This window comes from Melanerpes formicivorus, unplaced genomic scaffold (assembly GCF_026170545.1).
Source record: "Melanerpes formicivorus ecotype bairdi unplaced genomic scaffold, bMelFor1.0.p_v2 SCAF_43, whole genome shotgun sequence".
Lineage (NCBI taxonomy): Eukaryota > Metazoa > Chordata > Aves > Piciformes > Picidae > Melanerpes > Melanerpes formicivorus.
This window is the reverse complement of record NW_027142395.1, coordinates 1,712,721-1,784,809: the sequence shown is the minus strand read 5'-3', so window position 1 is coordinate 1,784,809 and position 72,089 is coordinate 1,712,721. Positions and strand designations below refer to the sequence as shown.

Here is a 72,089-nt window from a genome sequence, read left to right as displayed (position 1 = left end):
GGAATTGAACTCAGAGGCTGCAGTTCAGATCTTCCTCTCTCCATTGCATTCATTCCCCTGCCCCATTCCAGATCATCTACCTAATTTACAGGTACTATCTACAACATACTCCATAAACAACCCTCCTCCCCTTGCTGGCAAATCTTCCATACTGAATTCACAGCATGGAAAGGGAAAGGATAAAGCAGTAGATGCTGCTGATTTGGAGAAGCAGCAGCAAGGGGGGCTTTGCTGGTTTTGTGGGTTTGCCATTTATTTATTTATTTGTTTCTTATTCTACAGTCAAGTAATAAGCTGCCATTTTGAGCATGCTCGTGCTCAGGATGACACCACTGCCCACTCCACCTCCCTTTTTCAGACAGTGCCAGGGCTTCAGACCTATGAGAAGGCCAGAGTTTCAGTCAGGTTAATCTTGCTCATCTATTCATTTCAGAATGACCTGGCTTGTACACCAGCTTTAATTATTCCAAGTAGCCTTTAGCTGAAGCTTTGCCCCCAATGCCAAAGTTTCATTCTATCTCTGTTAATATCTCCTGCAATATATCAGAGGAAGTCAGTAACCTTTGCCCTCCACAGACTTGCTCTGAAGGGTTATGACTACAGCCATGTAAGATACAAACATGATGCAGCATCCATTCCATGAAGAGCTTTCTTCCAGCAAAGGCAGAAGCAGCTCTGTGCTGCAGAAGCAGTATCAAACCTCACAAATCCCAAATACAATGGATGCAAGGAATGTCAGTGTGCTCCAGTATGCATCAGAGTCACTGCCTGCTTTCATTTCCATTAGTGTGTCCCTGAAATAAGGCTACAGGCTTAAAACCTACTGAACCAAACTCTTCCATTGCCTCCATTGCATAGTGCCATATGTCCATGCAGCCAGCAGCATGGTGGCAAGTGAGTCACCCTAATATGCACTTGCAACCATTTCTCCTCAGTTACCCAGGTCACAATAAACAGGATAGGCCACAGTCTTGCCACAGAATGAGTCAGATGTTAGGTTACCAAGGTCACTTGAAATTTTCAGTGACTAATCACAAGCTTTTGTTATCACAGAATTACTATATAAAGCTTCAGCAATGCCCAGCCACTGAAAATATCTCCTGATGCAGGTCTCCACACACACAGAGCTTCCTGCAGCAGCGCATTTCTGTGTGGGTTACTCTGTGCCAAGCATGCTATTACTGATGCATCCTGTTTTTACTGCTTGCAAAGTTACTAGAGCTACTGTATTCCTGCTAGCAGTCTTCCTGACAGAAACCTGTGTGTGCTGAGCATTGTTTTTCTAACTGAAGTAGACCTTTTGCCAAACAGTTAGTCTGCTGTTTTCCCTCCTCTCCATTTGCTGTTGGAGAAATATTTTCCACAGCAAAGCCTTAGCCACTGAGCCCTGCAGGGAAACCCTGATAAAGGCTATTCAGTGAAGCTTTCTGCCTGTAATCAGCACAGAAACATGGAAACCAAAGCCCTTGTGTTTTCTTTTTTCCTTCTCTTTTTTCCTTTCCTTCTCCAAAGGAGTTTAGCCCTGTATTATTTGGGTCTCATTTCAAAAGTCTCTGCACAGAGGGACACATCTGTGCTCTTTTACACAGAAGGTGCAGGAGAACAGAGCAAGACCTCACTTTTTTTTTTTTTTTTGGCATGCTGGCCTGCATCAGGAACAGTGTGGCCAGCAGGAGCAGGGAGGTCATTGTGCCCCTGGACCCAGCACTGGTTAGGCCACACCTTGAGTCCTGTGTCCAGTTCTGGGCCCCTCAGTTTCAGAAGGATGTTGACTTGCTGGAATGAGTCCAGAGAAGGGCAACAAAGCTGGGGAGGGGTTTGGAGCACAGCCCTGTGAGGAGAGGCTGAGGGAGCTGGGGTTGCTTAGCCTGGAGATGAAGAGGCTCAGGGGAGACCCTATTGCTGTCTACAACTCCCTGAAGGGAGGTTGTAGCCAGGTGGGGGTTGATCTCTTCTCCCAGGCAACCAGCACCAGAACAAGAGAACACAGTCTCAAGCTGTGCCAGGGGATGTTAGGAAGACATTCTTCACAGAGAGAGTGATTACCCCCTGGAATGTGCTGCCCAGGGAGGTGGTGGAGTCACCATCACTGGAGGTGTTCAGGAGGAGACTTGATGGGGTGCTTGGTGCCATGGGTTAGTTGTTTAGGTGGGTTGGATTGGTTGATGAGTTGGATGCAATGATCTTGAAGGTCTCTTCCAACCTTGTTGTTTATGTTTATTATTATTATTATTATTATTATTATTATTATTATTATTATTATTATTAATTCTTCACAGAGAGAGTGATTGCCCTCTGGAATGTGCTGCCTGGGGAGGTGGTGGAGTCACCATCATTGGAGGTGTTTAGGAGGAGACTTGATGGGGTGCTTGGTTGCATGGTTTAGTTGATTAGGTGGTGTTGGACGATGGGTTGGATGTGATGATCTGAAGGTCTCTTCCAACCTGGTTTATTCTATTCCATTCTATTCTATTCTATTCCATTCTATTCTATTCTATTCCATTCTATTCTATTCTATTCTATTCTATTCTATTCTATTCATTTTTTTCTTTCAGGATGACCAGTTCCTTTTTCCAGAGGAAAACTTTATACTGCACATCGATTTTCAAATCTGGAGCACACTGTCAAATAACACAGGCAAAGCAAGGGCATTAATAAACACAGTACCAGGAAGTCCACAAAGGTTAAGTGATTTTTTTTCTACAGAGTAATTCATTCTTCCTAATGAGTTTGCTGCACACAATGCTCTCTGCAAGCAGTTATTGTCTATGTTTCTTTAATTTGTGTTCATATAATTCACGGTAGTACAAAATAAATGTCTATGTAGTGTCCTAGTAGATGAAGCGAGGCTATAATAATCTTACAGTATCACTGGCAAGGAGTCCAGGGGGAGAGGAAGCCATTAAACATTAAGCAAAACAATTGCTGTCATCCTCCAGAGGCACTGGCTTTATAAATGCTTCTGTTAGCATGGTACAAAAGAGATGAGTATTTGGGTAAAATTAGAACGATAAAGGGAGGCAAGCACCTCGTCCTCAATTTCATGAGATTTGGTTGGATAACTAAGGATATTTGGATCTGTGTCCTTGAATAAGAGAACTCATCCTCTCCCAGCTGCAGGCTGGGCACCCCTGAGAGCTAATTGTCACCAGAAAATGGAAAAGACAAAACAAAACAAAACAACAACCAAAAAACCACACAAAAACCCCCAAACACCAACCCACATTTCCAGTGTTTTCTATCCTCAAAGCTGAAATACTCCCCTGTGAGTGTCTTCAATTTAACTAAAATAGATCATTGTGTGTAAACAGCTACTCTATCTGCATCATTCATATTTGATGGACTAGTCAGTAAAACAGATACTTTTATCCATCTCCTAAGTGATGGGAAACTAGACACTTCAGTGTCTTGTGCACCTCTCAGTTAACATGAGTGGCAGCAGCTGTTACTCTAGGCTCCTTAACATCTGACATCTGATGTAAAGACAGGAAAATTTGAGACACATTTAGTGGAATTTGGTATAACACAAGTAGCTTCCACAATCAAGCCCTCCCAGAAGAATAGGCAGGACAACTCTTGCCATGTTTGTTAGCAGCCCAGGCATTTGTGTTCCTGGGCTAAGGTGCTGGACGGTAACAATATTCTTATCAGGTTAGAAGCGACTTGCAGAAAAGGTATGGCAACATCTCAAGGGGCCTTCACTCACATCAACAGCAAAGTGGAAATGTAGTCCAGAACACTGTCAACAGAGACCATGAAGTATATGCTAACTAGATGAGCTTGTGTTTCAGCTTAGGTTTGGCACGTGCAACGTCACAGATCTATAAGAAATGCGTAAGGAGACTTTTAAACCTATGAGAAACCTTTAAATCTATTAGAAACCCCTCAGGTTAGGAAAGATGTTGAGTTGCTGGAAGGTGTCCAGAGAAGGGCAACAAAGCTGAGGAGGGGTTTGGAACACAGCCCTCTGAGGAGAGGCTGAGGGAGCTGGGGTTGCTTAGCCTGGAAAAGAGGAGGCTCAGGGGAGACCTTCTTGCTGTCTACAACTCCCTGAAGGGAGGTTGTAGCCAGGTGGGGGTTGGTCTCTTCTCCCAGGCAACCAGCACCAGAACAAGAGGACACAGTCTCAAGCTGTGCCAGGGGAGGTTTAGGCTGGATATTGGGAAGAAGTTCTTCATAGAAAGAGTGATTGGCCATTGGAATGTTCTGCCCAGGGAGGTGGTGGAGTCACCATCACTGGAAGTGTTTAGGAAGAGACTGGATGGGGTGTTTGGTGCCATGGTTGAGTTGATTAGATGGTGTTGGATGATAGGTTGGACTCGATGATCTCTGAGGTCTTTTCCAACCTGGTTAATTCTATTCTATTCTATTCTATTCTATTCTATTCTATTCTATTCTATTCTATTCTATTCTATTCTATTCTATTCTATTCTATTCTATTCTATTCTATTCTATTCTATTCTGTTCTGTTCTGTTATATTCTATTCGATATTGCAACTTCCTTCTGCTTGGAAGAGATGGGAGTAGCCACCTGACAGGGAATCAGATGTAGACTTGATATGGCCCTGGGCAGCCTGATCTAGTTTGAGGTATCTTTGCTCCCTGCAGGGGGGTTGGATTAGATGATCCTTGAGCGTCACTGCCAATCCGAAGCAATCTGTGAATCCCAGAAACAGCCCAGGAAGGAAAGCAATCCTTCCTTCTCTGAGCAGATGCCTGAAGGCAGGGACTCCTGGTCCAGCTCAGAAGAAGGTGTGGTGGTGGTGGTAGCAAAATACCAGAAATTCCATTTAAACATGAAACCAAACTTCTTTTAGTGAGGGTGGTCAAACAGGAATGTGTTCCCTGCAGAGACTGTTGGGCAAACACCCAGTGAAACAGGCAAAATCTCATCAGATCAGCAACCTGCTGTGGTTGACCCTGATGGGAGAATGGGGTTGGACTGGGTGGTTTCCAGAGATGCCTTCAGTCCTCACAGTATGATTCTGTGAAAGGTAAGCTTGCACATCAAGGCCACAGGCAGAAAATTATATTGCTGGTTTGGCTGGCAGACATAGGAGGAACCACGTAGCTAAAGCAAAAGAAAGTATCTTCCTTCTTTCCAGTCCCTCCCAACCCAACACACAGAGTCTATGTCAGCATGTAGGGAAGGAGGAGAGGAGAAGGCAATCCCATGGCCAGAGCATCAGAACTCTTGGATCTGGAAAGAGCTGCTGAGGAAGAAGACCCTTCACCTCCCTTAGGACAAACTGCAGGGAAGCTCACTAGACCTCTTGCCAGCTGGCATTTTAGTGACCTACCCTGCAGACTAAGGGGTTAACATCTGAGCATTTGTGGCCTCACTAGAGAGGGCAGCTGCAGCCTAGCTTTTAAGCCTCTGCTCTGAAGCAAGAGCTGATGGAAAGAAAACGGTAACTTCTGTCTTCTCCTCTGGGAAGAAGCTGGAGAAGCGTTGTGTGAAGGTCATTTTAATATTAAGCCAAAGGTCCAAGAGGCACTAGACAAACAGTTCTGTTTTTCCAAATAAAGAATTAGTAACTGCACGGATAGAAAACTTTCTCCTCTCCTTTTAGCCAGGCTAGTCCTTCCTTATCCCTGAGGGAACACAGTCATTTCTTGGGCATGTTTTCACATGTGTCACTGAGGGCCAGGAACGAGAGGCAGCATGTGCTCACTCACGGGTTCACAGCATGGGGCCTCCACACGAAGCAGAGTCTCAGAGCGCAGGCTGGCCACACCGAGCAGGGATGCTGCCCTTGCAAACCCAGGCTTTGAGGTCTTCTGGAGCTAGTAGTACATCCAGCTTCTAACAGCCTCTTCAGTGGGTGTTGTTACATGTCTACAGCTAAGGTGGGAAGATCACTTCTCTGTTACTAAGAATATAGTCAGGGAAACATTACCCTGTGAATCGCTTTAATATGCATCATGCTGCCACATATACTTTATGACTCTATTTGCAACCTATGTGTCAGCTCATCTCAAGCCCACTGCTCCTGCCAAGTCCCTGCAGTGCTGGCTTTTTCCTCACATGCACCAGGGAAACAGAGAGAGCAGAAGACAAGAAGGTTTTTCATGAGGCCTCTGCTAAGATGCAGGGATGGGGCTCACCTCCTGCCCCCACAGCATTGCTTGGATCCACCAAAGGCAGGCTGTAAAGAAGAGAAAACTGCTCAGGGGCACAAGTGGAAACTAGGTGACTTAAAGCTACAGGACATGTGTAGAGTGCAGAAGAAGTTCTATGCTTGATGAAATCAGTTCAACTCTGTGAGGCAGTCCATGAGACATGAGTAGCAAAAACCTGATGTCAGAGGGTTCCCCTTTGCTTGTGAAGTGACTCACTGCCTGATGGGCACAGGGCAATACAGGCGACAGACCTGCTGCTGAGAGGTCCTCTGGCTATAAGGGCCAAGTTGATGGCACGTGCAGAAGCAGAAAGAGGCATAACAAGTGAAAGGTCTGGCTCCCTCCTCATCACCTCCCTGTGCAAAAGTGTGCCATAAATAAAGGCAGTTTTCCCTTTTCTGTAACTTGCCAGTTCATACCAGGAATACAGCTGGTTACTCATCTGCTGACCTGCTTACTCTGCTGTGTGCTGCAGCTGGCTGCAGAAGGGTTAACATACTGCAAATACTTACAATTTAATAATGTTCCCAGCCTCCAAAGATGAACATTTCTTTGGGGTGCTCTGGACAACAGCAGGATGTTGCTATACCGCTCTCCTGTCGGTGCTTAAACTCCTAAAAATTGAGCATTTGGGGATTTGTATACATTTCTTATCTTGAACTATTGCTTAGCAACAGACTTTAACCAAGGACATGCTTGTGAAACTGCCAGGCATATCTATATCTGCTAAGTGCAAAGCAGTAAACACACCTATCCAAATTATCTCTGCTAGGATCACGTATGTAGCAGATCATCAAGCTGACCAGAAGGTTATCAGCTGTAGAAGCTCTCAGCATTTTTGCCATGTTAATAAAGCAATCAGGAGCTTGACAATCAAAGCCATTTGCAGAAAAAGGTATCTTTGCATACCAAGCAGGTTGCCCAGGGAGGAGCACCCAACAGGATTTGGAGTGATGCAGTTCTGTGGCTGCTCCTCCCACACGGAGAGAAGTGATGTACATGTTTATCTAGCGAGCATTAGGTGTTCCCCTGACACTCTGCTCTGTGTGTGCATACTAATGAAGAGCTCTGTTTTGGAAAAAACTCAGCACACTGGCTTAAACATGACTTCAGATACCATCTTGGTGTCTATCAACCCAGCTAGCTTATCAAGCAGTTAAGAGGGCAAAGCTTAACACCAGTACTGTACCTTGAACTGGATTGCAGCTGACAGTCCAAGGTTATACTTCTCAGTTACATTACTGGTGAAGTTTTTTTTCCTTCCAGTCACCAGGCTGGACTCCACCACAGAGAGGCTGAGGGAGCTGGCGTTGTTTAGCCTAGAGAAGAGGAGGCTCAGGGGAGACCTTATTGCTCTCTACAACTACCTGAAGGGAGGTTGTAGCCCAGAGGGGGTTGGTCTCTTCTCCCAGGCAACCAGCATCAGAATGAGAAGACACAGTCTCAAGCTGTGCCAGAGGAGGTTTAGGCTGGAGGTGAGGAGAAAGTTCTTCACAGAGAGAGGTCTTGGCCATTGGAATGTGCTGCCCAGGGAGGTGGTGGAGTCAGCATCACTGGAGGTGTTTAGGAAGAGACTGGATGGGGTGCTTGGTGCCCTGGTTTAGTAGTCATGAGGTGTTGGGTGATAGGTTGGCCTTGATGATCTCTGAGGTCTTTTCCAACCTTATTGATTCTATGATCTCTATAATAATAGGGCCTGGGAAGGCAAGTGAGTGCACACACCCTTCTCACCTTCTGGTACCCTTGAACCACAGCATCTGGTGACTGTGCTTTGCAAGCAGAGTCCTGTGGAGAGCTTACTGTGACTTTCTGAAGCTAAAGGATCCTTTACTTTATAGTGTTTCTTTTATGATGCAGGGAAATGATCTTCACTTCATCTCAAAGCTCAGGGCAAGGGTGAGATGGATTGAATAAAGTTTTGGTGAGCAGGGAGGCGTGTATGGAAGCTGCAGCCCCTCCTCTCACATACTCTAAGAAAACACGGGTGTACACGTGATACATCACAACACAGCAATGTGAACATTGCTCTGCTTGCCTCCCATGCATCACAGCAGTGTGTGCACCTTGCAGAAGGGGTAGAGTTCGAGAAGCAGAGAGGTAGATTGCTCAGTGTAGGGTTGTCTCCTTGAACTATATAATGTTAAAAGCGCTTACATTGTCGCTGGGAGGACTTGGGGAAGCAGGCGCAACCCTACACGATCCTTAGCTTTGTTAGCACATAGGTTGTGACACCGTCATTGAGGCAAAAGCCAGGCACACTGATGCTGGGTACTTCCAAAGACAGAATGAAACTCTTAATGCCCGTTCAGAGGTCCAGCAGAGGGAAGACCTTCAGTCTGAAGGAAATACGAAGCACTGAACAGCAATGAGCATGCAGCACTTTATGTCAGTACTTGTGGGCAGCTCTATTTAAATGACATCATCCTAGCACTGACTCAAAACTGAGTATACCAGATTTAGAATCATAGAATCAGTAAGGATGGAAAAGACCTCAGAGATCATCAAGTCCAACCTATCACCCAACACCTCATGACTAACTCATGACACCATAGCTTCAAGACTTGCAGCAGCTTTTAAGGTTTTAATCCAGGTTTAAAGCAATTAATGCAATACCCTTCAGAAGCTATCAGCACTTTGAACAGAAGCTACAATGATGTCTGTGTCGTCTTAAGACTTGTTCATATTAATGGCTGTGTTGACAAGAATTAAATTGGTGCTCAGTTCTGGGATGTGTTGGACACCTACATTTCTGAGTCAGAATTCTATACACCCTCCAGCTTTACTCACTTTCTCACCATTTAAAAGGGGGACTAGAGCAACAGAGAAAAGAAAAAGAGGGGAAAGAGCAGGAGCCCCTGTTACATTTCACAGGCTGTATCCTAATGCTCAAAAAAGCAGATTCATATGAGTTTCCAAAAGATGCTTTCCTGTTATACTCTCACACTGGGAAGGCTGAGTACATACCTGCTGGGGGCAGAGGGGAAGAAGGAGAGCCGGTCCTGTGCCAGCAGGATCAAGAAATTTTTGTCAGGGCTTTGTGAGGAGAGGCAGCACAGGGAATTGAAGTCCTTTCTGAAATTCTGATGAGAAGAGGAAACACAGCTCTCCCCTTATTGTCCTGCAGATAAATATTTGAAAGCAACTATAAAGGAAATTCAGCCACGCGTCCCCAGCTACCGAGCAGGCAGCCACATCAGTACAATGGGAGCCACGTTCAGACAAACAGCAACACAAAGAGATTCAATGTACCAAGCTCACTGGTGCTGATCTCTATACATTTCTGCTGGGGCTACAATTTTATACAGATATCTGATTGTTTTAAACCCTCCAGAAGATGCATTTTCACTGCATGGTGGGAACACCAGTATCACAGAGCATGAGGTTTGTTTTCAAAGGGCCATAAGGGCACAGCAGAACCATCTCACCTACTCCAAGGGGAACCCCAGGGTTACACCAGCAGAAACAATTGTTGGCAAACCCTCCGCCAGATCAGGTTGCAAGGTTGAGTTATTCATCAGTCTTTTCCTTCCATTCAGGGAAAGAAAGGACGGTGTAACCGCTTCTCACAAGGACTCATTAAACCCGGCACCACGGATCCCTTCACAGGACAAAGTAACTTGAGAGCCGAGGCGAGTGCTTAACCCAGCACCAGCCGAGAGCTGCCTTTGGTGGACAGACAACAGCCAGGGCTGGCGGTGAGGCACAAGCATGTAAGTGACTGAATTCTCCAGGCTGGGGCAAGTGGGGCAGCAGGAGGGCTTCAGAATTGGGATCTCCCTTACAAAGATTTCTAGAAAACTAAGTGAAGCCCAAGGACACTTAGCACGAAGGACACCAGCTTACTGGGCTGTTGGCTGTCCCACCAAGCAGTAGACAGGGAGTGCATGCTTGAGACTCTTGCAGCTCTGTAGTGATAACACTCTGCTGACCACAGTGAAGCCACACAAAAGTAACACTGCTGCAAGCAGGGAGAAGATCAGGCTGGCTGCAGAGTTCAGACTTAATTTTGTTTCCTGAACCAACATTTCCTAAAGGGCTCCCAGGTCCCTTATATTTCAGAAGAGCAAGAGATCTCCTGAACAGACAGGTCCCTATCAACAGCTCAGTCAGCAGATCTGGCATAGTCCAGTAAGACAAGTGCAGAAATCTTTGTGCTTCCCAACTCTAAGCAGCATAGGGTTCATCTGTGCAGAAGGCCCTGTAGACATGACCAGACTCTTCTACATATAGTTTCTTGCAGTCATTTAGAACAAGCACAAAGCAACCAATTACTTAGAGGAGAATGAATAAAAGAATGGGTTTGTGAAATCTGCATGTTATGAGTACTCACAGTACAGAAGCAGATCACAGAATCGTAGAATCAATAAGGTTGGAAAAGACCTTTGAGATCATCAAGTCCAACCTGTCACCCAACACCTCATGACTACTAAACCATGGCACCAAGTGCCACATCCAATCCCCTCTTCAACACCTCCAGGAAGGTGACTCCACCACCTCCCTGGGCAGCACATTCCAATGGCCAAGAACTCTCCCTGTGAAGAACTTTCTCCTCACCTCCAGCCTAAACCTCCCCCAGCACAGCTTGAGACTGTGTCCTCTTGTTCTGGTGCTGCTTGCCTGGGAGTAGAGACCAACCCCCACCTGTCTACAACCTCCCTTCAGGGAGTTGTAGAGAGCAAGAAGGTCTCCTCTGAGCCTCCTCTTCTCCAGGCTAAACAACCCCAGCTCCCTCAGCCTCTCCTCACAGGGCTGTGCTTGAGGCCTCTCCCCAGCCTCGTTGCCCTTCTCTGGACATGTTCAAGAGTCTCAAAGTCCTTCTTAAACTGAGGGGCCCACAACTGGACACAGAACTCAAGGTGATGACTGCCTAAACTCTCTCCTTCCTTCCCTTACAAGTTTCTCCCAACCTCCTCAGGCTCTGCAACTTTTAGAATTACTCAAATTTCAAGAAAGTCCAAAGTCTGACCCAAGATCAGATTCCCTCTGAGCTGGGCACTGTAAAGCCACAGGGGCCTTTCTCCCAGCGTTTACAGCCTAAGCAGATAATGCCTGGGCTTGCTGACAGAGAATGAGAATGCAATTTGACCAAGGAGAAACACCAGGGCATGGGTTGGGGCTGAAGTTTAAGTTGTGTTTCCTTAATATGGACACAGAACTGAGAGCAAGCCAGGAACCAGGCAGACCCCCTGCCCCTTTAGGAGCACTGCTGCAAAAATGGCGAGTCAGGCACAGGCAGAACTGGTTGATAGGTTCTAGAACACACTGTGGCCAGCATGTAAAATGACTCCTATGTACTACATGCAATAAACCATTCTGGTTTACCTTGCATCCTTATCTAGGTACTGATTACCAGAGCAAATAACATCACTGTAAGCACTTCCCAGGCTGCAAAGACATCATTCATCCCTGTGTCAGGAACGTTTATTAGTGCCACCCGATACTGGGGATAAGTCTGCTCCTGGTTGCCTCAGCTCTTCTGAAGCTTTCCTGTAGCAAGAAATGCCAGATGTTATAGCTTTTGCTTTGATGTGTTTCAATCAGAGATTTATGACATCTGATAAGGGTGACTCTGCCACCCCCAATGTTTCTCTGTTTGCCCTTTCTCTCCTTTGAGGCAGGTACACCCATCTGCTCCACCCTCACTCTGCTGTGTCTTTCCATAATGGAAAGAAATGACACACAGCAACAAAGGTTTTCCCTTAAGTATATCGGGAGGACACACTTCCACTCCTGGCTGCATGGAGAGCACCACACCAGCCAACAGGAACTTCACAGGAAATAGGATTTAGGGAAGGTATGAAAGAGAAGTGAAATGGGAGCAAGGCGTTTCTGTCATGCCACGCTGTGTTCACAGTGCTTTCCTGGGCAGGGTGACAACACAGAGCCACACTCACCTTTCTACTCTCAGTAGCAGCTCACCAGCTACCAAATGATGGCCTGAGGACACAGCACACTATAGAAGGACATTGAGACTCTTGAATGTGTCCAGAGAAGGAAAACGAGGCTGGGGAGAGGCCTCAAGCACAGCCCTGTGAGGAGAGGCTGAGGGAGCTGGGGTTGCTTAGCATGGAGAAGAGGAGGCTCAAGGGAGACCTTCTTGCTGTCTACAACTCCCTGAAGGGAGGTTGTAGCCAGGAGGGGGTTGGTCTCTTCTCCCAGGCAACCAGCACCAGAACAAGAGGACACAGTCTCAAGCTGTGCCAGGGAAGTTTAGGCTGGAGTGAGGAGAAAGATCTTCACAGAGAGAGTTCTTGGCCATTGGAATGGGCTGCCCAGAGAGATGGTGGAGTCACTATCACTGGAAATGTTTAAAAAGAGCATGGATGAGGCACTTAGCACCATGGTTTTGTTGGTAAGATGGTGTTGGATGATAGGCTGGACTTGATGATCTCAAAGGTCTTTTCCAACCTGGTTAATTCTATTCTATTCTATTCTATTCTATTCTATTCTATTCTATTCTATTCTATTCTATTCTATTCTATTCTATTCTATTCTATTCTATTCCCCCTTGTAGTCCTGACACTAGTGTGCAAGTTGCAGAAGGTGCCATGCTTCTGACCCAAGCTGGCATTAGTTCATGGCTGCTTGGGAAACCACCTTGTGGGTGTAAAGCTTCTAGTGGCCCTGGTGTCACCCACACAAATGGAAAACAAGAAATATCAGATAAAGGAGGGGGGAAGAAGCAGTGAACTCCCAGCACTGTTAGAAAAGGTCTTCCTTTTGGAATATTGTGTTGCAGAAGGGTCTGAAAGCTGCAAACAAGAGCCAAGCCTTTTTTGTACCATGTACTGTTCATCAAAAAAGTATGCCTTTGAATAGCTGCTTTCACCCTGTGATCTCCCAAGCAGTCTTCAGAGGGTGAGTGTATCATAATCTCTATAGCTGGGCAGGGAAGTCAAAACACAGAAAGATTAAATGTGTTTCCCAGGGTTGCTACAGCTCTTCACTCCCTGCTTAACGCACCACTGAGCCAGGCTTCCCCTGGCAACAGAGAGCCTTCAAAAAATATCCAGGAGGATCCCGAGATTTTACTGATTTACAAACATATGTGATCCAATTTTCAGTGCACTTAGAGGGAAGTACAGGCACAAGTCTCTGCAGAATGGCTGAGAATGGGACACAGGATGAAAGTGTACTAATTTTAGAAAGCCAGTCCTATCTGTCACCTCTGCTGCAGAGCTCAGACCAGCCCATGCCACGCTGTCTGCTAAGGGTGCACAGCAAGTCACCCCCTGCACATGAGGCATTCACCAGCTTGGGATTCCTGGGCTCTTGGCTGACTCTGGAAGGGCAAACTCTTATTGCAGTCATGTTTTTACATTTATTTTCTATTAGCCATTCCTCACTCCTGGCACTCAGTGGGGACATGATTGCACTCTCTGGCATTGTAAGAATTTCCAAGCCTGACCAAAGGTTTGCCAAGACACCTATTACAGTTCCAGGGCCTCCATGTTAATGAGCCTGTGTAAAGCCCAGGATCAATCAGCAGGCAGCAGCAGTTTAAATTCCCAAAGAAATCTAACTTCTGACAAAGAAACAAACTTTCTCCCCATAGGATCTGCAACCACTTAACCACTGAAGAGCTACGCTGGTGCAGGGGGAGTCTGGAGTGAAATTCAAACTGAAACACTCATAAACCACCTAATTGTTATTGTGCAAGCTGAAAAGCAGTGCAAGGAAGCAAGCACAAATAAATCACACTGGATTTCTTTCTGAACTGTTTGCCTTTAAATGTGCAAAGTCATATACATAGCACTTCCATATCTCTATTGGTATATACTTTTTTTCCATGTTATTTTCAATTTTATAGGATTGGAAAGCAGAATGCAATTGGAATAGGACATTCAAATTTCTGCAGCTTCAGAAATTGAGGGGAAAAAACCCCAGAGCTGTGTACATATTTCCTTCTAAGAGACAGAGAAAAAAATGTAGAGTGATGATTCATGTCTCTGGAGAAAGAATCATTGTGCTGCATTTTGTGGGTTCCTAAATAACATTCTTCAAATGCAGGGCTAATCAGAGGGCAGAAAGTGCTATCTGGCCCCAGGTCTAGCTTGAATATCCAGGCACCTGTGGGTACTCATGTCACAGCCAGCAAGTCTTCTGACCAGGTGGACAAGGCCAATGGCATCCTGGCCTGCATCAGAAACAGTGTGGCCAGCAGGAGCAGGGAAGTCATTCTGCCCTATACTCAGCACTGGTTAGGCCACACCTTAAGTCCTGTGTCTAGTTCTGGCCCCTCAATTTAAGAAGGACATTGAGACTCTTGAACATGTCCAGAGAAGGAAAATGAGGCTGGGGGGAGGCCTTGAGCACAGCCCTGTGAGGAGAGGCTGAGGGAGCTGGGGTTGCTTAGCATGGAGAAGAGGAGGCTCAGGGGAGACCTTATTGCTGTTTACAACTATCTGAAGGGAGGGTGTAGACAGGTGGGGGTTGGTCTCTTCTCCCAGGCAAGCAGCACCAGAACAAGAGGACACAGTCTCAAGCTGTGCCAGGGGAAGTTTAGGCTGGAGGTGAGGAGAAAGTTCTTCACAGAGGGAGTTCTTGGCCATTGGAAGGTGCTGCCCAGGGAAGTGGTGGAGTCACCATCCCTGGAGGTGTTCAAGAGGGGATTGGATGTGGCACTTGGTGCCATGGTTTAGTAGTCATGAGGTCTTGGGTGACAGGTTGGACTTGATGATCTCTGAGGTCTTTTCCAACCTTATTGATTGTATGATTCTATGATTCATTATGCTTATACTTGGGTAAACTAAAAACAGGCCCATCCTTCTTCATGTTTCCTTCTCACAACCTAAGCCCATTGTCACCAAGGTTTATCACCTCTGGATATACATCCCTGTGGTCATCATGTTAATCGTGGTGTTTGCTGTTCAGATAGTTTGTGGAGAAGTTACATAAAACAAGTGAGTAGAAACTAGAGGAAATAAATAGAGATATTTTTCATCCAAATCCAGGCAGATGGGAGTGACAGATTACAGAACTCACAAATGCCAACTGGGTCACATACTGCTCTGCAACTGAAATTTCACCATACAAGTGGGGGCTTCTTCATCCACTACATGCCCTCCTAGCAGATGGAAATTTCAAGGTACCATTCCAAAATGTTGTGGTATTTATAAACCTAAGCCAGTGAGGATCTGCCCACAAGGGGCAAAGGTTGATGCCCTCTTTGCCTTTGCAGCTTATCATAGGTACCATTTGCCATTTTGTCTCATAACAGCATGCCATATGTTTGAATTTTATCACTTCTCCAGCACACTCTTATGTGCTTTTCCCAATTTAGTGACAGACCTAGAAGATGAGCCATTGTTTCTTCCAGTCAATACAGCATCAGTATAAAAACAAACCAGATGCCTTTAAAGATGCCTTTGCTCTCTACAACTACCTGAAGGGAGGTTGTAGCCAGGTGGGGGTTGGTCTCTTCTCCCAGGCAACCTGCACCAGAATGAGAGGACACAGTCTCAGGCTGTGCCAGGGGAGGTTTGGGCTGGAAGTTAGGAGGAAGTTCTACACAGAGAGAGTGATTGTCCATTGGAATGGGCTGCCTGAGGAGGTGGTAGAGTCACCATCACTGGAGGTGTTCAGGAGGAAACTTGATAGGGTGCTTGGTTGCATGGTTTAGTTGATTAGATGGTGTTGGTTGACGGGTTGGACGCGATGATCTTGAAGGTCTCTTCCAACCTGGTCTATTCTATTCTATTCTATTCTATTCTATTCTATTCTATTCTATTCTATTCTATGTTCCAGATCCATTTTTGATAGGTGCAATCCCCCTTTAGGAGGCAACACAAGTGAAGCACAAAGATGTTAAGCCATGTGCTCACCTTTATGCAGTTTGCCAAGAGGAAGAACACAACCCATGACTCAAACTGACGAGTGTGTTTCCTGCCCTCTCTGTTCTGCTGTCAACTGCCCTTCCCAGGGTGGGACAGTGTTTTCTCACACATGATTTTGCTCTTTCTTTTTCTTTTTCTTTGTTTTTTCTTTTTTCTTTTGATTACTACCATTATCATTTAGCTGAAGTGTTTAGTCTTAATTACAGTAAACATTTTTCCATTTCTGTGCAGATGGGAAATGCACTGGAATAGAACTGCGTGGTTTAAGTTCATCATCTGTTCATCTCTTGATAGAGATCAATATAGATTAGAGCTAAGCCTGTTTATCCATACTCATTTTCAAAACCCAAAATGATATGCAACAGATTTATAATTAAGCAGAAGTGATGATGGTTTTGTACAGCTTAGTTAAATGGATTTGCCACCATGCATTAGAGTAGAAGCTATAAAACCAGACCAGATGCTGCATTTCCTCCCTCCCTGTTCTGTGCTGCATTTGCATAAGGGTCCTGCATCTGTAATAAACCTTGAGGTCAAAGGTTTTTGACCTGGCAATCTGATATTAGACTTCTAAAACCTTACTGGCTGCCCAAATAAGGTGGCTTCATTTACAGAGGGCATGAACAACTTCAGCTAGGAGTAAAAGCTGAATTAAATTTACTCAGGGACCTAAGTACCCAAACACAGTGGCAGCTTGGGTCTCCTAAGCCTGCTGAACTCAAAGCTTCTTGTGTAGCTCCTGCCTTATAGCACAGACATTTACATTTCTGCCACAAGTAAAACCAGCTGAGTCACAACACTGTGAAACCTGTCTTACAAGTGAGATGCAGCAGGAGTCCTGCAGTGGATGTTGCTCTGCCAAATCAGTGTAAGCCCCCACCAAGAGCATACACATCCTCACTTACTGTTCAGGGGCAAAGGCAGCTAGGCAAAGCCTGGCAATTCTTCTGCACATCTTAGTGCAGTGGTTGCACGGTTTGCTTCCATAACCCCATCCTGATGGATTTGAAGTAGAGATTGCATCTCCCAGTGACTTTGTGGAAATACTTGGCTGAAAGCAGGATTTAGCCTGAGGTGTAAAAGGGACAGATCGCATAAGCCAATGCAGAGCACCTGAGACTCAAGGAACTCCCTCTGTGCTGGACAGTGGTATCAGTTTGGCTGGTAAGCATTTCACCCTAAGCATATTCACTTAGTGAGGACCTAAGAGGACACTGGCCCTATGATTGTCAACTCTCAGTTGCCAAAGCTGGGCAGAGCAAGACCTTGCAGGTGAGAGCTTGTCCTCACCACACACAATGCCTGTTTCACCACTGTCTTTGGTGGAGTCAGGCTTTCACAATATTCCACCTTTCATTCACAGTGAAGTCACTGGGGTTATTCAAAAGTCATAGATACTATGAGATATCACTCACATCAAGGAAAAGGGTAGGCTTGGGCAAGGACCTGTTGAAATCAACATTGCACAACCACTTCCATGGGGAGCTCCTTTTCTCCAATTATTAGCTACAGTGATGAAGTGTGTGGGTGACTCATAGACCTTATGTTGACTATCAACAGCAAAAGCTATTTGGCCATCTCTAATTTCAAAGTAGCTCTTTAAAAGCTGTGGTGGGTTGAAGTTTCCCCCCCAACATTAACTTTGCCAGACCAACTCAGTTAGAAGCAAATGAAGCTGTATTTATTTACAAGCAAAATCTGCACTCTACACTGGAATGCAATGAACATGTACAAAATATACAGGAGTTACAATTAATAAACAGCACAAGGACCCCCCTGGCTAAGGAACAGGGGAAGCTACTAGCTTATCCCTCCCTGCCTTCCCCTTGTGCCCCTGTACAAAAGGGACATGAGAGAGGAGCAGAGAAGTAAGACTTAGCCAAGGCCAGCCAAAAGCACCTTATCTCTCCTGAGTGAAGAAAAAACATGTGAGATTTTAGGCCACACCTTGAGTCCTGTGTCCAGTTCTGGGCCCCTCAAGTTAAGAAGGACATTGAGACTCTTGAACATGTCCAGAGAAGGAAAATGAGGCTGGAGAGAGATCTTGAGCACAAGCCCTGTGGGGAGAGACTGAGGGAGCTGGGGTTGTTTAACCTGGAGAAGAAGAGGCTCAGGGCAAACCTTATTGCTGTCTACAACTACCTGAAGGGAGGTTGTAGACAGGAGAGAGTTGGTCTCTTCTCTCAGGCAAGCAGCACCAGAACAAGAGGACACAGCCTCAAGCCATGCCAGGGGAAGTTTAGGCTTGAGGTGAGGAAAAAGTTCTTCACAGAAAAAGTGATTGGCCATTGGAATGTGCTGCCCAGGGAGGTGGTGGAGTCACTGTCCCTGGAGGTGTTCAAGAGGGGATTGTCCTTGGTTTAGTAGTCATGAGGTGCTGGGTGACAGGTTGGACTTGATGATCTTTGAGGTCTTTTCCAAACTTATTGATTCTATGATTCTATTCTATGAGATCAGAAGAGAAGAGAGAAAGGGAAGGATTGTTATGGTACAGCTCCTCTTATTCCAGTTATTTACCCAATGAATTTGTTTATAATAAGCTTTTGTTTTCCTTTTTCACACCCAATAGTGATTTTTAAAATATTTTTCTACTTTTCTGCTCAAAATCTGTAACTAAATTTTACAGGCAGAGCCTAAAACCACCACAAAAGCACACCTTAATTTTTGAGCCTTCCCTGCTAGTTGTAGTACTTCTCTTGATGCAGGCACTTCTAAAGAAACCAATGCACAAAGAAGCAGCTTCTGATGAATACTGGTTTCAGAAGAAGTGGGTATTTTGAGGAGTCATAGTTGCTTACTGTATGCCAAGACTTAATAAAGATACCTGAGAGCATCATTAGCATCTCTAGGCAGCTAAAATTTGGTTTGTGGTTGGGTTTTTTCCCCTTACAAAAACATAGAATACATAGAATAAACCAGGTTGGAAGAGACCTTCAAGATCATCGCGTCCAACCCATCAACCAATCCAACCCACCTAAACAACTAAACCCAACCAAGCAAACAACAAAACAACCTCCCTGTCCTTTAGTGTCTTGGATTGACTACTGGAATATTTCTTGTGAATAATTCAATGCTATGGAACAGTATTCCAATCACAGCTGATTACCAGTTAACACTCATTTTAACTGATGCAGATAATCATGCCAATGTCACAGCAAATACATTATCAAGCATTACATATGGACACTGTGATGTAAACAAGAAGCTGAGAACTCCATTATCTGCCAGTGCATCACTACCAAGTAATCTCTAAACATTTCATCATTGTTTAGACTGCATTCAGATTGCACAAAGTAACTTGCGGCTTATAAATGGTAGATACGACTGTTTTCTTGGGTATAATTAGCAACAAAAAGGAAGAAGATTTCCTTTGTTACCAGTTGAAACACTTGCTCAGGATATTGGAAAAGAAAATATCCTCCCTGGACTCCCATGATAGATCATACTTCCCTCTTAACAAGTCAAGTTTGATTGAGGGGAAAGATCTGACAAAATAAGCTCTTGTCTTTATATGGAATCAAAGGAAAACGTGACTACTCGCAGCACTGTGGACAATAATCCTTTGCCTCAGTTTCTCCTCTTCTGTATTGTGAATGACTGGTAGGAATATATACCCTTTTTTAAATTACTTCCTTTCTTTTCCCTCTCCAGGGAGTCACACTCACATTTTGTCACTGAACACAGACCCAGAGTAAGGAAATGCATGCTGGCACATTCTTTTCCAGTCCTCAGAGCAAGACACTGCCTGTCCTCCTTTTTTTACCGTAGGCCTCCTGCCTTTGTTCATTGAAAAGCTAGCATGGCTGCAGGGCTCAGCAAGGCCCTTCACTAGGTTTTTTTTTTTTTAGAGCTTTCTAACCACTAGGCTTTTAATGCACAAATGAGATCTGAACTTTGCAGAGCAGAGCTACAAACAGATATTTAGCTCTTGACATACTCTGAGCCTTGCTGTTAATTCACAGATAGGTATAAAATAACTCATCCTGTTGAGCTACACATTGGCCACAACAACCCCATGCAGTGCTACAGGCTGGGGTCAGAGTGGCTGGAGAGCAGCCAGGCAGAAAGGGACCTGGGGGTACTGGTTGACAGTAGGCTGAACATGAGGCAGCAGTGTGCCCAGGTGGCCAAGAAGGCCAATGGCATCCTGGCCTGCATCAGCAATAGGGTGGCCAGCAGGAGCAGGGAAGTCATTGTGCCCCTGTACACTGCACTGGTTAGGCCACACTTTGAGTTCTGTGTCCAGTTCTGGGCCCCTGAGTTTAGGAAAGATGTTGAGCAGCTAGAAGGTGTCCAGAGAAGGGCAACAAAGCTGGGGAGGGGTTTGGAGCACAAGCTCTGTGAGGAGAGACTGAGGGAGTTGGGGTTGTTTAGCCTGGAGAAGAGGAGGCTCAGGGGAGACCTTATTGCTGTCTACAACTCCCTGAAGGGAGGTTGTAGCCAGGTGGGGGTTGGTCTCTTCTCCCAGGCAACCAGCACCAGAACAAGAGGACACAGTCTCAAGCTGTGCTGGGGGAGGCTTAGGCTGGAGGTGAGGAGAAAGTTCTTCACAGAGAGAGTTGTTAGCCATTGGAATGTGCTGCCCAGGGAGGTGGTAGAGTCACCGTCCCTGGAGGTGTTCAAGAGGGGATTGGATGTGGCACTTGGAGCCATGGTTTAGTAGTCATGAGGTGTTGGGTGACAGGTTGGACTTGATGATCTTTGTGGTCTTTTCCAACCTTATTGATTCTATGAGCTAAAGTGCTTTTGGATGTATGACAGGTTCTGGTCTCACATCTCATGATTTTTCATGGGGCATTTCATCTTGTTTGTCTACAGAAAACAACTGCACAGTTAGGGTTTGGTCAGGTAATGGGAGACTGCATTCAGCCATCACATTCTGGCATTTGATAAGCAATTAACTAAAGGAAAGAACAGCTCTTAAGAAAATGCTTACTGACAGCATGTAGATGATTTAAGGCCAATTCATGAACCACATAAGTCCTGTGTAAGCCTAAAATGTCACAAGAGACACAGTAAAAAAAATAATATAAATAATTGCATTAGGTAATTTCTTAGCAGTCTAACAAATGGTTAGCTTTCATCAGCTTGAATATCTGACTGTACATTCAAACACTCCTATCATCTGGGGTGGGAAGCTTCGACTTCCATATCCAAAGCCTGCTGATAAAAAATAAATACAAAATGCAATGGATCATTTCAAAAGAAGGGAGCTTACTGGATTGCTGTCTTAAACTTCAGCAGCGTTTCCCCTGCTTTGCATGTCACAATTTTTCACACATCAATCATGTGGAGTAAAAGGTCAGGTAGATAGAAGTTGGTCTTTTGGAAAGAGTAGCAAGCTCAGTGCCACATGATCAGCAAGACACAGAAGAAGAAAAAGAGAAAGGAAGAGAAGAAAAGGAAGAGGAGAAAAGGAAGAGGAGAAAAGGAAGAGGAGAAAAGGAAGAGGAGAAAAGGAAGAGAAGAAAAGGAAGAGGAGAAAGGGAAGAGAAGGAAGAGAAGAAAAGGAAGAGGAGAAAAGGAAGAGGAGAAAGGAAGAGGGAAAGGGAAGAGGAAAAAGAAAGAGGAAAGAGAAAGAAAAAAGGAAAAAGGAAGGGGAAAAAGGAAAAGGAAAAGGAAAAAGGAAAATTAAAAAGAAAAGGAAAAGGAAAAGGAAAAGGAAAAGGAAAAGGAAAAGGAAAAGGAAAAGGAAAAGGAAAAGGAAAAGGAAAAGGAAAAGGAAAAAGCAATATGGGAAAAGCCTAGTGGAGATGGCAGATGAGAGAGGAAAGCAGGTTTATGAATTCAACTGAAAAAAACAACCCTCCAAATCAGACCAGAGGTTTGGCAGAGCTCATGTACATGGCTGCTGTTACTTGCACAACAGATAAATCACTCTGATACTGACCCAGTCACCATGTAAGGACTACTCATAGAAGGGGATTATTAGTTTTCATAATATGGAATATAAACAATTTGCTTCTCTAAAGATACTTTCTTGAGGCTCTCCTTACCTGGCTCTTAGCCACAGTACTTAGAATTACATTAATAGATTTATTTTTGTTCTTGCAGCATTTTGACCTCAAATGGCTGTGGCAGTAGGTAGAGTATGTGCCAACCTACAAGCTAGCCAGTATGTGCTGCACCCTGTCATTACAAACTTTGCCATTCTCATTCTACAACCACTTCATTGTCAGGTTATTTTCCTAGAACAAGGATTCGATTGCTGGTGATTAATAACACCTATTATCCATCCTTCACAAGAGAAGTCAGCAATAAAATGCAAGCACCATAATACCACTCCCAGTAGCCACCATTCCTAAGTCACAGTCTTGCAGCAGCCTCCCAGAGAACTGGCAAGGCTTGCCATGGTTCTCCTGTGCTTTCAAAGACAGTTCTATATACATTGGGCTTGATGGCTGCACCCAGAGTGGCTGTCAATGGCTCCATGTCCCAGTGGAGGCCAGTGACAAGCGGAGTCCCTCAGGGATCAGTCCTGGGACCAGGCTTGTTCAACATCTTTGTGGGTGACAAGGACAGTGGCATTGAGTGCACCCTCAGCAAGTTTGCTGATGACACCAAGCTGTGTGGTGCAGCAGACACGCTGGAGGGGAGGGAGGCCATCCAGAGGGACCTTGACAGGCTGGAGAGGTGGGCACAAGCCAACCTCATGAAGTTCAACAAGAGCAAGTGCAGGGTCCTGCATCTGGGTCGAGGCAATCTCAGGCACAAATTCAGGCTGGGCAGTGACTGGCTGGAAAGCAGCCCTGAGGAGAGAGACTTGGAGGTGCTGGTGGACGAGAAGCTCAACATGAGCTCTCAATGTGTGCTTGCAGCCCAGAAAGCCAATCAGATCCTGGGCTGCATCAGGAGAAGTGTGGCCAGCAGGTCAAGGGAGGTGATTCTCCCCCTCTACTCAGCTCTGGTGAGACCCCACCTGGAGTACTGCCTCCAGTTCTGGAGCCCCTATTACAAGAGGGATGTGGAGGTGCTGGAACGTGTCCAGAGAAGGGCCACAAGGATGATCAGAGGGCTGGAGCACCTCTCCTATGAGGACAGACTGAAGGAGTTGGAGCTGTTCAGTCTGGAGAAGAGAAGGCTCCGAGGTGACCTAATTGTAGCCTTCCAGTATCTGAAGGGGGCCTATAGGAAGGCTGGGGAGGGACTTCTCAGGATCTCAGGTAGTGATAAGACTAGGGGGAATGGAATGAAGCTGGAGGTGGGGAGATTCAGGCTGGATGTGAGGAGGAGGTTCTTCACCATGAGAATGGTGAAGCCCTGGAATGCGTTGTCCAGGGAGGTGGTTGAGGCCCCATCCCTGGAGGTGTTTAAGCCCAGGCTGGATGAGGCTCTGGCCAGCCTGATCTAGTGTAGGGTGTCCCTGCCCATGGCAGGTGGTTTGGAACTATATGATCCATGTGGTCCCTTTCAACCTTGACTGATTCTATGATTCTATGATTCTATGATTCCAGATATGAACAAATCCATTTAGATGGATGTTGTTAGGCCATGTGGGAATGGTTCTGAAATTATTTATATTTTCTCTTTCATTAAAGAAAAGACCAATTGGTCAGGCAAGGCCAAGGGGAAGAGAAATTACTTTCTGCTTTTGGAATAAGGAAGAGTAAGATTTCCTGCTAAACACAGGGTTTGGTGTGCTGAGGAAAACAAGGAGCACAGCTACCAAGGGAAGACAGTTGTGGACGTAATCCACAGCAAGCCAGCATACCACTGAAGTGGTAAAACAAGCACTGCAATGATTGAGCACTACAAAAACTAGCTGCAAGGTTTTGCAGAAGTGGACTAGAGTGCTTGAGGCAGAAGGCTCCCAGGTATGACTGTCATAACTAGACTATGGACTACAGAGAAGGGAAGAGGGTGCTGAACGTGGGACACCAAGGCTTGTTGGATTGTGACAGCCTGCATCCCTGCTGATTCTGACCCTCTTCAGTAACTGCAGGGTAGTCCTGAGACTAACAAGCCAGCTTCAGAAATCTGCTTAACTTTTGAGCAGCTAACAGCAGGGAAGGGGAAAACTGGCTTTGGAGGTCTGTGATTCCTTTCACTAAACTAAACCAAAACCTGCTTGGACTTCCTTGAGTAATGGCTAATAACAGATGGGGTCCTCAATTTATAGGCTTAACAAATTTGACTTGGGAATGATAGGTTAAGTAAAGGTGACTAATGCAAAAGGCATTTCCTGGCATGATCAGGACTTCAGGGGAAACACAAGCATTAAATTCTGACAGTCACAGACCCCCCAGGTCATCACTGTTCAAGGGTTGTTTACTTTTACCATAGAATCATAGAATCAATAAGGTTGGAAGAGACTGCAAAGATCATCAAGTCCAACCTGTCACCACAGACCTCATGACTACTAAACCATGGCAGCAAGTGCCACATCCAATCCCCTCTTGAACACCTCCAGGGACGGTGACTCCACCACCTCCCTGGGCAGCACATTCCAATGGCCAACATATCTCTCAGTGAAGAACTTTCTCCTCACCTCCAGCCTAAACTTCCCCTGGCACAGCTTGAGACTGTGTCCTCTTGTTCTGGTGCTGGTTGCGTGGGAGAAGAGACCAAACCCCTTCTGGTTACAATCTCCCTACAGGGAGTTGTAGACAGCAATAAGGTCTCCCCTGAGCCTCCTCTTCTCCAGGCTAAACAACTCCAGCTCCCTCAGCCTCTCCTCACAGGGCTGTGCTCAAGGCCTCTCCCCAGCCTCATTGCCCTTCCCTGGACACATCCAAGAGTCTCAATGTCCTTAAACTGAGGGGCCCAGAACTGGACACAGGACTCAAAGTGTGGCCTAACCAGCGCTGAGTACAGGGCACAATGACTTCCCTGCTCCTGATGGGATCAACACCTGCCCCCAGCTTGGTGTCATCTGCCAACTTACTGATGACTGACTCAATCCCCTCATCCAGATCATCCATAAAGATATTGAACAGGATGGGGCCCAGCACTGATCCCTGGGGCACACCACTAGTGCCTGGCTGCCAGCTGGATGTGGCACCATTCACCACCACTCTCTGGGCTCAGTCCCCCAGCCAGTTCCTAAGCCAGCACAGAGTGCTGCTGTCCAAGCCAGGGGCTGACTGCTTGGCCAGGAGTTTGCTGTGGAGGGTGGTGTCAAAGGCCTTGCTGAAGTCCAGGCAGACTACATCCACAGCCTGCCCCACATCCACCAGGCAGTCACCTGATTGAATGTTGGAAATATAAAACATGGAAGTGACAAAAATACATTCTTGTATCTGGAGACGATGACATTTAGCAATAAACATGAGACTGTTAATAGCATAGAGCTTTCTCCTGCCAGCTAATACCAGGATAAAAAAAATCATCTGGAAAGCAGGCCTTGTGTATATTCTGCTATCTTTATAATTCAGAATTAATATAGAACACAGAGATGTTAGTTCTACAAAATCCTTTTCCTGACTGGAGGAGTATTTTAAGCCATTCACAGGAGGTTGGCATGCATTTATGAAATTGAAAAGCTAGCCCCCACAGATAGGGGCACTGCAGCAGTGCATGGGTTTGTGTCTTTGTTATTAGATGGGATTTAGATGAGGAGCAGTTGCTTATGAGATTACCCAGGGTATACAACCAAAAACCTCAGCACGGATGCCATTTATATCTAGCTGCTAGCTTGAGGTCAGATGAGAGGGTTTGTAGTGCAGAGCAATTACACAGCAAAATAAACAGCAATATAAAGCTGTGCTCCAAATCAGCATGCACACCAGATTGGGGCTGGGATTCCATGGTTGGAAATGCAATTGTAAAGGGTACTACAGATCATTTGCTGCAAAATTATCATAGAATAGCTGTACCTATAACTCATTTAAGAAGTTGCTTTTTGTTCAGAATGGCTCTCCTAGCACAACAGCCCAGCTGGCACGTGTGGTGGGTTGAAGTTTCCCCCCAGCATTAACTTTTGCCAGACCAACTCAGTTAGGAGTAAATGAAGCTGTATTGACAAGCAAAATCTACACTCTACACTGGAATGCAATGAATGTGTACAAAATATACAGGAGTTACAATGTTATACAGATGGAATTACAGAATCAATAAGGTTGGAAGAGACCTCAAAGATCATCAAGTCCAACCTGTCACCCAACACCTCATGGCTACTAAACCATGGCAGCAAGTGCCACGTCCAATCCCCTCTTGAACACCTCCAGGGACAGTGACTCCACCACCTCCCTGGGCAGCACATGGATAACAACTCTCTCTGTGAAGAACTTTCTCCTCACCTCCAGCCTAAACTTCCCCTGGCACAGCTTGAAACTGTGTCCTCTTGTTCTGGTGCTGGTTGCCTGGGAGAAGAGACCAACCCCCTCCTGGCTACAACCTCCCTTCAGGGAGTTGTAGAGAGCAAGAAGGTCTCCCCTGAGCCTCCTCTTCTCCAGGCTAAGCAACCCCACCTCCCTCAGCCTCTCCTCACAGGGCTGTGCTCCAAACTCCTCCCCAGCTTTGTTGTCCTTCTCTGGACACCTTCCAGCAACTCAACATCTTTCCTAAACTGAGCAGCCCAGAACTGGACACAGGACTCAAGGTGTGGCCTAACCAGTGCTGAGTACAGGGGTAGAATGAATTCCCTGCTCCTGCTGGCCACACTACTCCTGATCCAGGCCAGGATGCCATTGGCCTTCTAGTCCACCTGGGCACACTGCTGGCTCATGTTTTGTCAACCAGTCCCCCCAGGTCCGTTTCTGCCTGGCTGCTCTCCAGCCACTCTGACCCCAGCCTGTAGCACTGCATGGGGTGGTTGTGGCCAATGTGCAGCACCCAGCACTTGGACTTGCTGAATGCCATCATGTTGGACTCTGCCCATCTGTCCAGCCTGTCAGGGTCCTTCTGGAGAGCCCTTCTACCCTCTAACAGATCAACATCTGCTCCCAACTTGGTGTCATCTGCAAATTTACTGATGATGGACTCAATCCCCTCATCCAGATCATCAATAATGATATTGAATAGGATGGGGCCCAGCACTGATCCCTGGGGGAAAATCAGCAAACAACATGAACCCCTGCCCTGGTCACGAGACCAAGGGAATCTACCAGCTTCTCCCTCCCTACCTCCCCTACCCCCCTGTACAAAAAGTGCAAGAGAGAGGAGCAGAGAAGTTAGACTTCGCCAAAGCCAGCCAATAAGCAGGTTATCTCTCCTGACTGAAGCAAACCAGCTGAGATCAGAAGAGAAGATGAAAGAGGGAAGAATTGTTACAGCACAGCTCCTCTTATTCCAGATATTTACCCAGTGAATTTGCTTAGAATAATCCTTTGTTTTCCTTTTTACAGTGATTTATTTATATTTTTCTACTTTTCTGCTTGAAATCTGTAACTGAATTTTAAAGGCATGGCCTAAACCACCACAGCATGGAACAGCTGGTGAGATCGTAAAGGATTTTTAAATGAAAGGTTAGGATTTATTTGACCGAGAAAGTCTGTCCCCTGGTAATTTGTATTCACACAATCCTTTGCTATACTTTCAAATAAACACTGAGGAACTGCACTGCTGCTTATTTTATTACTTAAAGAAACTTTCCCTCTAGAACTGCAAATGTGACAGACAGAACATCGATAATTTGTTTTGCAAGGTAGAATAACCTCTTTTCCATCAAATACCTAGAAATTACTGGTACCTTGGGACTGCTGTTCAGCAAATAGATTCAGCCCCAAGAGGGAAAAGGGACTTTCTGCTCCAACAAATACAGCCAAGACCATAGCTGAGATAGGTATGAACATGAGCCAGCAGTGTGCCCAGGTGGCCAAGAAGGCCAATGGCATCCTGGCCTGCATCAGAAACAGTGTGGCCAGCAGGAGCAGGGAGGTTATTGTGCCCCTGTACTCAGCACTGGTTAGGCCACACTTTGAGTCCTGTGTCCAGTTCTGGGCCCCTCAGTTTAGGAAAGATGTTGAGTTGCTGGAAGGTGTCCAGAGAAGGGCAACAAAGCTGGGGAGGGGTTTGGAGCACAGCCCTGTGAGGAGAGGCTGAGGGAGCTGGGGTTGCTTAGCCTGGAGAAGAGGAGGCTCAGAGGAGACCTTATTGCTGTCTACAGCTACCTGAAGGGAGGTTGTAGACAGGCAGGGGCTGGTCTCTTCTCCCAGGCAACCAGCACCAGAACAAGAGGACACAGTTTCAAGCTGCACCAGGGGAGGTTTAGGCTGGATGTTAGGAAGAAGTTCTTCACAGAAAGAGAGATTGGCCATTGGAATGTGCTGCCCAGGCAGGTGGTGGAGTCACCATCACTGAAGGTGTCTAGGAAGAGACTGGATGGGGTGCTTGGTGCCATGGTTGAGTTGATTAGATGGTGTTGGATCATAGGTTGGACTTGATGATCTCTGAGGTCTTTTCCAGCCTGGTTAATTCTATTCTATTCTATTCTATTCTATTCTATTCTATTCTATTCTATTCTATTCTATTCTATTCTATTCCATTCCATTCCATTCCATTCCATTCCATTCCATTCCATTCCATTCCATTCCTGACAGACAAAGGACAATGGGTACACAAGCATTATCACTGCAGATTCTAGTTTTAAAGAAGTCAATTAGCAACTGCCGTGAATTGCCTTTTCCAGCAGGAGCTTCTATACTTCTGTTTTCTCATGTATTTTCCCAGAGTTATTCCTGAGTGTATGTCAAAGGCTTTCAGGAGGCATTCATTAATAAAGATTCTTATAAATTGTGAGAGGGGCATTCTTAACTATAGTTTGAGTTCACCCCATGTTCAGCCACTGCAAACTTCTAGTCATAAATCCTTGAACCTCATACAAGGCCTTGGAAGGAGCATGCTGTCCTTGACACACACCTGCCTATGCCAAGCTTGATGGGGGTCCCAAAAATGCAGATGTGTTGAAGGAAGCAACACCCACAGTTTCATGTTTAAACTGACAGCCAGCTGAGTACTCTCAGCAGTGTTGTTTTCACTTTTCAGTTGTGCTGGGGGAAGAGCAATCTGCCAGGGCTCTGCCTACTCACTGCCTTCTTTCTGCCAAGCCTGTTCCATGAGGAATACGTGGGCAGCAGCCCCTCAGCTCCTCAGAGGAGCTGGGCTGCAGTTCAGCCATCCCATATGCGCCCCTGTCTTTAACAAGTGGCTGCATGCAGCGCTCTGATGATGCAGTCAAACTATTAATAAATAGCAGTGATGGGTTCTCATTGGCCCATACTGACTTTGGAAGCAGGGTAAATCTTTTTCAAGCAAAGGCTGCCAGACTGGGCTGCCCGATTACAAAGTTAATCACAAGATGTCCGGTAAGTTTTGACATTTCACCCACTCCATGAATTATAACCTTCCTTTATTTCCAGCAGCCAGCCAGCACCACTTGCAGTTAGAGTGATGGTTTTCCTTTTATGGTTTCCATGTTTTGTGGCTAATTGTGAAGAAGGCCGTTTTCGGAATGCCTGGGCAGTACACGCGTGAATCACGGCAGCAAGCCACTGCTTCTGTCTCCCAACGTGTACCACGGAACTATTTTCTTCCAACCCTTTTGTAGTACAGTACATTCTACCCTGTGAATCATTTTCATGCTAAAATAGAAATCAGTGATGACTCTATGTTCACAACAGAGGAGCAAGAGCTAGCCTCCCATCAGTCACGTGCCAGGTTTAGTGGCCATGTAACAAATTGCTGAATAGAATTTCTATTCTATTCTATTCTATTCTATTCTATTCTATTCTATTCTATTCTATTCTATTCTATTCTATTCTATTCTATTCTATTCTATTCCATTCCATTCCATTCCATTCCATTCCATTCCATTCCATTCCATTCCACTCCATTATTAACCAGGTTGGAAAAGACCTTTGAGATCATCAAGTCCAACCTATGACCCAACACCATCTAATCAACTAAGCCATGGCACCAAGCACCCCATCCATTCTCTTCCTAAACACCTCCAGTGATGGTGACTCCACCACCTCCCTGGGCAACCCATTCTGAACAGCTGGGCTTGAGTGTCAGCTGTAGAGAGATTAACAGATTCCTCAAACACATACATCCTCAGAAAACAAGATTTTTAAAACATAATAATAAAAATCAAACTCTGGTCCTCAGGAAAGATCCAAAACAACACCCAGGTGTTTTGTGCCACAACCAAAGAGAATAGAATTAGAATAGAATTAACCAGGCTGGAAAAGACCTTCAAGATCATCAAGTCCAACCTATCATCCAACACCATCTAATCAATTAAACCATGGCACCAAGTGCCACATCCAATCCCCTCTTGAACACTGCCAGTGATGGGGACTCCACCACCTCCCTGGGCAGCACATTCCAATGGCCAATCACTCTCTCTGTGAAGAACTTTTTCCTCACCTGCAGCCTAAACCTCCCCTGGTGCAGCTTGAGACTGTGTCCTCTTGTTCTGGTGCTGGTTGCCTGGGAGAAGAGACCAACCCCCACCTGGCTACAACCTCCCTTCAGGTAGTTGCAAGGAGCAGTAAGGTCTGCCCTGAGCCTCCTCTTCTCCAGGCTAAGCAACCCCAGCTCCCTCAGCCTCTCCTCACAGGGCTGTGCTCGAGGCCTCTCCCCAGCCTCATTGCCCTTCTCTGGACACGTTCAAGAGTCTCAATGTCCTTAAATTGAGTGGCCCAGAACTGGACACAGGACTCAAGGTGTGGCCTAACCAGTGCTGAGTACAGGGCACAATGACTTCCCTGCTCCTGCTGGCCACACTATTCTTGATGCAGGCCAGGATGCCATTGGCCTTCGTGGCCACCTGAGCACACTGCTGGCTCATGTTCAGCCAACTGTCAATCAGTACACCCAGGTCCAATGGGACAGTATCACAGGCCTCCTTGGCCTGAGTGACTTTTTTTTTTCCCCTGCACAATCTTGGCCTGTTTAGGCCTAATACCATGGTAAAATTCGGGGACAGTTCAGGCCTGGCCAGCCTGAAACCAGCCAAGCAACAGAGTGGGAAGGGGAGGGGGAAAGAGTAAGACCCTTTTTTTGTGAACCCCAGGTGGGGAGGAGCGCTGGGGGGTTGATCTGGTGCAAAGGAATTTGAGTGTTAATTTTAGACTGGGGATTTCTTTGAACTTTATCTGCTTTGCTATGCTTCACTATGATTTGTAATTTTTTCACAGGCTCAAGCTGCACCAGGGGAAGTTTAGTCTTGAGGTGAGGATAAAGTTCTTCACAGAGAGAGTTGTTAGTCATTGGGATGTGCTGCCCAGGGAGGTGGTGGAGTCACTGTCCCTGGAGGTGTTCAAGAGGGGGTTGGATGTGGCACTTGAAGCCATGGTTTAATTAGTCATGAAGTGTTGGGTGATAGGTTGGACTTGATGATCTCTGAGGTCTTTTCCAACCTTATTGATTCTGTGACTACTGAAGGGCCAGTTGCTTCAGGGAGTCACTCAGAGTAAAAAGCTGAGTACAGGGCACAATGACCTCCCTGCTCCTGCTGGCCACACTGTTCCTGATGCAGGCCAGGATGCCATTGGCCTTCTTGTCCACCTGGGCACACTGCTGGCTGATGTTCATGCAGCTGTCAATCAGTACCTCCAGGTCCCTTTCTGTTGGTAGAGTAACTTGAGTGCTCTTCAGTGAGAACACAGCAATATTTTTTTTACTGGAAGTTATGTAACTAGAGAGCTATTTAGTGGGGTAAAGAATTCACAGCTGGGAAGCATAGCTGGCTCAGGGTTCCACAGGCTGGTAAGGCCTGTGCAGGGATAGCCAGCAGTTTAATAAACAACATATAGGATATTTTGAGCAAAGAAGTAAAATGGAGCTGTGGTGGCCCTGAGCTTGATCGCTTGCAGTATATCGGGAAGGCCAGAGAAGTCATACTACTGCTGGAGAGATTAGGATCAGCCTCAACACTGGAAGGGCTGAAGGTGGTTTAGATATTCCAGAACTGTAATTTAAGCAAGGAAGGAATCTTACAAATCATTGTTCTGCCACATAAACTGTGGCAGGCTAGGCTGGGTGCCTCCTGTTCCTGCCACACAAGCTACACCTCCGGTGTCCCGAGGGTCCAGCCCGGTAGGTGGACACAGGAAACAGACTTTTTCATACCCATAATATGCTGCACCCTAGAAACCCATCTGCAAAGTCTTTCTCTTCCTCTTTCTGCCCTCTGTGCTCCCGTGGGAGATGCTCCCTATCAGGTAATGGTAGGGCAGTATCTCAAGGCCTCTGAGGCCTGGCTAGGCCTAATGCCAGGAAGAGAAGGGGGAAGGCAGTCTCAGACCTGGCCAGCCTGGGACTAGCCCACGGCGGGGGAGAAGAAAGAGCCCTGGGAGGTCCTGGGTATACACTCAGGTGGGGAGAAGGGAAGTGTTGGGAGGCTTTCGGGTGTGCTGTAGGGGACTCTGTATGCTTTGGGATTCTTTCGTCACTATGCTTTGTAGCTCCTGTAAAACAGTCACTGCTTTTCCATTTAAACTTCCCATCACTTTTGCGATCCATTTGTGTGATGAGTGTCATTCTTTTGCCCCCCTCAGGGGCAAGAGAGGATCTGCCTGGCCTCAAACCAGGACAATAAACATGATATGCATCCAATCCACTTGCTCCTGTTTTCAGCTGCAGAAATGGCACAACTTTGGCACGTTTGCAGCCAGAACATGCTTCCTTCTTTTAAACTCTTACAAGAGAACTACAAAAGAAAAAGTTTGTTTTTTTTCAGAGGATGGGTAACATTAGAGAGAACACATACTGCTTTTCACTGTGTACACCATAAAGGACCTTCAAGATCAAACAGTCACAAAAGGAAAACTGAGGTGTTTGGGTTGTGTTCTGAAGACATTTTTGCCCCATGAACATGAACTGACAGTCACAAGTGGTGTTCCTCAGGGCTCAGTATAAGGACCACTCCTGTTTAACATCTTTATCAATGACCTTGATGAGGATTTAGAGTGTATCATTAGTAAATTTGCAGATGATACCAAGTTGGATGGAAGTGTTGATCTGCTTGAGGGTAGGAAGGCTCTACAGAGAGACTCAAGTTGGCTCAATGGGATGTACTTCAACAAGGCCAAGTATTGGATCACACCCTTTGGCCACAACAACCTTGTGTAATACTACAGGCCTGGCAAAGTGTGGGTGGAGAGTTGTTCAGCAGAAAGTCATCTGGAGGTTCTAACTGACAAGCAGCTGAATATGAGCAGTGTGTCCAGGTGACAAAAAAAGCCAGTGGCAATCTGACTTGTATCCAAAATAGTGTGACCAGGAGGATTAAGGAAATGATTGTCCTCCTGTACTCTTGGTGAGGCCAGGAGTACAGGAGTTGAGTACTGTGCTGAGTTTTGGGCACCTAAATACAAGAATGACATTGAGGTGCTAGAGCTGGTGAAGGGCCTAGAGAATGAGTCTTATGACTGGGACCTTATCCCTCCCTACAACCACCTGAAAGGACAATAAACAGAGCTAGGTATGGGTCTCTTCTCACAGGTAATTAGTGATAGAACAAGAGGGAACTGCCTCAAGGTGCACCAAGGTAGGTTTAGGCTAGACACTAGGAAAAAATTTTCACTGAAAGAGTAGTCAAGCATTGGAACAGACTGCCTGGGGAGGTGGTTGAGTCACCATCCCTGGATGTATTTAAAAGGTCATTTAGATGTGGGGCTTAGCAATATGGTTTAGCAGCAAACTTGGTAGAGTAGGGTTTTTGGTTGGACCTGATGATCTCTGGGGTCTTCTCCAACCTGATTCTATGACTGTGTGTTATCTTTCTTCCAATAGCAGTCTCATTGCCATTAAAAAAGACAATTCCTGCAGTACTCTTAAGCACAGCTTATGAAAAGATCAATGCCTTAGTGTGCTACAAAGGCACAGGAATAAATGATTGTGGAAAGTAACGGGACCTCATGCACCAAGTGAGATGAAGTTACTGTTGATTGTTGGGGTATTCATAGATGAGGGCTGGAGCTCTTCTCCTATAAGGACAGACTGGGAGAGTTGGGGTTGTTCAATTTGGAGAAGAGAAGGCTCCAAGAAGACCTTATTGGGGCATTCCAATATCCAAAAGGGGCCTACAAGAAAGCTGGTGAGGAACTTCTTAGGGTGTTGGGTAGTGATAGGATGAGGGGGAATGGATACAAGCTTGAGGAGGGTAGATTCAGATTCAGTGTAAGACACTGGCACAGGCTGCCCAGAGAGGTGGTGGAAGCCCCATCCCTGGAAGTCTTTAAGCCCACACTGGATGTGGCTCTGAGCAACCTGATCTATTGGAAAGTGTCCCTGCCCATGGCAGGGCGGTTGGGACTAGATGATCCTTGAGGTCCCTTCCAACCCTGACAAATCCAGGAGCTTACTTTGCTTTTCTGCAATAACTTAAGGAGCTACTGCAACAGTATTTGTGGTTGTCATGCTCACAGCGAGCAGCCAAAAGAAGAGAATACACCCAGTGCCTGAACAGCATCAGTATGAAGTTTGTTGGTTGAAGTTTTGCTTCACCTGCAGTTTAGAGTAAGGAGCATCCATAAAGCAGCTGAGGTGGGACACACATTATATTTGGCTAGTTTTTCTGTGGAAAGTGACAAAAATCTAAGACAGGACTACTGTCAGCATCCAGGGGAGGTGCCTTCTTGGGCCACAAGAGAGATTGACTGTAGCTCATTTATCAGCATCTCCAGTCTCTGAAAAGTGCAAGTTTGTTCAAATCAGGCAGCTTCTGGCAGCATGAATTGAACTGATATTGCAAAGGGCTAAGCTGATTTGAATTACTTCAAAGGTGCTCAGGTCACATAGAGCTCCTATGCCTCAGCCAACACATGGCAATTTATGTCCATGTTTTACATTTCAGATGGCCATGCATATGTTATTAGTGGATATATTAATTTACATCTGCCTCTGGACAGAAGAAAACACAAACTGCCTGGGCTTTGAAAAAGAAGCAATTACAGTGAGTTGAATCACTGTTATCACTGATTCTGGGGTGGGTTTTTTTTTGTGTGTGTGGTGTGCTTTGGGTTTTTTTTTGGGGGGGGGGGGAGGTGGTTGGGTTTGGGCTTTTGTTGTTTTGTTTACCTGCTTGTTTTAAGAACCTGGACACCCAAAAATGTGGGGAATGTTGAGTAGTAGTGGGTAGGAAGAAGTAACACTGCTGTGAGAGACAAACTTGTCTCTCTTGCTGTGACTCAACAAAGATAAAATCACCTTAGCTGCTTGCCCAGAAAATAGCTGATGTGTATTGGGCAGACACCACTGCATAACAGCTCTCTGGAAGGTGCTCTCTACAACTACCTGAAGGGAGGTTGTAGCCAGGTGGGGGTTGGTCTCTTCTCCCAGACAACCAGCACCAGAACAAGAGGACACAGTCTTAAGCTGCACCAGAGGAGGTTTAGGCAGGAGGTTAGCAAGAAATTCTTCATAGAGAGAGTGATTGGCTGCCCGGGGAGGTGGTGGAGTCACCATCACTGGAGGTGTTTAGGAAGAGACTGGATGTGGTGCTTGGTGCCATGGTTTAATTGATTAGATGGTGTTGGATGATAAGTTGGACTCAATCTCGAAGGTCATTTCCAACCTGGTTAATTCTATTTTATTCATAGATAAAGGTTGCTCACCAGACTGCAGCTGCCCTGGAAATAATGGGCAGAGGCCACTGCTATCCATACTCTCTGGAATATGCATATGCACCACCTGGACTCATACCTAAAAACTGTATAAAAGATCTGAGCAACTACTGGCTTGGGAGAAGGAAAAGACCTGGACAATGCTGTGGAGAAAGAAAACACAAGAGAAGGAAAAGCCCGGGGCAATGCTGCTCTGAAGAAAAACAGAGAGAATACCAGGAGAGAAAAATGACAGAGACATCACCATGGAGCCTGGAAGAAGCAGACCGAGAGGAACCCTCTCTCCGTGTCCTAAGTTCTGCCTGCTACAACTCAGGGAGCTGAAGAGGTTGCTCAGAGGACAGGACAGCACAGCCAACAAGGACATTGAATCTAGCCAGGGAGATTAAAGGGAATACTAAGAACTTTTACAGGTATATTAATGGGAAGAAGAAGACTAGGGAAGGTGTGGGCCCCCTCAGAAAGGAAAATGGTGACATGGTCACATGTGATGAGGAAAAGGCTGAGGTACTTAATAACTTCTTTACATCAGTCTTCACTGCAAGGGCCTCTAGCCACACTCCTGATGTTATGGAAGTCAAAGCCAGGGACGGGGAGGAAGAACTGCCCATTGTAAGTGCAGATCAGGTTCGTGATCATCTGAAGAACCTGAAAGTGTTCAAGTCCATGGGACCCGACGGGTTACACCCACGGGTGCTGAGAGAACTGGCAGATGAGGTTGCTAAACCCCTCTCTATTATATTTCAAAAGTCCTGGCAGTCTGGTGAAGTCCCCACAGACTGGAAAAGGGGAAACATTGCCCCCATCTTCAAAAAGGGCAAGAAGGAGGAACCAGGGAACTACAGGCCAGTCAGTCTCACCTCTGTGCCTGGAAAGATCATGGAACAGATCCTCCTGGAGTCACTACTCGCTCAAAAGAATAGTGAAGAGGTGATTGGGAACAGTCAGCATGGCTTTGCCAAGGGCAAATCCTGCCTGACCAACCTGGTGGCCTTCTATGAGCAGGTGACAAAATTAATAGATGAGGGGCGAGCAACTGATGTCATTTACCTGGACCTGAGCAAAGCCTTCGACACTGTCCCACACCACATCCTGGTCTCCAAACTGGTGACACATGGGTTTGATGGGTGGACCACTAGATGGATAAGGAACTGGCTTGATGGCCGCACCCAAAGAGTGGCTGTCAATGGCTCCATGTCCCAGTGGAGGCCAGTGACAAGTGGAGTCCCTCAGGGATCAGTCCTGGGACCTGTCTTATTCAACATCTTTGTGGGGGACATGGACAGTGGCATTGAGTGCACCCTCAGCAAGTTTGCTGATGACACCAAGCTGTGTGGTGCAGCAGACACGCTGGAGGGAAGGGAGGCCATCCAGAGGGACCTTGATAGGATGGAGAGGTGGGCACAGGCCAACCTCATGAGGTTCAATAAGAGCAAGTGCAGGGTCCTGCATCTGGGTTGAGGCAATCCCAGGCACAAATCCAGGCTGGGCAGTGACTGGCTGGAGGGTAGCCCTGAGGAGAGAGACTTGGGGGTGCTGGTGGACAAAAAGCTCAACATGAGCTCTCAGTGTGCACTTGCAGCCCGCAAAGCCAATCAGATCCTGGGCTGCATCAGGAGAAGTGTGGCTAGCAGGTCGAGGGAGGTGATCCTCCCCCTCTACTCAGCCCTGGTGAGACCCCACCTGGAGTACTGTGTCCAGTTCTGGAGCCCCTATTACAAGAGGGATGTGGAGGTGCTGGAAGGTGTCCAGAGAAGGGCCACGAGGATGATCAGAGGGCTGGAGCACCTCTCCTATGAGGACAGACTGAAGGAGTTGGGGCTGTACAGTCTGCAGAAGAGAAGGCTCCGAGGTGACCTAATTGTGGCCTTCCAGTATCTGAAGGGGGCCTACAGGAAGGCTGGGGAAGGACTTCTCAGGATATCAGGGAGTGATAGGACTAGGGGGAATGGAATGAAGCTGGAGGTGGGGAGATTCAGGCTGGATGTGAGGAGGAGGTTCTTCACCATGAGAGTGGTGAAACCCTGGAATGTGTTGTCCAGGGAGGTGGTCGAGGCCCCGTCCCTGGGGGTGTTTAAGAGCAGGCTGGATGAGGCTCTGTCCAGCCTGATCTCGTGTGGGGTGTCCCTGCCCATGGCAGGGGGGTTGGAACTAGATGATCCTTGTGGTCCCTTCCAACCCTGAATGAAACTATGAAACTATGACATCTCCTCCATGCCAAAGCTGCAGCAGCCTTCCTCCACAGACTCAAACTGTCTTGGGGGGGTGAGGGGTGTGGTAATATAATTCCTTTCCTCTTCTTTCTCCCTCTCTCTATTCTCTCCCTCTCCCCTTCTGATCCATCCATTTCATTTGTGCAATAAATAGCCTCAATGTTGATATTTTGGCTTTGTCTAATTTCATAACATGGGAATATCCAAAAGAAATGAGTCTCCCTCTCTGGACTGAGACAACTGCCCAACACTGTTCCCTTGCCATCATGACTGCATCTAGGATGTTGAAGGAAGTTGAGTTGCTGGAAGGTGTCCAAAGAAGGGCAACAAAGTTGGGGAGGGGTTTGGAAAACAAGCCCTATGAGGAGAGGCTGAGGGAGCTGGGGTTGCTCAGCCTGGAGAAGAGGAGACTTAGGGATGACCTTATTGCTGTCTACAACTACCTGAAGGGAGGTTGTAGACAGGCAGAGGTTGATCTCTTCTCTCAGGCAACCTGCACCAGAACAAGAGGACACAGTCTCAAGCTGTGCCAGGGGAGGTTTAGGCTGGATGTTAGGAAGAAGTTCTCCACAGAGAGAGTGATTGCCCATTGGAATGGGCTGCCTGAGGAGGTGGTGGAGTCCCCATCACTGGAGGTGTTCAGGAGGAGACTTGACAGGGTGCTTGGTTGCATGGTTTAGTTGATTAGGTAGTGTTGGATGATAGGTTGGACACGATGATCTCTGAGGTCTCTTCCAACCTGGTTTATTCTATTCTGTTAGTAGAAGCATCCTCTGTCATTTGTTAAGGCAGAAAACACTTATTAGTTTTTTTCAATAGTATCTAGCAGGTTTTACTTCAAAATAATTGTTTCTCATTAAGAATGCCCTCAGGCTGCATACCCAAGTGTACTGCATGCATGACTAGGCACAAACAGCTCTGGTCTGAAAGGGCTGTAACCACAGTGGTGTCTGCTGTGGCTGTGTGTCTGGCACAAGCCCTATTTTTCAGATGCTGAATGGGGTTAGCCTCCAATGTAAATTACTGTTTAGGTCCCCATTCAGCAAAGTTCATACTTGACTTTCAGCAGAGGCTTCAACCTATTATTCAAGTTAATCAAGCACTTGATTGCTTTATTGGTTGGCACTCAGCATATCCTTAAAAATATGCTCTATCACGACACATCCCCCAGACAGTCAAGATACCAACTGCAGGCTTGCTTCAGATCCCACTGAATTTAATGCAAGACTTCAGTGGCCTTCAGCTGAAGCATATAAATGGGAGTTACAGGTGTGCTTCAACATTAGAACACAAATAGTTTTTTCCTATCATGTAATTTTCATCTGATTTACTTACTTGCATGCAAACCTGAGCTGTGAGCTTACTGTCCTGGTGTAGTGTTAATATCCTGAAGAAAAAGTCAGTGCAGACAAGAGGATGAGGGGACCTTAATGCTAATATTTCTTCTGATACTTCCTTTATTAGAATAGAATAAACCAAACCAGGTTGGAAGAGACCTTCAAGATCATTGCGTCCAACCCATCAACCAATCCAACCCATCCAAACAGCTAACCCATGGCACCAAGCACCCCATCAAGTCTCCTTCTGAACACCTTCAATGACGGCGACTCCACCACCTCCCCGGGCAACCCATTCCATAGTGCAATCACTCTTTCTGTATAGAACTTCTTCCTAACATCCAACCTGAACCTCCCCTGGCGCAGCCTGAGACTGTGTCCTTTTGTTCTGGTACTGGGTGCCTGGGAGAAGAGACCATCATCCGCCTGTCTACAACCTCCCTTCAGGTAGTTGTAGAGAGTGATAAGGTCACCCCAGCTCCCTCAGTCTCTCCTCATAGGGCTTGTGTTCCAAACCCCTCACCAACTTTGTTGCTCTTCTCTGGACTCGTTCCAGCAAGTCAACATCCTTCCTAAACTGAGGGGCCCAGAACTGGACACAGTACTCGAGGTGTGGCCTAACCAGTGCAGTGTACAGGGGCAGAATGACCTCCCTGCTCCTGCTGGCCACACTGTTCTTGATGCAGGCCAGGATGCCATTGGCCCCCTTGGCTGCCTGGGCACACTGCAGGCTCATGTTCAGCCTACCATCAACCAGCACCCCCAGGTCCCTCTCTGCCTGGCTGCTCTCCAGCCACTCTGACCCCAGCCTGTAGCACTGCATGGGGTTGTTGTGGCCAATGTGCAGAACCCGGCACTTGGATGCGTTCAATCTCATGCCGTTGGACTCTGCCCATCTGTCCAGCCTGTTGAGGTCTCTCTGCAGAGCCTCTCTACCATCCAGCAGATCAACTCCTGCCCCCAGCTTGGTGTCATCAGCAAATTTACTGATGATGGACTCAATGCCCTCATCCAGATCATCAATAAAGATGTTAAAGAGTACAGGGCCCAGCACTGATCCTTGGGGCACACCACTAGTAACTGGCTGCCAGCTGGATGTGGCACCATTCACCACCACTCTCTGGGCTCGGCCCTCCAGCCAGTTCCTAACCCATCGCAGTGTGCTCCCGTCCAAGCCATGGCCTGACAGCTTGGCCAGCAGTTTGCTATGGGGGATGGTGTCAAAGGCCTTGCTGAGGTCCAGGTAGACTACATCAACAGGCCTCCCCACATCCACCAGGCGGGTCACCTGATCATAGAAGGAGATCAGGTTGGTCAGGCAGGACCTGCCCTTCCTAAATCCATGCTGGCTAGGCCTGATCTCTTGGCCATCCTGTAAGTGTTGTGTTATTGCACTCAGGATGACCTGTTCCATGATCTTGCCTGGCACTGAGGTCAGGCTGACAGGCCTGTAATTCCCTGGCTCATCCAACCGGCCCTTCTTATGGATGGGCACCACGTTGGCCAGCTTCCAGTCCTCTGGGACCTCGCCAGTGAGCCAGGACTGCTGGAAAATTATGGAGAGTGGCTTGGCCAGCTCATCTGCCAGCTCTCTCAGCACCCTAGGATGAATCCCATCTGGTCCCATGGACTTCTGGGGATCCAAGCTGCTAAGGAGAGTTCCAACCACCTCCTCATGGAACATAGGGAAACTGTGCAGCTCCCTGGCTCCTTCTGCCAGCTCTGCAGGCCAGCTGTCAGGAAGACGTTCTGCCCTTCTAGTAAAAATTGAGGCAAAGAAGGTGTTAAGTATCTCTGCCTTTTCCTCATCCTTTGTTACAATGTTCCCCTCCGTATCCACCAAGGAGTGGAGGTTGTCCTTCCCCTTCCTCTTACTATTAATGTATTTATAGAAGGACTTTTTGTTGTCCTTCACAGTAGAGGCCAGTTTAAGCTCCAAGTGTGCTTTTGCCTTCCTAATTCTCTTCCTACAAGACCTAGCAACATCCTTAAACATTCTGTGGGTTGCCTCCCCTCTCTTCCAAAGGTGATACACCCTCTTTTTTTCCCTCAGTTCCATTAAAAGTTCATGAACCATCCAGGCTGGCCGTCTGCCCCGGCGGCTCATCTTCCGGTACATTGGCACAGCCTGTCCCTGAGCCTTCAACAATTCTTCATTGAAGTAGGACCAGCTTTCCTGGACCCCTTTGTTTTTAAGGGCTTTATCCCAAGGAACCCTCTGAATTAGTTCCTTGAGTAACCCGAAGTCTGCCCTCCGGAAGTCCAGAGTGGAGGTCTTCTTGCTGCCCCTCTTGGCTTGACCAAAAACCGAGAATTCAATTATCTCGTGGTCACTGGACCCCAAACACCCTCCAACCACCACATCACCCACCAGTGCCTCCCTGTTGGTGAAGAGGAGGTCAAGCATAGCCTTGCCCCTGGTAGGCTCTCGCAGCACCTGGGATAAGAAGCTGTCCTCCATGCATTCTAAGAACCTTCTAGACTGTCTCCTCTCTGCCGTGTTGAGTTCCCAGCAGATGTCAGGCAGGTTGAAGTCGCCCATGAGAACAAGGTCCGGAGATCTTGAGACAGCCCTAAGCTGCCTATAGAATGCTTCGTCAACATCTTCCTCCTGGTTGGGTGGTCTATAACAGACTCCAACCAGGGTGTCTGCCCTGCTGGTCTTCCCTCTAATTCTTATCCACAAGCATTCAACCCGATCGTCCCTAATCTCCATCTCAATGGCATCTAGTGCCTTCCTGATGTAAAGGGCCACCCCTCCACCCCTTCTTCCTCGCCTGTCTCTCCTGAAGAGCTTGTAACCGTCAATTGCAGTGCTCCAGTCATGTGAGTCGTCCCACCACATCTCTGTGATGGCAACTACATCATAATTTTCCTGCTGCATCAAGGCTTCCAGCTCCTCCTGTTTGTTACCCATGCTTCGTGCATTAGTGTACATGCACTTCAGCTGGGCTGCTGGTTTCACCTCCGACTCTAGCTTGTCGCCCCCAGACTCTTGTCTGAGAGGACTATTTTCAGCCCCTTCCCCCTTCAAAACTAGTTTAAAGCCCTGTCGATGAGACCCGCCAATTCCCTACCCAGGATCTTTTTATCTTTGGGGGACAGTCCGTTCTCATATACAGTGATCTTTCCCCTTCTCTGGGACAGATGTACTCTATCTGTTGCCAGCTGGCCTGGTGCAGTAGAAAGTTTCCCAATATCAAAAAACCCAAAATTCTTTTGACTGCACCAGCCTCTAAGCCACTTGTTAACTATAGCTGCTGACCTGTTCCTTACTGTATTCCCTCCTGCAGTTAAGGGTATTGATGAAAAAATTATTTGTGCCCCTGACCCCTCAACCAGGTCTCCCAGGGCCCTGAAGTCATCTTTGATAGCCCTGGGAGTTGTGGTTGCAACATCATCATTCCCTAACTGCATAACTAGTAAAGGGTAGTAGTCAGAGGGCTGCACCAGTTTAGGCAGCCTACTGGTAACATCATTAACTTGGGCTCCTGGCAGACAACAGAGTTCCCTATGAGATGGGTCAGGCTGACATATAGGGCCCTCCATTCCCCTCAGAAGGGAATCACCAATAACAATTACCCTCCTCTTTTTTTTGAGGGAACAGGTCCTGATGCCAGCAGAAGACTGTTTGACCTTAGGCTGCTTTGCCTTAGGCTGTTTAACCTTAGGCTGCTTAGCCTTAGGGAGAACCCCAGATGGTGTGTCCTCCGGCATCAGGACCACCTCACCCTCAATTTCCAGTGCTCCATATCTGTTTTCTAAGAGCAGCGGGGAAGGTGAGGGGAGGCAAGGAGGTTTAACTTTGCGTCTTTTGAGAGTAACCTGCGTCCATTCACCTCCGCTTTTTGAATAACCAGCCTCTGCTGGGGGAGCCTGCAGAGCCTGCTTACTCCAATTCAACTCTTTCCTCTTCTGGTTCAGCTCTTTCCTCCTTTGGTCCATCTCCTTCCTCCTCTGGTTCATCTCTTTCCTACATTTCCTTACATTTCTAAGGCTAGCAAACTTATCCCTCAGTCTGGCCACCATATTAAGCAGATAGTCAACCTGCTCACACCTTATACAAGAGTTGCCCCCACTACCCTGCATCTCAAGTGCCAGGCTCCAGCATTCTCTACAGCCAGATACCTGGACAGCTACCTGCTTCTGTTCTACCTTGGTCTGGGTCGACACTGATTTTTTTAGGGAGATTTTGCTGCGAGTTACAACCATGGCTGTCCCTGGCCACAGCACCTACTACCAATTTAAAAAAAAAAGGGCGGCGCGTGAGAGTACAAGAGAACACGGGAGAGCTGCCCGAGGAACAGAGCCCCCCGAGCCGCAGCAGAGCCTTTTAAATTCAGCCGCTCCCGCCGCTGGGATCACGAGTCTGACCACGTGAAAGGACAACAGAGAACAACATGGTGGAGTTGAAGGTAGAATCTCACTCAGAAGTATGGTCTGTCATTTTGCCTGCGTACCTTTCAAGGTTCTGAGCTTGCTTAAGCATGACTCCCCTTAAAGGTGAAGCTCTGATGGTTCTCTAAGGTGTTAGTCGTAATTGCATGATCTCACAAAACTGCATGGAAAAGTGAAGTATTTTATGATAATCAGCCTTTATGGGAGGAAGTTTTGGGGGAAAATGTCTTGGTGTAAGAAATTAAATCCAGTTTTCAAACAAAAATGGAAGAATAAGATTATAAAACCCCAAAGAGCTCTTTGGTAAATAAATTCAAGCTGAACAGACTCTGTCAGACTCATTGCTGTGGGCTACCTCGACTGAATGGCTCAACATTCATATGCCACTTTTGTTTTCATCCCATTACTGAGATTGCTGTGCCAAAGGGCAAGGCAGTCTGGAAGAGGATTTCCTGTCTAGGATCTGCTTTGGGGCTGTAAGTTAACAGTCAAGACAGGCCCTCCCCATGATGAGCAAATTAGAATACATGTGTCTCATGACCAATATCAAAGATCTGAACTGCAGATGTTTCCTGCCTGGTTTTCACAGGCTACATTCACTGGTCCTCTGTAGCTGTCCTGAACATCCTTCTAAACTTCACAAAAGCTCTGTTCTGCAGGTGAAGAGCTTTGTTACTCAGTGTCTGTTACACGACATAGAATGGAGAACAGAAGACCATCTCAACCACAGAGCCAGGACAGAAATACTGCCCAGGATACAGAGAAGATAGTTTCTGAGCAGTGGAGCCAAGAGCAGCTCTGCTGGCAAGATGAAGCTCTTTAAACCCATCTGCCCTGTATTTTGAACAGAAAAAGGAGAGGAAGATCAGGAAGGTGCAACAGTGCCCATGCTTTTCATAGAACCATTTTGGTTGGAACAGACCCTTTAACATCACTGAGCTAGATCATTAACCTAGCCTCACAATGTCCATTAAACCACATCCCTCACGAAGAAACTCAAGTTGAATGTTTTTGGGATTGCTTGCATCCACAAAGGGAAAACACTCTAAGAATTGAGGAAGTAGAATGAGTATGCAACCTTTGACTGCACCACTCAAGTTTCTAACTGGGAGGAATTAAACCAAAAAACCCTCCCAAAACCAAACTTCTTGTGCATGGAAACTGAAAACACAAAAGCAAAATAGCCTGAGGAACATTGTAAAGCTGAGGAAGTAGACAGAGGCCTTGCATTATCTACAGATTAACAATCTCTAGAGCCTTCGCACACACACACTGCCAGTGAGCCACAGCTATTGTTTCTCTTATGTATATGCACTCACATAAATTCTTACCTTGTCTTTAGAACATAAGATGTTGAGATTCCTTTGAGTTGCTTTTAAGTGCATATTGTTAGCTTTTTCTCTGCAGGAAGAAAGTACACAGAACCACTTGGTTGCAAGCTACCAGAGCCTGATATTCTCACTCTCCCTCTGCCTTCTCTTTAAAACTGCATTATCTTCATCCAATTGAGCTGGGCTTCTTGAAGACAATCACATAATACAGTTACCCATTATTAGCACTGGCTGATTAAGGAAGTGAGTTTGTACAGTTTTTCTCCCCTCTGAAGGCGTATTAGAAAAGTAAATTCTCATTTCAACTTATTCCTTCTAATTCAAAGACTGAGGAAAACACAAACCAATATTGGATCAAAATTGTTTCAGTGATATTGTTTTAAACTTATTGATACTGCTCATTCATCCAGAGCTATGGACATCTGCACAGGCCAAGTCTCTTGTGTGGAAAGGCTCAAGAATGTCCCCCAGATATAGTGTCAGTAGTGAAATTTTGCCCTTGGGCATGACTGCTAAGGCAGGGTCTCTGCCCCTCCCCTTCATGGAAAGAAGTGTAGCTGAACTGAAGGATACCATTGATATGCTTCCTTTCATCCTACTTCGTGAATAGCAAATGGGTAACTAAACACTGAAGGGATACAACTTCTAGCATTTGTGGTGAGAACAGACTACTTTGGCTAGGTGCAGAAGAGGGCTGAAGAAGGAAACACATACATTTGAGTATTACATACATTTTCCCCCATGCTCCTGATATGTTATTGCATCAGGTATCTGGAAACTGTTTGCTTAAGACTACTCAGCAAGGGACCTCAATAGCTGCTTGCCTACACTTCACAGATTGGAAGGAGGTACAGATGCAGATGAAGAATAAAGCCTTCAGTTTGATGTAGATACTTCTTTGGCTTTCTTAGCTGCTAATATGGAAGCAGATTTGTCTTCAGAGGCAACAAAGGACGGACTACAAAGATGTGAAACCTTGACCCCCTTTCCCCAACACTTATCCCCAGTTTTGCTGCATTTGTAGTAAAGACTACCCTTTAATAAGAGCAAAACAGTAAAAAGCATTTTGTGCCTCTCCTCAGTAGCCAATGTATCAGAACCTTGGAGATAAAACCCACCCTCAAGGGTAATTTCTGATGAATGAATTATGATCTGTATCACAGCAATCTGGGCCCTTCTGTGAGGAACCTCCAGCTTAGATCACATGGAGATTTCTTCAGGTTATGTGGAGATGTGTTTTCTGAGCTAGTGCTTCTTTAGGCAAGCACAGTACATGGGCAAGTTCAAGGGAAAGAAAAAGCTGCCAGATGTTTGGTGGCATTTCTTCTAAAGCTCTGTAAAGAAGCACAAAAGGATCTGAAAACATTTTAGGGGAAACCACTGCCTGCAGAATCCCCCCCAGCATCAATCCAGCTATGATGAGCATGAAGGTGGAGAAGGATGGAAAAGCTAGCACAGATACCTAACTTCCCTGTGTGTTTAGCCTGGGTATCACAGTCCATGCTGAGAAGAAAACTTGTCATACTAGACACGAAGAACTGCTGCAAGTCCTCATTTAGCTCTTGCTGTCAGGGGATCTTGCAAACCACCCTGTTAACCTGGCTGGCAGGGATGGCTTCTCCAGTGAAAGTCAACAGAAGACAATCCTCTAATACTTTTTATCTTGGCAGCCTTTTAAGAATGTAACACAAGCATAAATAAATGCCAGGATTAATTCCATGGAAAAATGCCTAGCATTCTCAGAGTTGAAAATGCAAATCAATTGTGCAGTTTGCCTTATTTATACCATTGAAAAACCAAGAGAATCCTAGCAATGTATTGTATTGCTATCTGAATCAACTCCAAATTGTTGTTAAGTTTCCATGCACCTTAATCCATCAGGGGGCTTTTATTTTTAAGCATATGCAAGACCTTTTCAATCAAAGGTAAAAACTACACTGACCACAGAGCTTTAGAGTAGACCTTGAACTGTGAGTTGTGTGGGAATGATCTGGCACTAACAGCAACAAAAGACAATTTTCCTCATGGGACACAGGGAGCTTCAAAGGTCTCTTTCAAAGGCTTAAAGTTTGGGTACTAGAAAAACAGGGGCTATTTCAGAGGGGAAAAAGAAAAGTGTTTATAGTAGAGACTTAAACACCTTAGAAACAGAGGGAGTTGAGAAACCTCAAGCCCTCCTGATGTTGCTAATCATCTAATATTTCACAATTAGGTGGGGTGAAGGGGGAAAAAAATGGTGGGGTATTGCCTTTTAATAGCAGCATACTGCAGTGAAAACCTCTCTCTAGCTTTTTTGAAAACAGCTCTTACTCCAGAAACGCACAACTCTTCTACAGTCCTGCCAACACTAAAAGCTAGCAGAAATTCCTTCCCTCAGGGGCCCTTCACTGCATTTTTCTGACTGTCAAAGTCCATGTGGCTTTTAAGAAGGTGTACAGACCAGTAGCATATTGCTGTAATGATACAGTGGGTGATTAACCCTAACTCCAGGCTTGTCAGACCTGGAAGGAAAGGGAATACCTGCCTAACCTCTAAGGTTGCCTTGCCCTGAAAGGAACCTGCACAAGATGGTGGCTACCTAAATAGGCAAAGGAGGGATGCAGAATGAAGAGCTGAGCAAGGTGTCAATGGCTACTGTTAGAAGTACTGGTTTACTAATAGGGAAGTTTAACTTCTCAGCAAGTACATGCCTACCCAAAGGTCTTATCTGCAAGATAAGGATTATCCAATTGGAATAATCTGAACACTACTCCAGCTGCAAGGGCCACTGGCAGTGTATCAAATTCAACTACCGCTTTTGTAATTAGAGAAGAACCTAGAAGAGCAAGGCTTAGGGTCTAGCCCTGGAATCTTGGTACTGTGCAGAGAATAGCATTAGACTTAGTCTTGCACATCATTTTTTCCTAATTTTGCATTCTTTCAGCCTATCTTTCCTCTGTTTGCCTTCCACTATTGCCAGGCCATCTCCTTCTGAAAAAGGACAATGGAGTCTGATACTCTGTTTGCACAGCAAGATACTACAGCAGGAACTATCTGCTACTCTGCATGCATAACACATCCAGTAAAATGTGTTCTCTGACAGCCTACCAAAACTTCTGAATGTTATTAAGCATAGGAGTTATTGTATCTCCTCAACCAGCCAGAGGAACACACCTCATCTTTAGGGTATTACTGTTCAGAGGAATCATAGAGTCAACAAGGTTGGAAAAGACCTCAAAAATCATCAAGTCCAACCTGTCACCCAAAGCCTCATGACTACTAGACCATGGCACCAAGTGCCACATCCAATCCCCTCTTGAACACCTCCAGGGACAGCAACTCCACCACCTCCCTGGGCAGCACATTCCAATGGCTAACAACTCTCTCAGTGAAGAACTTTCTCCTCACCTAGAGCCTAAACCTCCCCTGGCGCAGCTTGAGACCGTGTCCTCTCATTCTGGTGAGAAACTCAGGTTGAGGTATTCCAGTTGGAATGAGTATGGTGTTTCAGGACTCTCAAGTTTAAGCCACTGGAATGATAGCCTTTTCTCCATAGTTCATATTTACGAGAGCCACAGGAAGTGTTTTTCTCAGGAGCAGCTAGATAGAAGTCATCCATTTAAAACTAAAATGGCTGTTTATACATCTGAAGACATTATCACATCAGACTTGCGCTTACAGGAAACTGGAAAATTAAGGTCCCCATCCCTATTCCAGTTTTTTTTTTTCCTTTGCAATCTTACTCTAAGTCCTTAAAAACCCTTTTTTGGCTTTTAACCATGTAGACAGTTATCCAAGACTCAATTCCTCAAAAACAGTAAACATGACCTGACAAATCATGATTATCCTTGTAGGCAAGCAACAACTGGTTCAAACCCCAGAACTGGAGCAGATGCAGCATAGCTGTTCTCACTCCAGTCAAAAGTCTGTACTAGAAGTTATGTCTAAGGATAAAGACATAGCTGAGGGGATACGATATAAAAACCTCCCTTACTGTCTCGCTCACCCATTAGCTGTCTGTTCCTAACATAGTAACTGTATCCAAGCAGGATACAAGCTTACTAGCTTCTATTCCTCATCCAGTGATACATTCCCCCACCAAAACTGCACAGCTCCAAGTGATTATGTAACTATTTTGAAGACAGGTCACGGTCCAGACCTAAAGTGTCCTGCTTGGTGACTCCCAACAAATAGAAAATTAAGAAACATTCTCATAAAATTTATCAGGCTACAGCAAGCAATTATGCTTGCTGAAGACAGGGTTGCACAACCTGGTAAGCCTTGGAAGCCAGTAGGGGCACTTTCACTCCAGAGTCATTCAGATTGGAAAGGCCCTCAGGAGGTCACATGGTCCAACTTCCTGCTCAAGCAGGGTCAGCTAAAGCCATTTGCCCAGCACCTTGTCAGCTAGGACTTCAGTCTACAGACTCCATGTTTGACAGACCTCTGTAAAAACATTTTCTCCTGCTCATATAGTATTTTTTTCATTTGTGCTCATTGCCTCATTCTGCCACTGGGCACTACCAAGAGAAATCTGGCACCACCTTCCTTCTCTTCCATCACATTTTTTATACACAAGCAGGATCTCCCCATAGCTTACACATGAAGGGAACTGCACTCTTTAATCATGAAATCTGCCACCTCGCCTCTCAGTTTAGAATAAACCAGCACCACCAGATGTTTCACTGCACTGCTATACCACACCATTTTTTGGTAATTATAGCACAGAATGCAAAAAGCTCTGTATTTATCAGACAAGGATTGTATCTTAGCAATATACCAGAAGATGAACTTGACATTTTGGAGTATTCCTATATGCACATATAGCCAGAAATCTGCCTAGAGTGATCACGTTTCACAATAGCAAAAATCACCTGCAAATGCACCTCAGCCCAAATCTTCCACCACACTTTACTACCTCAGAAGACATTCTTCCATTAGTAGAAAGCACTGGTAAGTACCCACCCCCATTCACAGTTAAAGGACTAATGTAAACAGAGCAACAAAATTTCAGTATTGACCTAGAAATCACACATTTACATAAGAGCAACACAGAAATTAAACTAGCTGCTTTGATTCCTGACACCACCAAACCAGAAGCTAAAATAACAGTAAATAGAGGTGGCCTTCTCTCACATTCTTCACCCATTTTATGAAAGGCAATTACCTTGTCTAATGCCATAAACAAGAGGATCCTCTCCTTTTTACCTCAGTCAGATGCTTCTGAATGCATGCAGTGTTGTAGAAGACTCTGGGTCAGAGGGACTCGCAGTCTACTGAAAGCCGCAACACCGCATTTGCAAATAGAAGCAGTTCTTGTCAGATCCTTGTTTGCAATACTTACCTCAAAAATGACACTTTTCAATACTCCTGCAATTCAGAATCTCAAGTGGTTACGATGATCAAGTTCTCCTCATCCTGTGCCACTTTAAGCATCTGTCTTGCCTGCAGGCTGCTAGGCTCATGATGCATACTGGACAAGAAGCGTTTGGTTGCCCTGGCTGCTTGAGTATTTAGACTGCACAAACCTCCTGAATCAGAATGCCAGTGCACAAGCAACAATTCTAAGGAATTCTGAAGATGGTGGTTTAGACACTTTCAACAAGGCTCCTTTGGAAAACCAAGAGCTGCTTGTAGTCCTTTAAGATTGAGGCCATAACCTCTTGACCAGATGTTTCAGAAATCAGGTTGATGATCTGTCCTAATTTTGCCTTTTCACTGTCATCAATTATACCTCAAAGAGTTTGTAGATTAGCTAATCACACTGCTGGGACCAGTGAAGGTAACCAGATGCATGACCATTATTTGTTTAAAGACAACTAGAACACCCAAGTAGCAACCATACAACATATGTGAGCTCACTCAGTTCTTGCCAGCAGAGTACAGAGGCAAGGGGCACAAATAGCCTCTGGCATTTTTTAGAGACCTTTGATTTGCCCTTCGTCAAAACCAGGTTTGTTTTCTATTTAAAATCACCTTGAACCCTCACAAAACCCCCTAGTGCTAGAAACACTCATCATCAGCAAGAGGACATTTTCCTTCTGTACTTTTTTGCTGACTGCATCCTGAACAGCAATCCAAACATGGCAGCTTCAGACATGGAGGTTTCAGAAAGGAGTGAGACTAATTACCCCAATATAGCAGCTGATAGGGAATAAACTCCAAAGTAATTAAAAGAAAGCAAACAGGTTTAGTTGTCCGAACAAGGAATTTTAATTTTAGGTCAACTATTGAACTAGGTCAACATCCAGTTCACAATGTCTACAGATAGTGGGCATAGCCAGTCACTACGGTAAGTTTATTGAAGCACCAAGCTCCACACAAGACTGTAAAATACATTTTAAACTACTATTAAGAAAGCTTCTTCAAGTCAACAATACTAGTAAGGGCCAGAGTTTAAGGACTAAGTTTTCACCTTCCAAGCTATTTTAAGACAGCCAATCCATTGCATAAGCAAACCAAACTGCTACATACTGAAACAGAGCAGCAACTGTATTGAACAATTCCTGTAAATAATTCAAGGATACATTGAAACAGTATGGGTAAATTGTAATTTTTTTATTGGAAAACAAATATACAACTTGGAATGGATTTGAGGCAAATCGTGCCATAAGCAGATTTTCTGAAAATAAGTGGCTAAACAAAGTTTAAAAAGCATAGTAACAAGAGGATAAAATGTTTTCTGGTACAGGACCAGCAGTACAAAAAAAACTTGTGTACGAGTACCTGGATAAAATCACCCGTTTTGCATTAGTGCAACTTAAGTTTCATATTGTTGACTGTCAATTGTCCACAACGTTAAGACTCCACATTTCAACAACATGTTACAGGTATGGCCACAAGTTACTGAGAAGTAAGCTAGGAGAATTACTTTTACAGTGCATTAGCCACATGTACACTATTCACATGTTTTTATCCTGCAGTTAGCTGTAGAAGTCCTTATCCTCCATCACAGAAAGCAGAATAAACTCCTTCATGTACTGGAGAACAAGAGCCAGCATGTCACGTTAAGGAACTGCTAATGCACAGTAAACCCTAGCTTACTTGATGTAACTTGTTACACTACTCATACCTAAGTATTCTAAAGAATTGTTTTTTTAAATAGACAGCCCAGATGTTCCCTCAACCAACTCCATTTAACTTTTGATGTGCAGAAGGGCTTAAAATATCCAGAGTAAGCCACATGCAACATTTGTTACTTAGATCAATTTTCCAAAAATCAGAACAATGACAGTAAGATAAAGGAGAAAAAAACATGGAGGAATGGCCTTCTAATTACTATACATGCATATTCTTTTGACAGTAAGGGAAAAACCTTTTACAGATAAGTTACAAACAGAGAAAAGGCAAATAAACAATTTTGTACAAGAAATTTAACACATTCTGTACAACGTCTTCACTTCGCTGTCATCATTTGTACAAACTCTGTAAAAGGAAAAGAGTTGCATAACAGTTATTCAGGGGAAAAGAAATCTGAATTGCAAGATCTGAGAAGCAATTGGCCTTCCTAGTGCTAAAGTTTTGAAACTATATTCTAAGTTACAACCAAAACAGCATCTTCAAGGCAGTCCTTTTCCAATCACACCCAAAAACCTCCTACTTAATGGCAGAAATCCTCTACATTTATAAAAAATACTGGTCCCTCAGTTAAGTGGTAACAGCCTTGTTTTCAAACTAAAGCATTATGGAGTCCTAATGCCCTTGCGCAATAAACAAGATACCAAAGAACCACTAGAAGACCGGTAGCAAATTTTGCTGAGTGACAACTAAGTTAGGTAGGTCTACAATGCTAGTTTGAGCTCCCTTCAAAGCAGAACAGATCAACTCTTCCTACTTCACCTGACCAGCTTTAACCAACTGAATCACTGCTTATTCACAGCACACTGGAAGTTATGATTCCACAATATAGGACACTCCACATATTTTGCTGAACCATAGTTTCAGATACAGCAATAAAAAGGGAACACAAGTTGTTAACTGTTGCTGAAGTGTAAGAGCAACTGGAAACCAGAGGGACGCCAGCCTCTAAACAGTGTATTCCCAAATGCAGTTATGGAGCAGCAGGCTCGTTCATGAAAGACTTTCACTCAGATGAGAACTCATCCTGAGGCTGCAATCAAAGAGGCCTTAAAGGGAAGTCACACCCAGAAAGAGCATTATCTGAAAATACTCTAGTCCTTTTATGAGATGTGCAGAAAATTCAAATGAAAACAAGCATCTTCTGAGATGCAGTTAACAGAACTCTTCTGTTTTCATGACTTAAGTTTCAATGCCAGGAAGAAATAAAAATAACCTACTGCTGCAGCTGATTTATGAAAGAGGTCTTCTAAGGGTCCTGAAACTTCTGTACATTTTACAGACTTTGCCCCTTTAATTTGTAATTTAAAAAGCATTAAAAAAGTGACTGTACACAACATTTATCAATGAAGAGAACAGTATGGGAACAACCCAGCTGGCTTCCCTATTCTAATGATCATTAGACATGCTAACATTTAGAAAGTTATTTCCTATGCTGCCCACTTGAATTATCATTTTGTGCCTTTGGCACAAAGGTAGCAATAACTCATTCAAGCCCATTCAGAGGTATACGATGTACATACTGAAGTACATCACATTACACTGGTGAGATCATCTGAACACTTATTTAACCTTGGTGTGACTATCAGCATCTACAGTCACCAGCATGCTAAGTGCTACACAATCAATAAATTCTTACCTTCATAGTTTACTTGACCATCACCATCAATGTCTGCTTCCCTAATCATTTCATCAACTTCTTCATCTGTTAGCTTCTCCCCAAGATTTGTCATCACATGACGGAGCTCTGCAGCACTAATGTAACCATTACCATCCTGGGAAGGGAAAAAAGGAAGACTGCAATAGACTTGTCTACAATCTAGTGACTTAATTACTACTTAGTACTGCCTAGGCTTTAACCACCACCAGCTGTTCAAGATGAGAAAGCTATTAGCACATTTTCACTATTGTCCAAGATCTTTTAGTCTTTATGTAATACAGTCTACTTCGGCTGCCCTACCCCATACACATTTTTTTAATCACTGAAAAACACCTTACCACTTTCACAATGTTTTTAGGCAACTGTCTGGTTCAAGTGTCTGTTTTAGACCAGAAGCTACTTCTCATTCACCAGCTTTATGGGAGTCCAGCACAAATTCACAAGGCCTTCAGAGACCACTTTTACATATTTCAACTTAGCTGAAACATTGGATATTTAAGTATTAGTGTATGCAAACTCTGGACTTCTCCCCACACCAAGTTACTTAAAATAATCTGTTTTGTTTTGAAGTGTATCTTGCTCAAGAAGATAACTTGAACTGAACTCCTAAATAAATCTCAACGAATAAGTGAAAGATACAAAACATTACCATTAAAACATTTAAGCAATTTTCCTGCCAGTCATGTAGGAGTATTTTAGTATCATAACAAGTGTTAGCATAATAGCATCAGTCATTACTATGACTCATTTGACTTTCAGAAGCAGTACCATAGTAGACTGAACTTTAAGCTGCCTAGAGGGTCTAGATGACAGGACTGCACATACCCTTGAATTCAGTGAGAAAGATAATTAGAAATCTCATAGAAATTACAAAACTGAGAAGTGAGTTTTTGCAACAGGTGTATTTGTTAAGATAAACACTTTAGTACCTTGTCAAACACACGGAACGCTTCTCTAATTTCTTCTTCACTATCTGTATCTTTCATTTTTCTTGCCATCATTGTCAGAAACTCTGGGAAGTCAATTGTGCCATTGCCTGCAATATCGAGCAGCAGTTAGAAAAATGCAGATTTTATTTTGTTAAATCACTGATCAGTATAGTAAAATCTTACCATCAGCATCTACTTCATTGATCATATCCTGTAGCTCTGCTTCTGTGGGGTTTTGACCAAGCGATCTCATCACTGTCCCCAACTCCTTTGTAGTTATAGTTCCATCACCATCCTTGTCAAATAGTGAAAAGGCTTCTTTGAACTCTGTATAACAACAAAGAGGAGTTAATCCATTCAGCATTGAAATACTGAGTTGGTGTTAAGAGCCCACTGCTGCTTATTATTGTACATTAAACTTGAATTCATTCTCCTAAGAAGTTTTGCTGTACTGCTCAGTGCGCTGTAATTGCAATGCCAATACAAAAGCACCAGCATATGGAAAACAACTTGCCAGTCTACCAATCAACCACATTTTGACCTAAGTAAGGTGGAAGCTCATCCATTTCAGAAGTACTCTGATGTTTGTTGCTATTTCTTAAACAAGGATCCTTGATACAGAGACAAAAGGAACAGCTCTCTGCAACAAGAATTATCCATCTCCTTGGTAGAAACTGTTTGTTATGAGAAAATAGTATGAAGTTTTCAGTGAGCTGAAAAAACATTACTCAAAATACACAGCTTAATAGCACTTCTATTACCAATAGAGACAAGTCAATTGGAAAAAAGGTACAAATGAGACCAAATTAAAAATAGTTTACCATTATAACCCACTTCCACTGGACATGCAAATCTGAACAGTATATGCTATGCAAAGCTGCAGTACATAGAACCATAGGTGTTAAGCTCTTGGCCATGCCCAAAGATGAACTTCTAGCTCTCACTGGACTTCTGCAGTTCTTTGGTCTATATATATATATACACAGATCCAGTTGGCTGTTCAAGAAAAGTCACTAGTCTTAATTTCTGAAAAACTGCTTAGAAAATGGCTTCAATTATGGGGTATCCCAAATAGCCTTCATATTAATTCTATGATTCATATGACGGTTTTTGACTAAGGTTGGAAAAGACCTCAGAGATCAAGTGCAACTTTGTCACCAAAGACCTCATGACTACTAAACCATGGCACCAAGTGCCATCGCCCTCTTGAACACCTCCAGGGACACTGACTCCACCACCTCCCTGGGCAGCACATTCCAATGGCTAACAACTCTCTCTGAAGAGCTCTGCCCTCACCTCAAGCCTAAGACTGCTTAGCTGTTTCAGTGCTACCTCAACTTCTTACAATGGCTGTATTATAGCCAGCAATACTAATACAAACATAACATGTTTAATCATCAGGTCCAAAAACTGAGTTGGTTTTAATCCATGCCATCTGTTTGTCTTTGGCCACAGAGCTTAAACTGGTTCACAAATTACACTTGAACATGAGAAATTTATCTAGTTTCTTACTTAGTTCAGACAATTTTACAGCCTAACACTCACAATCATGCCTTTGGAGAAGTCATTATCTCAAGGGTTCTCTCATATCAGAAATACCCCCAAGAATTAATTTTCAACATTTCCAAGCAGCCAGCTTTTTAGATGGTGTTTCCCAGACCAGAATTAGTCACTGTAGAAGTGTTTTCACATGAACCACAAACTCTTATTTCATCCATTTCATACTCTGAAACACTTGTGGTGAGTACAAGCTTGGCAAGTGTTAAAAACTTAACTATAAAAACAGGCTTTTTGTAGTTCATGAATACAGCTGTAATACCAGAGCCACAGTTGAGCCCCATCCAGGAAAAAAAAACAAACCAAAACACTCTTCTACATCTAATAGTCTAAAGCATTCCAAAAAACCAACTGCCACTGTTTATACCACATAAGAATAAGGCAACCAGAGGACCAGACAAAACAGTTCTGAGTGAGTAGTGTGTAAAACCAGGCCTAAATGGGCAGCTATAACCTGTACCTACAATAACTTTCAAACAGTCTTTGGGGATAGTTTCAATTATCTCAAAGGTTTACTAGGAGTAAATTCTTACACATGGAAAAGGCAGGCTTGAGACAAGCCTAGCAGAAAAGTTCAGTCTATCATGGAAGGGCACTGAGTTTTCATCAAGAATCAGGTACTGAAGTGTCAAGTTACTCAAAGTGTTTAGCTCTTAACCACTTAATCCTTAGGTTGAAGGTCAACTGTCACTACCTAAACAGACTTCACACCACTGCAGTGACCCTGCTTACAAAAAGTAATACTTTTCAGTAGTGGTGGTTTTATGTGTTTCTTTTGGGTTTTGTTTGTTCTTTCTCTTCTGTAAGACATGCTTTCTACAACATGGGTCAGCCAGCAGTATATCTTCTGAACACTTGAAATTAACCACTGGAAGGACAACTCTTTAACACCAAAGACGCTGCAGTAGCCTAGAAACCACCAGTTGGAGATAACCATAAAACAAAGCAAGACAAAAATCAGTAGTGTATTCCTGTATCAAATGCTGAATCAGCTTAGGAATATGCTTGAAATACCTCTAACTACTCCTAAAACCACCTCCAGAATTTAAAACAAAGGAAAAGAAACATATGCAGACAGTTTAGACTAGAACAAGGGCAAACTAGCATAGCAGCAATGGCCAGGTAAAGGCAGCTATGGAATACTGAAGTTCAGTCATCAACTCAATTCTGGCTTCCTTCAACATACATTTCCCACACTTAAGTAACGACTCCACTCCATGTAATATATAAAGCAAATCCTCCCTCTATTCAATATTCTTCCATACCAAACTCTGAATGAAAATCCTCTTGCATCCTAGATTCTAACCTGTCAGAAACCAATTTGGACCATGTCAGCAGAAACACTCATCTTTTAGGCTAGTCTACAATGTTACAGTCTTTCCTTCTTTCTAAAAAGAATACTGCATCAAGAGAAAACACCAATTCTAGGCACTGCATTATGTGAACTCTAACACACTAGCTCAAAATGTTCTATTTAACAATAGCTTGAGGCATCTCTGTACCACATTGCCCGCACAGATGAAATGGCAGTCTTCAGTGACCTAATTGTTCAGTGAACCAGAACTACCATTCCCACTCTCAGAGAGTTTAGCCAGCTATGTCTGGAACTTTTGTAGGAGAATTCCAATTGTTCTCTTCACAGCCACCACTTAAAACATGACTATTTCCATTATGAAATAAACTCTAAATAACTGCTGTGGTAAGATCCCCAGCAGCAAACTAAAGGAATGGACACCATACAGGCCTACTTGTTTAGAGAGCCCATTTAGATCTCAGAGGTCTAGTGCCAGGAAGAACAGCTCACTAGACCAGTTGTTTTGGGAAAACAGCATCTTAGATTTCCCCTCCTCCTACCCCCAACCACCACTAACTGAATGGTCCTGATCTATATACCTTTTAATACAAGGTTTAACCAAAGGGATATATCATTTGACTGTGCAATTTCAATTCTTCCTGCACGATGCTGCAATTAGCATTCACATTCTATACCTACTCAGAGTTAAAATCAGTCTCTCATATCAACAAAACATAGAATGTCTTTCACCCCTACCTATGACAATAAGATTCACTCCTATGTGAGCAATGAGTTCCATAGGGAGTAAGAACATCTGGAATCTAATAGCTGTACGCTGGTGCTTTACAGCAGATGTGGAATATTTGTTTTAAGGTCAGGAGAAGTGGTTGTTTTAACTACTTTGGCCTTCTACTTAGTACATTTGTCTTAAGCTTGCCTGTAAATCAAAAGCTAGGTATCTTTGTATCAGAGGAACCAGAATGGTATGGGGTTCAAAAGCCTTTAAAACCAGTCCCTGCATACATGCAAAGTAAATCTGTAACACCTCTCCCATGCAAGCCTTTAACAGCAAAATTAAGCACAAGTCAGCTGCCATCCTTCCTAAGCAGTATTAGGGATAGTTCTCTTACAACCCAGTGGGCTTTCATTATCTTAGAGGTTTATAGTTTACCTACAAACATTAGCTGCAGAATTGAAAGTGGCAGACCATTTTACACAATACTAACACTGTTACATTTTCTTTCCACACAGATGAAAACCCTCCACTTCTCAGAGCCAAAAGTGAGTATTAAGCTTGGCATGTTGAACTGTACTATCATTACTGAATAGCTAACATTTTTACTAATCCTGAGGCGGTGTTAATATGCTTCCTGTTTATTTTCCACAATCAGCTACATCACCTAATAAAGCCTGGAACAATGAACCATTGTTGAAAAGACAGCAGTGACAACTGATAAAGCTTGCTCCAACTATACTGATCACAAAACCCTTAAGATATGTAGGCCACTTACAGAAAAAAAGTAATAATCTTGAACTAAATCTGACTTCTGCTTACTCAGAAGATAGTCTATTTTGTTGTAACCATGGTAATAAGGACTTCCCACAAAACCATAACAACTCTCCTCTGAGTTAAAGCAATCTTCTGAGAAGAATGTTCTTACATTTCATATTTGGCAATTATGGCAAAACCAAAACTAGCTCATTATGACATTTCTGTTTAACACTAACAGCTATACCACGGTTAAACAGAAATACCTCTCTCAGAAGTTACTAATATGCCAGACCTGGTGCTATTAACAGAACTCAACACCTTCTAAAAGGATTTCACATGACAGTTATGCACACAGTTTCTAGTATTAATACTACACACTTGTCAGACAAAATCCAAAACTTTTTGAATGCCCTTGGCAAAGTAGTGCAGAATTCAGCCTTAAGTCACATCAATTAGTGAAGTTAAAATCAGTCTTCAGAAAGCAGTGCCAGATACCGTATCTGTGCAGCTCACGAGTAGGAGACATGATAGCCACAAATTTTAGCCACTAATTAGACAGATGTCAGTACACAGAAACCAGTGTTAGAGGGACAGCAGTAAGACATAACAAATGCATAATTACTTAAGTACTTTCAAGCAAGCACCAGTCCATCAGAACAGTGTACAATCACTTGTGTCCAAGTACACAACATAGTTCCAAATATGGAATATCAAGAGTTGCCATCATGAAGCCAGTCTCTGCTGTCATCAAAACCAGCCACTTTAAACCACCTTCACTAATAGAAGACTGCAAAGTAAATTTTTGCCTTCTGTTACAAAACCACTCTAGACTCCAAGCCTTTACCAGGTATTTACCCTCCTGCTACCTTTCTGTTCATAGTTGGGACAATTCTGCATTTGTGAAAGAAAACAGTCTCAGGTCTGCCAGTAAGTAAAGTTGTGAGGATGGTCTAATTGTTCTAAAGGACAAAACTTCCTATTAATTGTATCCACACAGCTTTTACAGTAGATAAGACATTAAAACTGAGGTGGCAAGTAAAAACATTCCACAATACCTCTTTAGTATCTAAGAAAGCTAAATATCTTGTGTAACACAGACTGTCACTGGATTAAGAGATGTGCCAGGTCAAGTAGGAGTAGCAACACAGCATGTGAAAACCTCACCTGCAATCTGCTCTTCTGTCAGTTGATCAGCCTGCAATAAAAGAAGAATATCATTATAGTTGTGGTCAAAGTTCAAAGCAAAGTAAGACAGGCATATATATATAGAGAGAGGCCTCTGAATACTGTAGCTGTTCTCCAGGACTTATTTGTAGTACTCTGAAATAATTCTACCCAACAGAGGTCAAAAGTCATCAGGATTGCCTGCTAAGTAATAACTGGCAGCTTGTCCTCATTTCCTGACCCCGTAATATCTGGTACACCCAAAATAATGGATTACACCATATATGTATCAATCAATTACCCAAGCAACACTACCAAGCTAAAGGCACACTGAGTTTTTAAAGTCAATCTAGGGAGACCAAACACAAAAGACTACTGGCAGTAATAATTTAGAAAACTATCCTCAGCTTTAAACATGAGACATCCAAGTAATGCAGCAGTAACCCCCCCAAATCCCAAATTTAAGGTAGACCAGTCTCTTCTGCTAAGTTACAATGCTGTAATTAAAAATATGTACTCTCCTCTGCAATTAAATAATCCCTAGACTGACATGAAGCTTTATGTCCAAGACCTGTCCATAAAAAGCAGAATCCACGTAACTAGCAGCTTTAGACCAAACTGGTAATTCTAATTCTATTTGTCATATGGCTATCCAGACGTTTTTCAGACCACAGTCTTTGGACTCATGTAGTATAAGGTAGCTCAGTTGCAAAAAGTATTACACTACTGAACTTTTCTGTAGTGCATCAGTTGGCTAAGACTGAGTTTATACCTCATTTTATCAAACAGTTTTGAATCAACTAGATTTGACAGCCAAAAAAAAAATCCCTTTGTCATCAAGTCTGATCCCAAAATGGACTTCAAGTCAGAAAATTCTTCACATTCAGAATAGCTTCAGTTGTGTCACGGTAAAAGGGCCACACACTTCCTTCAAAGGAGCTCCTTGAGCACTTTATCCCACAGTACTCCACAAAAAAGTGAATAAAACCCACCACAACTTTAAAGATACAGAAAAGATACACTCACAGCCTATGTTCAACAATGCTTTTTAAGCCTTTTTTTAAATCTTCTTCCTGCTGCAACCGTTTCAGTTACCATCTCTCTACAATTACTGCAGTATTGATAGTTAGAAACATTTTTCAGTCATTAGTTGTGCCCAAAGCACCTCTACACATTAGCCAACCGCCAATTAAATACTTTGGAACTGTTATCAATTTTTACTTTGCTAATTTCAATTGAATTATATTTCTGTATTGCATACTAACTTGATAGCTCATTTCTGTTACAGGAAGAATAACCAGAACCTAGCTGCTCAAACAACCACAGACAAGGCCAAACACCTACAAAATAGATGCCTAAAATACAGCAACAGCACAAAATAAAAGGCAGAACTAGTCATTTCTCAGACTGCTGGTGGCTCACCTACTCCTAGAAATCAAGGCCACACTACTGAGCAACTTCTAGAAGAGTAGCCAATGGGTATCTGCAGCTATAGACTCCACTTGTTCCAGTGTTAGCAGCTTCAGGAAGTATTGCCATGAAGGTACAGCTTTTCGTATTAAAACAAAAACACGGAGACAGTCTAGGGTGGCAGCAAACCCTGCTGAGAGCATCAACAATTCAACATTAGGCTTTGAGATGCAAGCATTCTGCTCATCACTCAGAAGCCTAACACACTTCTGCTTGTCTGGAGTGTATCATTAACACAGACTCATTCTTTTGCATGCTATTTACATTTTTATTGCTTGAATGAAAAGAACAATGTGCTATATTTCTGTAGGGTATTTTTATCCACAGAAAGCTGTAGATCAGATTTAAGTAGCAAGAACCTAGTTTATTTAGGTCAATACTTATGGGTTACTAAGTTGAGTCACATACTGTTTTATATAAACAGTTTTATATAGACATGACATTAAGCAGCATTTAAGCGGTTGAGTGTTCCCAAACTCTTCCTGCAACTTAAAACATCCTACAGCTACTAACCATAAATTTGGATAAACTGTCAGTACGTGTAAGAGGTAAGGTGTTTGAGAAGAGCACGAAGCTTATTAGAAGCCACAGGTACACGGCAGTTGAAAGATAAGCGAGGGGGTGGGGCAAGGTTGAACAAACACCATCTGTACTCTGCAGTGCTAGGCTCTGCAGGGACTGCTGCGCAACAGCAGTAAAAGGCGGAGCCAACAAATCTGCCAGATCACTCCCTCCCATGCCACTCAGGTGCCAGGCTATCTTCTTGGATCCATCCCAACGAGCTACAGGCCACTGGGGTCTTCCTAGAGGAGCCTTCTAGAGTTCCTTTGTCCTGAATTTAACCTATGCATACACCATACATGTGACAGTACGCAGACCTTCAGTAATGAAGCCAAACTTCGGAAACAAGCAGTTAAATTACAACCATAATATGCCTATGCTGGAGTTTTGATATGCCCTTTACTTATGGCCAAGCTCCACCTGAAAGTCTCCTCTGATGAAGTCAGGGAAACCCATCACAGTTTTGTTACAGCATTCCACTTCACCTTGCAGTGCTTTCATTTTCACTGCAATAGCTCCCTTCCCCCCGTTGAGGGCCTGACAAAGAATCTAAGCCTCCGAGGAAAGAAAGGGAGCCGTTCTGTGTGCAGCCGTTTCAGTAGCACAGGCAGCCTCTAGAGGTAGTGTTTCATTATGGCCGTAAATGCTATGCAGTAACTGGTTTGGAAGAGCCTCAGCAGAGCTAACACCGCCTGATAGATAACTAATCAGCAAATCACAGAACACCTGACACTGCTCCCCTCCAAAACTCGGCATTTTGGTATACTTTCCAGGTGTGACATCTGAAAGGAGAGTTTTGTTCTGACAAGATTAACTTAAGAACAAGAACTAGACACGTTAGCACACTAGGGCTAAAAGTCAACACAGTAGGTTAACCGATATTGAGAACACCACATTCTGCTTTATCTAGCATACGCAGTACCGGACAACATACATTCACAGGCTGAGCCGGTCTGGCCTGCCAGAATGAACTATAACCACATTCAAAGTGTCACTATGCCTCCTGGACACACCCATCTTTATACAGACCTTGCTTGAAGATACTCCATTTTTGGTTCTGCACAGATGACTACAAGCACTAAGTCTTTTTCTGCTTAGATTCACTGCCTTTTTTCCCCTTTGTAGATGGTTTGCTGTATAGGTTCACAAGTCAAGCAATTAAAAAAAAATAAATATTCAGGCTTCTCTTCATCTAATTCCTCTGCCTAGAGAGAACACCTCAAAACCTTAAATCTAAGCACCCACCATTCACATTAGACATGGCAAGCTGATAGTGATCTGACTCCTTAAAAGTACGTAATGAATGAAAAAGCAATTCCACTATACTGCATCTTCTCTTAATGCAGGGATTACATCAAGCAGTCACTGGTGGTGTTTTTTTGCGACAGAACTAGGGTTTTTTTGGTATGTGTTTCAGTATCCACTTGTTTTAATTAAAAAAATTAAACTCATGTCCTTCAGACCAAATTTGAAACAATTCTCCAATTCCACGAAATGTGTTCTACTTCAACAGTTGATACGAACCGCTAGGAAAAATAAATTGTGCTTGATCGGGAAAATGTGCAACTGTCCACCGCAACGGCCAAAAAGGGAAACGAAAACCGTTAAAAAAAAAATAATCCCTTCTTCAACAGCCACCGAAAGCAAGGCGTTATCATGAAATCGTCAGGGAAAAGAAGCTCCAACGCGAGCTGACAACAGGTCTAGCAAGAAAGGAGATGGTGCAGTGAGGCAGCCTGCCCCTCATCATCATGCTGCTCGAAGCTGCAGGGCTCCGCATTGCATTATTACCAGGCGCAACACACCTCGCTAGCGAGACAGACATCTTAAGCGCTCGGAGCAGCCGTTGCCGAGCCGCTGGCTCCCCAGCCCCATTGAGCCGCACACGCCGGTTTGCCGAAGGCGAAGGGGGGAAGGGGGAGGAAGCGATAAGAAAGCGGAGCTCGTGCCATCATAGCAGGCTCCTTCTCCCCCTCCCGTCACCCCCCCACCCCGCGGGTCTCCTCCCAGAAGGAACCGTTATCTGCCGCCCGCCGCCCCCCCCACCCCCCTCCAACTCCCCCCAACACACGCCCCGACAAAGCGTCATGGCGCTCGAACGGAGTGGCAGTTTGAATTTCGAATCCGCACCAACGCCCCAGGGCGGGAAAGGGACCCGGGCGGGATTCGTCCACCACTTCCTCCTACGCACGCAGGACCTCCGAGCAGGACCCTCCGCCCCAGGCTCCCCGCGCTGCCACGTTAAGCCTACTGACCACAGCAATGGACACCTTCACCTCTATCCTCCACCCTAATACAGGCGGCCTCACTCCGCACCAGCCAAACCACCTGCCCCCAAGCCCATCCAACCATAGGGAGCCCCACTCCCTTCGCCCCACACACCGAGCAAGTGGAACAGCACCCACAAAACCCTGTCACTGCCCCATGCCCAGGGACTCACCATGATGGCTCGGCCTGGCTGTAGGGTGTGGTGGAAGCTAACAGCAGCACTAGGCACACCAACAACCAGCCCGCTCTACAGCTCGCCTCACACTGAGCCCTGCCTGGCCGCCAGCAGTGCCTCATAAACCGCCTCACAGCGCGCCGAGATCACTCCGCGCCGCTCCCTCCCCCCTCCCCTTTCCCCGTCAGGGAACAGAGCTGCGAAAGAAGTCCCGGCACCTCGCGCTCTCCTCTTCAGGCCCCCCGCACCCCGAATGCGTCCTCTTTCTGCCCCTGACCCCCCCAACCCCGAGCTCAGGAGGGGGTGAAGTGCGGTAAAGAGGAGGACTGCAGCTGTGGAACGGCGGAGAGGAGGGGCCAGAGAGGTTAGGCTGCGGGACTATTTCTTCGAGCGGAAGAGAATTTCAGAAAAAATACCGAGGAGTGCAGGGACTCCAGAAGGAGGGTGCTGATTGGTGGATTCGTACCTGCAATGCGTCACTTGGACATGCACAGTCTGAGCTGGGAAGCGGTTACCCCTCCCCCCGTCCGCAGTGCGCGAGGCCCGGTCCGGCCCTGCTCGGCCCGGCCCAGCTCAGCCCAGCCCCGGGCGGCAGCAGCACTGCCGGCCTCTTTGCTGCCCAGCGCCCCGCTGCGGGGGGCGGCATGGCGTGCTGGCCGCCCGGGCCCCAGTGCCCTGCTGCCGCCATGGGCACGCGCCGGAGACGCGGGAGAGGCGGTGGCCGCCGCAGAGGGGCCCAGGGTGGGGGGAAGGGCGGGCGGGGGGGCGGAAGCGGGCCCAACGCCGCCTCCTTCCACCGGCAAACTGCAGGCCGCTGCGGCGGCAGGCAGGCAAGCAGGCAGGGAGGCAGGCGAGGCCGGGCCGAAGCAGACGCCCAGCCGCAGGCCGCGAAGCGGGGCCGCTGCTGTCTGCCTTGCGGTATTACCCTGAGGCTTCACCGAAGTGCACCGGGGAAAAACGTCCCCAAGAGCGTGTTGCCAGAACGTTTCAAGCCTCGTTCTCTTGCTGTGCTCCGGAAAGCCTCACCCACAGATTACTAAATAAGAGTCGTTCTTCAGCTCAGTCCAGAGATGCTTCATCACTGGTGGAGTCGTTAGAAGAACAGATGCCTTTCTTACAAGCTGTGTATGCCCTGGTCTTGAGAGAAACAGATGGCCAGCAAGTCTGAGCTAAAAATCTCAAGGCTTGCCACGTTTGAGATTTATTTGGGCAAATTACTGTAGGCAGACTATCCAAACATGCAAATGTGTTTTCTAAGGTATACGGTGCACTTCAAATCGGCGTAATTCGAGACAGCTGCAGTGTTGGCTGAGCCCAGTGAAGGCAGGCCCAGCTCTCAGCTCTGGAACCCACGGGGCTTACTGGGGGACTGCAAATAATGTTACTCAACTTCAGGGGCCCAAGTCCCAGTTTCCTGACCTAAGCTTGAATACAAATTACATTGCAATAAAAACTATCGACTTCCACATCTATTGCAAGAAGGAGTTGATGTTTATGCAGTACTTGCAAAGGAATGGTATTTGATGCCTATTTACTCATCACTTTGCATGCTAAAATGGTGTCATTCATCTCTGCTCTTTACAGTCTTTATAGGCCATATAAATAGGATGTACTTAGGAAAGGGCTGGCATGAACAAACTTCACAAAAATTCTGTGTCTTTCCCTCTGAATATTAATTTACATTCTCGGGCAGGCTTTCTTTTGAGAGCTTATCTTTTGTGCAGCAAATTCAGGAATGAAAGTGAAAATCAAGCAGGGCTTGGTTTCTTAATCAGAGACTCCTTCATCAGGCCTGAGGCCTCTTGTCCTCTCTGCCTCATGTTGTGGTCATAGGGAATACAGAGAACAGCACTAAAGCCTTAAACTTGGCCTTCTGCCTTGTAATTAATATTTTGTGATGCAGATTTTTTTTAGGCCTGCTTTCCTCTCAAGTGTATTTGCAGTCTGCAAATTAAGTGGATAAAAGCAATTGTCTGTTTGAACTCCTAACGTTTTTCCCATGTCTAATGTATACCCAGATTAATAAAACACTTTTCAGAAAGAAACCAAACATGAATGCTGAGGTTATTGTTACACACACCTCCTTGTACCTCTCTGGTAGGAAGTTGGAGCAAATCCCTGCCTATGGTCAGGCAATGCTTGACAGATAAAGAAGTCATCAGGATGGCTTCAAGCAGTTTTACTCCCCCTCCCATGCCCCTTTTGGTTTAGTTTTAATGATTGCTGTGATGTTCCCAAATTCTGTACAGTCCCAGAGGTGTGAATCACAGCAGACAAGTTCTAGACAAAGAAAAAAAAATTGTTACCTGCTCTAGATTTGGGATAAAAGTGGCATAGCACCACTCTGAGTGCATGCATGCTGCTCCCTCAAATCTGGAGCAGGGCAGTGCTGGTGCACCTGTGTTGAGCACAACCATTTCCTTTGTTAGGTCCTGCAAACACCCACGTGTGCGTGGTGCTGGGCCTGATTTACCAAGCCCTTTCCTTGGCATCTGTCCTTTATACTCACAGTATGTCAGAGAGGCAAAATATTGTGACACCAAGCTTCCCGAGGGGGTTGCTCAGGTACTAAGGCCCAAGGAATGTAAACATTTCTGTAAAACTGGTCCTGAGGCATTTGAGGAAAATTATATGGAAGGGCTGTACTGAGCAAGTTAAGCCTGAATCCTGTTCCTGGAGTTTGCCACTGGCCACCACATGAGCATGGAGGCTTTAGGAAACTAGGCCCATAGTGTAAATAAAATGTAGGTTCTTTAATTATGGCCTAAGGGTCTTTGAGGCCAGGGACTTGAAAGCAAGAATTTCTGGTCCTAGAGAAGCTGACCACCATACTGTTTATTTCTGTCTCTGTCCATTAAATGACCATGTATCTGTAAGATATTAATTTATTTGGTCTCTTTAGTTACATTCAGTTTTCTCTGAGGGTAAAAGAGGAGGTCATTCAGAGCATCCCTTCTCTGCCCTGTTTCTTATGCCCCGTGGTTCCCTGATCTCTTTCTCTCCCCATTCCCTGTTCTTATGTGTCTCCTTTTTTTCCCCATCTGCATTTTCCTCCAGCAGCACCCATTTCCTGTGGGTTTCATCACCACCCCCACCCTGCTTCCATCTGTTGAAGAGATCAGCCACGAAGTTAGCTTGCAATAACACTACCGGTGAATGACACCAACACTTACAGCTGCATTACTAAGCATTAAAATGAACACCCCAGTGAAAATGGGGGGGGTGGGGGGAGAGTGGAATTCACCCCTCACAAACAGGTCAGCAATCTCAGGTAGGTAAACCAGCGTCTTCTCAGGTATATTGAGGCCAGACTCCTCTCTCTGTAGCTTAGAGAGGCAGAAATGCTTTCCAGCAGCCTAGCTGAGACACTCTTTGCAGCCTGCATGTGCCATGAGAGGCAGGGAAATACATCAAATGACCAGCCACAGCTGCGGGCTGCGACTGACACCTCTGACAGAGTGGGAATGGGAATTGACTGTAATTCCTCTGTCACAATGGTCCAATATAGCTCTACCAACTCTGACTTTTTACCATGGTAATTTGTCTCTCTGGTATGTAATTTAATAGATTTGTCACTGTTTGTGCACTGGGATTTTTCCCCCCACCATGCAGAAATATAGCCTTATAAAAGCCCAGCTTCAAGACTAGGGCAGCATATTAGAAAAGGAGTTTGAGGTACAAGGTTTAGATGATAAAGGCAACAAATTAGAAAAGCAATTTGAGTTACAAGGTTAAATGAGCTGTATATGCCAGCAATTTTCACAGTGACTGTATGTGGTGCATTTAATATTGTGTAAATTCAATTTATTCTTTTGTTTCAATAATACTTTAATGAATCACGTGGACTGATATATACAGAGTGCTGTACACAGCCTTAACTGCCTCCTCAAGTCTGGCTATGTCAGGTCTGTGTAGATAACAGTAATAATTTTAACAACTTAATTAGAAATTAATTGCAAATTTCATAAGTAAATTTCTGAGGTAAGAAGAAAAAAGTTCTCAGGGCGAGTACTAAAACTTAGCATTTAACTAACTGCTACATAAAGAAAATAGCTCATGGCTGATTTTGCCTGAGTCTCATTTTTTCCAGCTTTGTCTGTAACAGAGAACTTGCCACTGAGAAGAGACTTTATCTACAGTTCCAACTTTATGGGGATAAAACCAGTTTCCTTGCTGAGGGCCCATTCAGTCCCAAGCAAGGAAAAATTTTGCTGTGTGCAAAAAATGAGACACCATGACACTTGAAAATGTCCAGAGAAGGACAGTGAGGCTGGGGAGAGGCCTCGAGCACAGCCCTACAAGGAGAGGCTGAGGGAGCTGGGGTTGTTTAGCCTGGAGAATAGGAGCCTCAGGGGAGACCTTATTACCCTCTGCAACTACCTGAAGGGAGGTTGTAGCCAGGAGGGGATTGGTCTCTTCTCCCAGGCAACCAGCACCAGAACAAGAGGACACAGTCTCAAGCTGTGCCAGGGGAGGTTTAGGCTGGAGGTGAGGAGAAAGTTCTTCACAGAGAGAGTTCTTGGCCATTGGAATGGGCTGCCCGGGGAGATGGTGGAATTACTATCACTGGAAATGTTTAAAAAGAGCATGGATGAGGCACTTAGTGCCATGGAACCAGCACCAGAACAAGAGGACACAGTTTCAAGCTGCACCAGGGGAGGTTTAGGCTGGATGTTAGGAAGAAATTCTTCACAGAAAGAGAGATTGGCCATTGACCAGGGAGGTGGTGGAGTCACCATCCCTGGAGGTGTTCAAGAGGGGATTGGACGTGGCACTTGGTGCCCTGGTTTAGTCATGAGGTCTGTGGTGACAGGTTGGACTCGATGATCTTTGAGGTCTCTTCCAACCTTGGTGATACTGTGATACTGTGATCTTTATTTCTGGCATCCCATGAGCATCTAGTGATCAAACAATCCAGAATGCTGAGAATGGGGAGAAATTGGGGTGGCTGCTTCTCCAGCTACCCTCACCTCACCTGGGGGGCAGTTGTGATTAGGAAAAACCAGAAGTTTCTTGACTGCTGAGGGGAAGACATCCCCTCTAATATGCACGCGGTTGTGGGAACAGCTGCACTTTCTCCTTTTGTGTTGAAAGGCTTGCCCTGCCCTTTGTGCCTGATCCCTAAGGCATTCACATGTGGACTGCGTAGTCCCTATAAATCACTTCTTCCCCTATGGAATAAGACAGAGGATTCCTTCCACTGCTTCAGTCTCTGTAGGGACATAGATGAGAGCAGGGTCCAAGTCCCAGGCAGAAAGGACTGTCTCAATTACTTTCAGAATACTATGTTACATAGCTGTGTCAATGCTGAAGGTGATGCAGGTATATCCAAATCAGCATTTCAATAAATATGGATAGTAAGGCAGCTCTTGCAGTGTGGTGCTTAACGCATTCTGCTATGCCCATTCAAGAAACCATTCAGGTTTGCAGTTAGTGGATGCAGAACTCTATTGTGGGGATTACATGGCTGCCCTGCTTGAGGCTTGATGTTGTAAAGCTGATTCAGGTGACTTAAAGCCAAGTCTTTAACTATATTGTGACCATTCACTAAAATGAAGCAAACTAGAAGGGTACAAAAATGTAGATAAGTGCACTTGTACAGAACAGAGAGAGGTTGGAGGAGGATGCAAGATCTAATCATAGGTTCTAGACTAGGATTAAGAGCGGAAAGCCAGTGGGACTCAGTCTTGCTTTCTGTTGCTGTTGTTTGTTTTTCTTGTTGTTTTTTAAAGAGATAAACAACTACTTCCATTTTTATGAGGATTTATGATGGAACATTACCTATAAACCTGCAGTATTTTCTGCATTCCTATGAGGAAAACATAGCTGTAGGTGTTCATCTCACCAGTGTATCATTCTGGACAATGAGAAGGCTGCCTGAGAGGAGACAGTAGGAGATCCTCTTTCTAAACCGTGTTCTTGATGTTCAAGAACAGATGGTCCCCAACACAGATTATGAGCAAGATCTTGCTTTTTCTGTTTTGTTTTCTAAAATACCTTAATAGGAGGGAAAAGATAACCCCCCCATATTTGCTTTAAGGTAAGAGAAATACCACACTCATCACCTAGAGTACATCTTGCTTTCCAAGGTCTGGAAATGATAACACTTGTAAGTGGCAGCATAAAGTTCAGGAGATCACAAAATGTATTCCAATGTCTTCAGACTCTGCTAAGCCTTCTTTTTCTTTCCCTTCATGAGCTGTAAGAGAAAGTCTTCAAGAGTCACCTGCACTTCCACACATAGGCCAAAAGCCTTCATGCATGAGAACTAGTATCAGAATTGTTATCAGAACAATGTTTACAGTCGCACTGTGTGAGATGTGAGCTGTGCAAGCTGTGTGCTGCATATCTGCAGACATGATCACCAACTTCAGTCTTGAGAGGAGACTCTCTCTGGTTTGATGAACACAAGTGAGAAAGTATTTGCAAGTGAGCAGTGGCTAGGATTTTGCCATTTTCAGTGGGAAAACTGATGGCATTCAACAAGTCCAAGTGCCAGGTGCAGCACTTTGGCCACAACCGCCCCATGCAGTGCTACAGGCTGGGGTCAGACTGGCTGGAGAGCAGCCAGGCAGAGAGGGACCTGGGGGGACTGGTTGACAGCCAGCTGAACATGAGCCAGAAGTGTGCCCAGGTGGCCAAGAGGACCAATGGCATCCTGGCCTGCATCAGGAATAGTGTGGACAGCAGGAGCAGGGAGGTCATTGTGCCCCTGTACTCAGCACTGGTTAGGCCACATCTTGAGTCCTGTGTCCAGTTCCTCAATTTAAGAAGGACATTGAGACTCTTGAACATGTCTGGATAAGGGCAGCGAGGCTGGGGAGAGGTCTGGAGCACAGCCTTGTGAGGAGAGGCTGAGGGAGCTGGAGTTGCTTAGCCTGGAGAAGAGAAGGCTCAGGGGAGACCTTATTGCTGTCTACAACTCCCTGAAAGTAGGTTGTATACAGATGAGGGTTGGTCCACCAACAGAACAAGAGGGCACAGTCTCAAGCTGTGCCAGGGGAAGTTTAGGCTGGAGGTGAGGAGGAAGTTCTTCACAGAGAGTTATTAGCTGTTGGAATGGGCTGCCCAGGGAGGTGGTGGAGTCACTGTCCCTGGAGGTGTTCAAAAAGGGATTGAATGTGGCACTTCAAGCCATGGTTTAGTTAGTCCTGAGGTGTTGGGTGACAGGTTGGACGTGATGATCTCTGAGATCTTTTCCAACCTTATTGATTCTATAATTCTATGAAAACACATACAAACTATGCTTATTCACCACCTAGACTATGCCAATGTTATGGGTTGGTATCAGTTTGCCCAAAGCCAAGCCCATAAAACATGGAATGAAAAATACAATGGAATTAATAAACTTGACAAAATGCATTCTTCAAATTGCCCAGATGTGGACATATAGGAAGATAATGGTCAAGGAGAAACATAGTGATTCTCCATTTTAATGTGAACAAATGGCTAGAGGAAAAATAAGCTTTTCCAGGTTTGAAGTTTTGGTTACTTTCTACAGGGCAGGTTTTCATCCTAATGTATTTTTCCTTCTTTAGCAAACAGAACAATAGCTAACTCCTATTAAAAAATTACCAGTGGAGGGAAAGCAGTGCTTATAATAGAGTTATTGCTGCAACCTTAATTAGGGCAGAGTGCCAGATACCTCTGTGATGAAAATGAAATCAATGTACTGATGGTTTTTTGGTTACCTTTTTGGGGGGAATGAAATGTC

At 45.1% G+C, this 72,089-nt stretch overlaps 1 protein-coding gene across 1 annotated transcript; it reads right to left on the bottom strand.

Annotated features, from left to right (window-relative positions):
* Positions 1-51,271: 51,271 nt before the first annotated feature.
* Positions 51,272-64,480, bottom strand: CALM2 (calmodulin 2). Its single transcript, XM_068158826.1, has 6 exons — positions 64,373-64,480; positions 59,902-59,932; positions 54,578-54,721; positions 54,395-54,501; positions 53,445-53,580; positions 51,272-52,153 (listed from the first exon to the last, which is right to left on the bottom strand). Exons 1-6 carry the CDS (start codon positions 64,373-64,375, stop codon positions 52,125-52,127), a joined length of 450 nt encoding a protein of 149 aa, XP_068014927.1. The 5' UTR covers positions 64,376-64,480; the 3' UTR covers positions 51,272-52,124.
* Between the last annotated feature and the right edge of the window lie 7,609 nt (positions 64,481-72,089).

Excerpts from the sequence above, each read along its gene's own strand:
- CALM2 (XM_068158826.1), bottom strand. Across the intron at positions 54,502-54,577 it reads CAATGAAGTAGATGCTGATG|GCAATGGCACAATTGACTTC; the intron begins GTAAGATTTTAC and ends TCGATATTGCAG. Across the intron at positions 53,581-54,394 it reads CGTTCCGTGTGTTTGACAAG|GATGGTAATGGTTACATTAG; the intron begins GTACTAAAGTGT and ends TTCCCTTCCCAG.